A 70,834-nucleotide genomic window follows, 5' to 3' on the forward strand; every position below is an offset into this window, starting at 1 on the left:
CTTTGATAAAACGTAAAAGAGAAATACAATGGACGGTTGCCCTGGAACCCTAAAGCTGCTACCGATTGCACTAAAGTAGCCTACGATTTCCGGAAGACTGCCTACGGCTTGCCCTTCGAGCAGTAAAGCTGCGCTAGACTTATACAACCGCACATTCTTGTGAAAGGTTAAACAAGCTAGTGCGCATATACGAAGTTTTATCCACTGCCGACATGCTACGTAGTCGATAAGCTTCACATCTGCCAAGCGCGAAACAACCTACACCAAGTCCTAAAGTGTTGTGATACTTGCTACGCAACCTACGGAATTGAAGAAAGCCAAGGTTGACAGCCTAGTGGTTACGCGAACTTGTCTGCTTCTGTAAGTAAGGCATCCGGTTGCCAACCCTATAGCTAACAACTTGGCAAAGTTCTACACCAACACCTACGGCTGTATTGGCTACGTGAGCTTGTCTGCTTATAAAAAAGTAGCATGCCTGGCACTGGTCTATCAAGTCTAAAGGTTAGGGCATGAACAAAAGAAGCGAAGATGAAGAAAAGCGAAAGAATCATGTTTATAAACAATTAGCAAAGGCCGAATGAGTTCAAGAAAAAAAAGAGCTACAAGGAAAAACAAATAAAATCCTAAAGACTACCTAGAATACTACAGCAGTTTGGACATCCCATGACTACTCGATCACCACACCTTCAGCAGCCGTGACGCTCTTAGCAGCGGCATCATCCGGCGCTTCTCCACCGGTTGCCCCAGCCTGGGCACTAACTTCTCCAATTACTTCACCAATGGAAGCCTCAAAAGTAAAAGCAAGCAAGTCTTCCGGAGAAATAGAGAAGGTCTCGAAACCTCAAGCCCATCATTCTCACCCTTCAGCTGTTCATTCTTCTCAAGCAGACCAACATGGACGCGCTGCAACTCATCCACTTCTTTCTTCAAACTTTCGTTTGTCTTCAGTACACCTTGAAGTTTCAACACTTGGGGTTCAAGCCTATCAATGACCTTCTTGAAGTGGATCACTTGATTATAAGCAACAATCGACTCTTCATCCTTTGTATAAGCAGCGAAACGAAGCTTAGAAACTGCAAACTCAAGATCTTGAATCTGAGGTATGTAACGTCCAATCTCATTCTCTACACTTTCATACTTAATTTGGATCGCGTCAAGCCTCGTCTTCAAGTCAACAATTTCTTGGCGAGCGGTCTTAAGCTGCAGAGAAATGGGGGTAAAAATATTAGACCCCTTCAAAGCAACGAGCTCAAAATCCAACCTCTTGATCTCATCAGCAGAGGAATAAGCTTCAGCTGCCATAGTCTTCGCCACCTCCTTGGCAATCGTGCTACATCTGCATCATAGCAAGCAGAGCAGTCATTCTATATTAAGTCGTATGCTTCGCAAAGGAAATTGGGCAAATAACCTTTCTAACGTCATCAACAAACTTGGCACAAGCGTCCATGTCTTCAAGCAGATCTGGTCTTAACAGCACATGGATCTCAGCAGCCTTCCCAGAAACAGGCTTAGTGGATTTCTCACAGCTGCCCACGTAAGCAGTCTCCTCTTTCCCAGCAAGCGAGTCAATCTCTGCAGCAGATGGAGTGGGCCTTAGCACCACATTAGCAGCAGAGTCCACCTTATCGCTCTTCATAATAGCAAGCCTTTCCAAAGGTGAACCAGACTTAGCTCCCAACGAACATCTTGGTACAGACTTAGGCACTAGACGCACAATAGGACCTCTACGTTGAGCAATCCTATCAGCAATTGTACTAGCTATTCTCGATGGCAGGCACCACATGCTCAGATCTAGCAACTTTATTTTTTTCCCATCAGAAAAAGTCATGCCAATCATAGACCTCTCGGTAGCAGGCGGACCCTCACGAGCAGTGGAAAAAGTCTTCAGTTTTCTCTTAATCAGCATCTCTTGAGCAGGCGACGAATATCTCTTATTTCCACCTTCATTCATAGTAAGCTCTACGACAGTGATCAGATGAGCCAATGCATCCGCCTTAATCCTCTTTACCTCATCTTTCGGGGGCAACCTACCTTTCTCCCGACGAAGATGACTAAGCAACCAACGACATTCATGGTACTCAGCAGAGAAGCTCAACCCAGCATTCTAGCAGGCAGGAGGCCTGCATGCTCAACATTCCAGCAACTCATGAGCTTCAACGACCTCTTCATTTCTTTCAGTCGCTAGCCTGGCCCAAGTCAGGTTCAAGAGCCCAAAGGACATAAGTCATACGGCTCGCCTAGCATTACACCCCAGCGCCACAATCCGCGACCCCGGCCGCACAAACTTCCCTTGGCTCTAGCCAAGCCAAATAACCCAAGCAGTGGCCTCTGCCATGACGCCTCATCAGCCCATGCCGAGCCGACTCCTAGCCCCTACCATCCGATGTGCTGCACCACCCCAACGGCTGCCCCGTAATAGCATTATCCAAGAAAAAATTAAATTTTTCTTACATCGGTGCGACACGGAAAAGACGAAGAAATCAACGAAAGACAGTCCTTTTCACGGGCAAGATGTATAAGATTGCTAGAGGATGGGGAACAAATATCCTCTAAGCTCTCTCTCTTGTAGGGTAGAATAAATGGTTCTCCAAAGTTGATTTAATAACCCACTTAAAGTGGACTTAAATAGGCTTTGAGAGAAATTTATTTCCCTTTTCTAGAAGGACCTAATTTCTATTAAAGAGAGAATCTACATTAAAATAGGAAGTAGTCCTACGTTTCCTAAAGCAAGATGATCTCTACACTTGCTGCCATTTCCTACGAGCAGCCCAACATGTGTGGGGGCATTTGTGGAGCCAAAAATAATCACAAGGTGACACGTGGATTTTTGGACAAAAGAGGACAAAAATACCCTTGAGGTACAAAGGGATTCCTACCCGCGAGCAGCGAGCAATCATCCTTCAACCAAATCAAAAGTGCCCAAAATAGGTAACAAATTCAAAGTTATTTCATCCATCCTCATCCTATATTTTTCACAAGGTAATTATTTCATAACCTTCAAAACATCCCATATAAATTACATAACCCCCAAAATATTTATTCCAAATATGTGTTTATTAACCAATTAATGGATTAATTGCCTAATTAATCCATTAAATCACACATTAAACCCTAAGTTACACCCTATCCCTATAAATAGGCTCTAATTTTCACCAAAAGATCATTCCAACACACTTGCAAAATTCTCAATACTCTCCAAACACTTTTCTCTCTAAATTTTAACTTTGGCATCGGAGGTTCTTCGGCCAAAGCCTCCCCATTCCTCGTGAGCGCATGAGGCTCTTGGCCTTAACCCTAAGGTGTTAATTGTTTTGTAGGTGCAATTTTGTCCAATATCAAGGAGGAAGAAATTTGCATCCACAGTTATGAAAATGAACAGTGTGATACATTGCTCTCGTTCCATTTTGATTTCTAGCAAATGTCGTTTTTGCTTATTTATAACACGTTATCAGCACGACTATCTAATCCTAACAATTTTCATTTCCTTCGCCGAAAAATGTTTCCTCCAAAATTTTACTATTCATCTTCCTTCTCTTCCACACCTGCTTTGTGATCCCTTTCCACCACCATGAAAAGCTGCTACCATCATGCCTTCTACTAGTCCTCAATTTAATAATTACTTATATTTTTTATTTCTTATTTTGTGTAGCCTTATTACTAACATAATGTTTATTTATGTTAATTTTACTGCAATTTTAGATGATGCGGTATAATCACCCATCTTGTACTGCATATATATTTTTCTTGCAATTTTAGATGATGCAATATAATCACCCCCATCTTGCACTGCATATTCAATTTTCTTGCTACTTTAATGGTGCGGCATAATCACTCATTCTACACTACATTATTTAAACTAGAGTGGTGCGGTACAATCGCTTTCCTCGTTAATTTTCTTTATTTTTTGTAGTAATACTTGATATTGTTGGCAGTGCATGTGTATTGAGTATTACTAACTACCTAATAATTTTTAATTAATGTCTAAATTATGTTAATCTCAAGTTTAAAGTTTCGAGTACTTATCATTTTGGCTTGAAATTCAAAAATGAAATTCAAAAATAAAAATTTTATAAGAATAAAAAGTTCTAACACTATATTTCCTTGAAATTTATATTATTACAAGTTCTTACATATCTCATTTTTCTTTTAGAACAAAAAGTGGCGAAGTTGGCAAACCCTGCCTTCAACCCATCAGATTGACACCGTCATCACCCCCTATGCGCATAAAGACTAAAATACCCCAAGATTCTGTCCGTCAGGTTTGGATTGAACCAGGCAAAAGGATAATTTTCCCTAACCCCACTCTAGGCCCAAACACAGCAGCTCAAGCCCATTGTTTTCTATGAAGCAGAGCCCAAAACAAAAGATCCAGTGGCAAACGGTTATTAATTCAAATTGAAGCTCTAATCCATACCCGGGATGAATAGTGCAATTGAAAATTCAACGTCGGACTATAGCAATGAGTGAGATGCTTCTAATTGCTTGAATATGAATTTTATATTCATATACTTATGGGGCTACATAAGTATAAAGGTCGTATCCAGTCCATAAGGCTCCCGCTCCCAGATTCTGCATAAAACGGGAGCCTTGTGTATTGAGTACGACCTTTATACTTATGGGACTACATGCCTCACTTTCATACTAGACGAGAACTAAATATCAATGGACTAATGTCCCGTTCTTGTTATAAGGGTCTCGTAATCACATATAATTAAATGACATACTAAGTAATTAAATTCATAATGCTCTACTGGAGATTGAGGATATAGATGGTCGCATATTATTAAGTATATGGTTTGTAATTTAATTAACATGTCGTGTAGTGGTCCACTACATATTTAAATGAGTGAGTAATGAATATTCATGTGTTGATGTAAAGTCGTTTTCAAGATAGAATGCAGTCCGTATGTATGATGAATAAATCGGAAGAATGATGCTATTTATGATCTGTGAAGTAATAAGGATTAATGATAAGATAAGGCAATAAAAACGACATATCTCTCGTAGATTTTACAGGGATGTAAATGTGTAATTCTCAGATGTTGATAAAAATAACAATAACAAAAAAAAGATAAAAATAACAAAAAAGAGGGGAGAAATGGGACATTGGTGGTCACGAACAACTTCAAACAGCAAACATGAAAAAGAACGGAGGCAAATTGTCTGCCCTCCTGTTACCGTGCCTTTCTCATCCCTTTCTATTTGTACGGTCACGGTTAAGCCACGTCAACATTTTATATTGATTTTTTAATAGAGATAATAAGACAAAAAACAATAAGAATATAAAATGTTGACGTAGTTTAACTGTGACCGCACAAATAGGAGAGGATGAGAAGGGCACGGTATCAAGGGCAGACAAACACTTCATATTTTTGTTGAACCTTTGCAAATGGACGAAAATTATCCTCCTATAACATTCCCTAACAACCCTCTGTACAAAACCCAATCTTATATCATCAACTGGGCACTCACCGGTTGTCGGCCGGATAATATGCTTTGCCCCTGAAACCGAAACATGGTTCAAGCTCCCCTACTTGTAAACATACCCCAGCAACCTCTCTCCCCAGTTTCCAAACTTTATGGTCCGCCACCAGAAACTTGAAATTTGATGAGCTAAATCTCACGTAAAAAGTAAAAATTTAAGAGAGACAGAGTGAGACAATAAAAAAGGTGAAAAAGGTGGATGCCATCTAGATGATGTGTGAATGGTGGCTATGATCGAGGTATGGAGGGTGGGGAAGGGAAAAATGGTTTTTCTTTCATGTTCTGGATAAGTGCTTCCTTACAAAGCACAAAGCAGGTGCTTTGAGAAAGCACTTCTATGACTCAAAAACACTAGTTTTAACCCTTACCAATTTGAAACATGTCTGAATTCATTTAGTGAAAGCACTAGTTTTAGACTTTATTTTTGGTACAACCTAGCGTACAAGCATCAATACAATGAGTGATCAACCAACCTCATCCAATACTCATCTAAGAAATTAAGCGCTAGAGAAGGTTCTTTTGTGGGGGGATTACAAATTAAATTACAGATGGATTCAAAGATGCATATTCAAGCAGCTCCTCATTGCTTTCAAATATGGCCATGTCTTCTTCGTTGAAAGTTAAGGACCCTTCTATTCCATCGCCATCTCTTGCATCCAGTAAGACAATTGAATTCTTGGAACCAACACAAGAAATGAAGACCCATGATGGCTTTCCCCAACCAAAATTGGATTCGTATAGCGGAAACCTGCACCAACTGGTGGAACTATAGCTGTCTGTATCATCCTTTTTCATAATGAGGTTCACATTCTCCATGAAAAGTTGACAGAATTCCTCCCCTCTAACTCCATTTCTATATTTTTCTTTAAATTCCTCAATGCCCTTCCTCAGTATAGTAACCAAGCTTTGAAGATCATGATCATGTGCTTCACTGCTAGATTCTTCCGTCTTTGATGCAACCAACCCCACAACATTCCCTAGCAAATCTTTATCTGCCAAGGTCTGCGCAAGTACTTTCCTCATGTTCACTGTTTGACACCATGAAGAGGGCCTTACTGAACCCAAGTTCGATCTTGACGCTTCCTTTGCACATTTCCAAATGAGTGCGGACACTACTTCAACTCGTGTTGGATTTGGCACGCTGGCACTGGCAGCTTCGGACTTGAGAGCAGCAATCTTTGAGCCATCAAACACAAATCTCCTTGTCGTACACCTTTCTTTAATATCAAATTTCATGTCACTAGTTGGAGTTGGCGCTGGCGGTGAGTTTAGGAAATCTAGTGGTGGGAAAAGAGAAGATGCAGCCCCAAATGCTACAAGAGGCACCACATCAATAGTTCTTGGCGAGCCGAGTGCAATTGCAGCCCAGCGATTAATGAATTTACTGAGTGTGGAAACATCCGCCACCTTATGCGAAATATTGACTCCGATTGCCAATCCACCGCATTCGAAGAAATTGGCCTGGACTTGTAGAAGATGACTTGTATGATCATTTGGAAGCAATTTCCCTAGCATTCCAAGATCTGGTTTGTCAAAAATCTTTGACATGGGACAGTTGACTTGGGCTTCAAGAAACACAGCCCCCTGGTCATTGCAACAGATTGAATCATTAAACTGGAAACTTCCTGCAAAGGGATAGAAGAGAGTGAGGGCTTCAGATAAAGATGTCTTTAGAAGCTTGGATCTTTCCGCAACCAAAGATCGGTGATCGATATCATTGACCTCAAAATCATCACCGTTGTTGCAGATGGGGTAGAAGAGAAGTAGTGGGATATAAATTGGAGGAACAAGCTGATCAAAAAATGAGAGGTTATTGGTAGTTTTGAGGTGCGGAGGGGTTGGACAGGATGGACGAATTGTTTCCTTGTGAATGACTTCGACCTTCACGTCAGAAGCCATGATCTTGCTCCCCATTTAATTTCATCACAAATTTAAGAACCCTCCATTTAAAGACCCAGATTCACCTCACAACAACTGCTCCTAGGCAGGAAAAGTCAACTTTATTCAGTTATTAATTCATTGTATCTGAATCTTCAACTGAGCTAATCTCTAAGAAATATTAGCAAAGCTCGGAAAGTTCCTCGGGTTGAATATATATAGAGATAGTTCTCGGGTTGAATGTTGACCAAGAAATACAAATACACAAGCTAGCAGTCAATGGTTGTGCACTATATCCCTCATTTCCACGAAGCATCGTCCACTAATTATTTAATAGTCAAATAGAAGAATATAAAATCGAAATGACCCGGAAACCACACGAAGTATGTTTGTGCTGCTCAGAGGCGGCGCTGAGGGGGAGCGAAAGGTGCAATCGCACAGGGCCCCAAATTTGAAGGGTCCCAAAAAAATTTTGGTATCTTATATTTATATGTAATAATGTTATATATTAAAAAAATGCTTTTATTAGCACTTTAAAATCTTATAGTGCACTTTTATAAGTATAAATTTTTTTCCTTTCTAAATATAAAAATTTGAAATGCACAATGAGATATTAGGAGTGTTAATAACAACACCTTAAAAAATGATTTTCTTTTCAATTTTATTAATTATATAATAATGCTATATATTCAAGTGAAACTCTAAAGTTAGAGTTTTTGAAGTTTTTTCTTTCTTTATTTGGTTGCTTAAGATTGAACTGTTTTTTATTATTTAGTGAAGATTATGTTTATAACTTTTACTTATTTAATGACACTTGTAAACTTACAATCAATGAGTCCTAAAGGTTGTTTTGATTTAAGTTATTATTTTCTAGTACCAATATATTGTCATACTTAAAAAAAAATATATCTTAAAAATGGGCCCTTTTATAAATTTCGCACAGGGCCCCCGAAATCTCAGAGACGGCCCTGGTGCTGCTTCATCTTAGTTTGAGTTACACCCGATAAGTTGCTCTGGGGTTTTCACTAGTATTTAAAAGGAGACGCTATATGTGAATTAACCGAAGCTCAGGTTTCATTTATGTACCATGATCCCTGTTAAGTTCGAATCTTCCCTTTACTTATTAAAAGAAAAAATAGGATTGTTATGAATCCCAGAATTTATCTACGTGCTATTAGCTAGTTCAACCCTTCAAATTTTAGGCAATACACGCAAATAAGAGTTCCTCTATGAACCAAATCAAGCAAATTTTGCTCGGGTCCTTCGCAAAGTTGAAGAACGTGGCTTTCAGGGCATGATAGGGTCATTAGATTGCATGCATTGACAGTAAAAGAACTGTCCTACTGGAAGGCAAGGAGGATTTAGCAAAAGATCGAGAAAGCGAACTACTGTGTTAGAGGCGATTGCCTCGTTTGACACATGAATCTGACATGCTTTATTTAGAGTCTCATGATCCCAAAATGATATTACAATACTCGGGCGTTCATCCCTCTTTACTAACTTGACAGAGGTAAATCACCTCAACTGGATTACTACATCAACGGGCGTCAGTACAATATAGGATATTACCTAGTAGATGACATCTACATGAGATAGGCAAAGCTTGTCCAAATATGAGATCAATGATCTTTATAGGGATTTACAATTAAAACCGATTTTGATCATAAATACAAAGTTATGTGAATCGGCTAAAACTTTTTAATTAAGAATTCCTACTCAACTTTAGTAGCAAACTAACTAGTGTTCGTTTTCTATTAGCCATAAAAATAATAATAATAATCCGTTTTGGGCCAACCTAATTCAGCCTGAAATTTAAAAAGACTTTTAAAGCCCAATTGAGCATCGGCTCGGATCAACCGGGTCGCTCCGTCCCATTTTGCAGACCTATTTCGCACTACCAGGGTTTCGCTAAAATCTCACTTTCGGCGTTTCCCTCGCATAAAACCCTCTCCGGACTTCTCTTCTCTTCTCTTCTCTTCTTCTCCTTCGTCTTCCTTCCTCCTCACACTCCACAGTTTCACACAGATCTCGCCATCAACATGCAAGCCCCAGTGCTCGTCCTCAGTAAGCTCTCTTCCCTTCTTTCCTTTTCCCCCTTAACTTGCGGTTGCTTTGAAGTTTAGGTTTTTGAGTTGATCTTTCATTTGGGTTTCTGAAAACCTCGTTTTCTGCCTTTTTATTTTTATTTGTTATGATTTGTGTTCCTTTGAAAACCCATTTGCTTATTTTTGCTGTTTTTGCTTGTTTGAACTTATCTGAGCAGAAGATTCATTGAAGCGTGAGTCGGGGACTAAAGTACACCATGGAAATATCCAGGCATCGAAGGTGAGATTAAGGGCATTTGGGTTTACGAATCTAAAAATATTATTTTGGATTGAAATGTATCCTAAATAGTTTTGTTCGTTTAAGGGAAAATAATGGTTTTAAGTGATCAAGTCTTGGAGAGATGTTTATTTGAATCTAATTTTGTTGATGGTGTTTACTTTCGTATGTCAATCAAGTATATAAATTTGAAAAAGTCTATAAATAAGGTTTTTTTACACGTGATGTGGTATGTTGGGCTTGTTTTGGTCGATCTAGCTCAGTATTTGGTGAATGACTTACAAAATAAGATGCTGTTGTAACTTTGGGTTTTGTGAACAAGGTTAGCGAAAACTGAATTGAATTGAAATTCATCTGAAAATGTATGTTTTAGTATTTGTTTCGAATGTATTAATTTCTGGATGAGTTGCCAGGAGTGTTAACCTTCTAACTGTGAAATGTTTAGTATTTTCTTACAAAAGAATTCTAAGCATTTAGGGTCTCAGTTGTCAATGGTATTTTCTTTTCAAGAGGATATTATTATGCTTCCACTGTGGATACTTGTCAGACTATTAGCACTTAGAGTCTCATGAACGTACAAATGTTAAGCATTTTGATAATTACAGGCCGTTGCTGACATAATCCGGACAACCTTGGGTCCTCGGTCCATGCTCAAGATGCTACTTGACGCTAGTGGAGGTAATTCTTTTCTCGCAGTCTGATAAGTTTTATCGTTGTTTCTGTATTTTTGTTGAAATTGAATATAATGATTTATTTTCCCTCAGTTTTTACAACGCAGTAAGCCCTTATTTTACGTGGCGGCATGTTTGTTCCTGTGATTAAATTATTTTGAATCAAAGAAGTTCTTTAACATTTCTATTTGCAATTAAGTAAAGTTTAGATTGATGTTACGGGTGATGTAACTATTTCATGCATCTATTATCCCCATGGCTTTCGTTTGGGTCTTGATGAGTTTGCAATACACTAACATGTTACCCTTGTTTCTGACAGGAATTGTAGTGACTAATGATGGAAATGCCATTCTGCGTGAATTGGATCTTGCTCACCCAGCAGCAAAGGCATGATATTTGTCTCAAATTGTTCCTTTCTGGATTTTATTTTTGTTTAATCTTTTTGGTTCAAAAACTTCTGTTCCCCATCTAGTTTTGCATTTTCTTTCTTGTCGATCCTTTACTTTTATATGAACCCCCTTTCCTCCCTCTCATTTTCTTTGTCATTCTTACCTTTGCTCTTTTGAAAATTTTGGTGATAGTCAATGATTGAATTAAGTCGCACACAAGATGAAGAAGTAGGCGATGGAACAACATCTGTCATTGTCCTTGGTATGGTTTTAGCATTATTTACCTACATGCAACTCAAAGTTCATTTAAGGATGTAATATATACTTGTCACTTATTGGCATATATTATTGTTCAATCTTTTTATGGAGTAAAATAAATTGTCTTCAATTAATAAATAGGGGTGACTAGTAAAAGGGGAGTGCTAACAACCTGTGCACTAACCTTTGCATTTGGACCTTTTCACTTCTTCAAATGACACGTGTCATTTTTTTACACAAAAAAAGACCTTAATGCTTTTGGCTAGGAATTAATAATGAAAAATAGAAAATATAATTTCAAGGGCATCAAATGTCTTGCTTTTATGTAAAAAATGACACGTGTCAAGTGAAGAAGTGAAAAGGTTCAAGTGCAAAGATTGCTAGCATTTCTCCCTGTAAAAACCCTATAACTTCAAGTTTTAGAGAAAACCTTACAAATTCTTGTTTTCTTAGCCTTTAATGGGCTTATTGATAAATTTTAGGGCCAAAATTGAGGACAAGTCAACAAAAAAAATGTGGGCTGATTGCAAAAATGTTCCAGCATATTGAGGACTTAAAGCTATACAACAACAGAAGTTGATGACTTAAAAAATAAGTAGAATTAAAGTAGGTATTTATTGCTAACAAATGTTGTATTTGGAGGCTTAATGCTAAAATCCCTATTATGTTTGTTAAATCTATTTTGTGCTCTACATTGCATGGTATATAAGTAATTTATACAAAGATGATGGGATTAACTTGATAATAATATATATCATGGAATTTAGTAAGCTTGAGGAAGATTGTGTACTTTTCTATTTACTGAACAGGTTACAACAGTAGTATATGTGTACATGAACTTTGCTCTATGTCTTACATTTGGAATGAAATCTGGTGTAGCTGGTGAGATGCTCCATGTTGCAGAAGCATTTATTGACAAGCACTATCATCCAACTGTTATTTGCCGAGGTAAGTTGAAAGAAATAACGATAACATATTTCCTTCTGATTTTTCTTTCATGTAAAGTTTTGGATTTGATTTTGGTTTACGATTTATTCTTTTTCTAATTATTTTGTTTCGATGTTTTTTAAATTTTCTGTTTTTTCGTTGTAGCCTACAACAAAGCGCTGGAGGATGCTATTGCTGTTCTTGACAAAATAGCAATGGACATTGATGTGAAGGATCGTAAGTTCCTTTGGTTTCTTTCTACTCATCATCAAATTATATTCCTATTATTTTTGTATTGGGTCTCTTGCTCTCATTTAATCTAACTTTTGTGAGAATGTAACGGCATGCATAAGACTGAAACATAGAAATAAACTCAGGGCACTATTCCTTGTGCTCAATCAGGTTCGTGGGATTCATGTTGCAGCCGCAGATTTTGCTTAGGAAAAATTGGGGAATAGGCATAGCTTAATTTTCGTTTAGCAATTGTGGCTGTAACCTTTATTTCATCTCTGTTATGTTAGTTTCACTTAGATTGAATTAGGAATTCATATTGTGAGTGTGTTAAGGAATCAAAACAGCATAATTGGTCGGGAATGGTAGAATTTTCAGTGGCAGCTCTTGCCGATGATAACACTCATTGTTATGATTGCAAACCTGTCAGTGATTGAATATCCTGTGTGATAATAATTTACCTTGATTAACGATTATTTGAAATGCTAAGCTAGCAATTTTGGCATGTTACTTATGTATGGTTTCCATGGCAGGTGCAACAATGTTGGGGCTGGTCAAGAGTTGTATCGGTACAAAGTTCACTAGTCAGTTTGGGGATTTAATTGCTGTAAGCACTTGTTTAAATAAAGGTTTTGCATTTAGTTATTTCTTCTTGTTTATTGGTTTCCAGGTGTTATGATTCTTCATCTAGGTAAAGTGGCCTATGAAGGATATACTGACAAAAATTTAAGATTTTGTCAAGGAAAATATTTTCAAAAAAGAGTCGATACTTATTAGCTTTAGCTTTGTAGTTCAGAGAGATGAACATCATATTTAAACTAAAAGTGAGGTTTAACCATGGATTTCTAACTTTTATTCTTGACTCCAGACGTTTGTATTTTTTTCCTTTATTTATTATACAATTAAGATAAACTAACTTTGTCTATCACGTTAGAATATTTGATAGATATGCTGTGGCCTCTTTCCTGCAAGTTAACTCTATACGAACGTATTACTTTGCGTCTCTAAGTGGAAAATTACTGCATTGATTTCATAGTTTTCAACGTTATTGGTTATGTATTATGTCTTGCATTTGAATGAGCCGCCTTGCAATGAGAATCAATTACTTGGACTATTGATATTCGTTCTTCAGATCTGATTCTATCATTCTAGTGACAAATTACTATGAACTCACTCATGAGTCATGACTGACCATAAATTGGGTTGTGTTCTTGTAGGATTTAGCGCTTGATGCCACCACAATAGTCGGGGTGGACCTTGGCCAGGGTCTGCGAGAAGTGGATATCAAAAAGTACATTAAGGTTGAGAAGGTTCCTGGTGGCCAGTTGGAAGATTCAATGGTTCTGAAAGGAGTAATGTTTAACAAAGATGTTATCGCACCTGGAAAAATGAGAAGAAAGATTGTTAACCCAAGGATCATTCTTCTTGATTGTCCTCTTGAGTATAAGAAGGGCGAGAACCAAACAAATGCTGAGTTACTTAAAGAAGAAGATTGGGGAGTCCTACTAAAATTGGAAGAAGAATACATCGAGAGCCTCTGCGTGCAGATATTGAAGTTTAAGCCAGATGTGGTTATTACAGAAAAGGGGCTTAGTGACTTGGCATGCCATTACCTAAGCAAGGCTGGCGTCAGTGCAATCAGGAGGTTGCGAAAAACAGACAATAACCGAATTGCTAAGGCCTGTGGGGCAGTTATTGTTAACAGACCAGATGAATTGCAAGAGTCTGATGTTGGTACAGGGGCTGGGCTATTTGAGGTCAAGAAAATTGGTGATGAGTTTTTTGCATTCATTGTTGATTGCAAAGATCCCAAAGCATGTACTATACTCTTAAGAGGCCCTAGTAAGGATCTCTTAAATGAAGTGGAAAGAAATTTGCAGGTATGATGGTTATATTTTTTATCCCATTACGTGGAAGTAAATATCATATGTGAAATTTGTTATTTATTCATTACTTTGTTGTAGGATGCTATGTCAGTAGCAAGAAACATCCTCAAAAATCCAAAACTTGTTCCTGGTGGTGGTGCTACAGAGTTAACTGTATCTGCAACATTGAAGCAAAAGAGTTCATCTGTGGATGGTATCGAAAAGGTAAGCGCACTTTTCCTCATCTAAAAGTTTTGTATCTGTTGTGTAAACTGGTCCAAGAATCTGGAGAACTCCTCGTGAAAATAGAAAGATGAACACTAAGACGAAGAACCTCTGTTGCTTGAGTTCACATGCTTTTGACATATTGGAGATTAAGAATTAGCTGTGGCTTTACATTTGTGTTTTGATGGTAAAACAGTGGCCGTATGAAGCTGCTGCTATAGCTTTTGAGGCTATACCACGAACTTTGGCTCAGAATTGTGGTGTTAATGTGATTAGAACTATGACGGCGCTGCAGGGAAAGGTTTGAATCTTTACTGTATGGCGTTGTTCTGTTCTACTATTACTATCATTTATGTATCTCTTCTGATGCATTTTATTTTTATCTAAATTACAATTTCTTTCCATAGCATGCGAATGGTGAAAATGCATGGATTGGCATAGACGGAAACACTGGTGCAATAACTGACGTGAAAGAGAAAAAGGTGGGTGGATCTCCTTTAGTTCCATGCTTATGTTGCTCCTTTCTCTCTCTTTTTACTTCGACAATATTCGAGTTCGTTGGGCGATTGGTGCATATTTTGACAGCACCCATGTGAGGGCAGCTGCTGTAACCCTGCTTATTACTAAAATAAATGTGACTAGCTACGATTTGAGCATATCCGCGAAGTCTTGAACATCAAATTTCTAGTGTGGGTAAGGCTGTTAATTGCTTATATTTATCATGTCAGATCTGGGATGCGTACAACGTGAAGGCTCAGACCTTTAAAACAGCCATAGAATCCGCTTGCCTACTTCTCAGAATCGATGACATTGTGAGCGGGATTAAGAAGAAGCAGCCTCCTGGTTCCAAAGCTCCTTCAAAGCCTCAAGTTGAAACAGAAGGCGATGCTGATAACGAGCAAATGATACCCGAGTGAGAATCGAGAAGACGGGGGTTAGCATGCTTCTCGACGTCTTCTCGATTTGAATTTAGTTTTGCTTTCAAGAAGAAAGAGAAGGAGCATTCTGAGTTTGATGAGGATATTTTGAACCCTCGTCGCACAGTTGATCGTTGGATGTTTAAAATTGGTGACTGGTGACAGTTGGATTTTGATCTAACGGCTTAAAATATGTCGACGTTTTGTGTTTGCTTGTAGCTAACAAAAATTAATCATCTTAAGCGACCTAAAATTACACACAGCTTACAAATGAACGCACACAACACAGAATTAAGCCCACGTAGTAATGTTGTCACTAATTAGACAGTAATTAAAGATGAAGATTTGATCTTTACACATAACTAAGTCCATGTAATAATGTTATCGCTAACTAGACATAGTAATTAGTGACAGAGATTTGGTCTTTGAGGAAAGTGAGGTTGAACTCGGCCGTTCGTGAGAGATAAGGGTTTCAAAGGTGGTGGTGCATTTTTCAAGCATGATTCTTTCGAATCTGGATCCTCAACCGTGAATTGTGTTTGTACATCTTGCGATCAGTTTTTATCAGGTATTGTTTGTTTCAATTTAAAAAAAATAAAATAAAAATAATTTCTGATCGTACAATGTACAATAAATGAATATGATTCACGAATTCTTGAGATTCTCACAAAGATGATCCAGAGAGAATCCTCATTCATTCTCCCTTTTAAATTTCCTTCCTTTCCTTCCCTTCTGTCTCACTTTCTTCTGTGTCTTTCCCTTTTTCTTTTTTCTTAATAAACAAGTCAATACAAAATATTAACAATTTAATCGTGAGCTGTAACCGTTCATATAGGAGAGCCAAAAAGGAGAGAAGAATTTGGATGATAAATAGTCACTCTGTTTTGTTTCTTTTAGGCTAGTAATATTTTAGTTTAAATCCATTTATGAATACTTGCTTTCAAAGTTTAAATTCTCATCGTCTTTAGTCTTGTCTGTTTGAATTAGTCACCATAATATCAAAAAAATAAAAAGTAAGAAAAAAGGTGTTCACTTAGATTATAACACTTACCAAAAATCAAAATAACTCAAATTTTCATTTCTCATAAGTAAATACGTCGGGCGCCACATCACTATGTCAAATGGAAAGAGCAAACAAGAACTTCCATGGTACATTGACTTAGTACACAGTAGAGTTCTGAATCAATAATACAATGTTATATGAAGAAAAACTTACTTATTATATTATATCTGATTCAATAATACAATGTTATGTCAAGAAAAACTTATAATAGTATAACATTGTTTGCACAAACGCAATACTAATAGTATACTCGTGTCGTAAAAATTCTTCGCCGAAACAAAAACACCACGTGTTAAGTTGAATTGTATAGCTGTCACACTCATCTTAAGCCAATCTGCCACGTACTGATACAAAACACGCTTATATCAGAACCGACTCATGCATTTCTCATGCGGTTCAGTCTGAGCCCTAGATAGACAGAAGTGAAAGAATGTCAAAGAGCAAGGACGACATAAAGTATGCGACTTCGCAGGCGAGGCTTGATGAAGACGAAGCTGTGAGGACTGCGTACAAGCATGGGACTCCTCTTGAGGGAGGCAAGATTGCCGAGTCGGAGCCTGTCGATCTCTTCTCCGGCGCTCGTAACATTCCCAATGCTCAGCCTCGTGATGAAGATTCTAGCAATGATCGATCCCAGATGCAGCAGCATAAACCCGATCTTACGAAACGAGAAGGCGGCCCGGGATCTGCTGCTGATAGTGCTAAATTTCCCAAGAAAACTCCTCCTGCTCTTAGTACTAAGTAGATAGATGCATGTTTATTCCAATTTTTTTTTCTTTAATTTTCTCCTCATATTTTTCTGCACCCCCTTTAAGCTCTTAATTTTGATAAAGCATGAAAGCTCTTAATTTTTCCTTCCCTTTCTGAGCATGATTTTGGACTAAAAGTAAAGAAAAACAAAAGGCTAAAGAAATGAAATTCTGAAGAGGATGAAATTGTCCGAGATTGGATATGAATATTTTTGGTAAAGATCTTGGACAATTTTTTATAACCAACATTGACAAAGACCATGAAGGAAGTTGTTTTCCTACCATATATAAATAAAATTTTGTAAATAAAATACTAAACGTTCCACAATATTGATACTTTGGAGACAATCTGACGCAAGACTTTGGAGACAATTTGACGACGTAAAATATGGGTTGAATTCGTGGACGAAGCTAGAAATATTTTTTTAGAAAATTTTATTTTAATTTCTAAATAAGATTACTTTTTCAATAATACCGTATGTAAAATTAAAAATTAAAAATAGTCTTCCATGTCAGATTATAGTATTCCATGTCACATTTAATCATTTTTTAATAAATTTATTGTATTTTTAGTTTCCCTATTTACCCTTATTACTCTCTTAAAACCAATTAGAGAAATAAATATATAATTAATTTTTCAAGAATGCTTAATTAACTAGATTCATAATTAACGTGTTTGTTATAACATAAATTTCCATGTGTTATTCCAATCAAAGAACCCAGAAAATTCAGAAACCATTATCAAACAAAAAAAGCCATAAAACTTACAAACCAAAAATCTCGTTGTATTCGGAAGAAAGAAGAAAAAGGGGTTTTGATGCCAAATTGACGGTGAATCCAGAGATAAATGAAAAAATATACAAATTGAGAAAATAGAATGTGAAATCACAACTTAATTGACCGTACCAAATTAATCGGACATACACTATATAGTACCTAACCGACCATACCGAATGGATAAGACCTAATTGATAGTACCTAAATGATTAAGGTGCATTCATATAGGTACTATGATTTAGGTTCATTCATATAAGTAGCATGATTTAGGTGCATTCATATAGGTACCATGGTTTAGGTGCATTCATATAAGTACCATGGTTTAGGTGCATTTGACTTGGTACTATGATTTATGTGCATTCGACTAGGTTATATGATTTAAGCACATTAGGACATGGTTTAGGTGCATTCGATTATGTAAAATATATGATTTGGCTATTTATATTTCCTCTATGCTTTGAATGGTGATAATGAATAATTTGAATTAGGTATTTGTTAATTCTTGTAACATATCACTAATATTTTTTTGAATTATGTTTATCATTTTAGAAAGTCAGACAATAATCAATGCCAAAAAATATGGAGCAAATTAAAATCAAATATTTAATAGGGGCATTATAGGAACCAAAAAAACGCATTAAATATTTAAAAACAAGAAAATATAAATTTTAATATTTATGCTGACATGGAAATTTAGTCAAAGGACCATAATGAATATACAATCTAACATAAGGTTTTAATTGAATTTCAATCTTTACCAAGGATTAAAATGGAGAAACCCCATATTTTTTTAGTGAGGGCTACTTCGAATGAGGAAATTAAATTAAAATTTTGGTACAATGTTATTATTTTATTGTACTAACTTAAAATTTTGGTACAATGTTATTATTTTATTGGACAATATGATTTTGAGTAACTGTGTGTTTTGAACGATAAAATTATAAATCATTAGTTAATGGAAAATTTTTTTGAGCTATGAGAGGGTATTTTGAGTTGACTAACTTACAGTTTTGTAGAAATAAAAAGAGTTCAGTGGGAGCAGTTGCTCTCAGTAGTCATATGGTGTCTCCGTCCATGGTTGGACTTCCTTATTATGGATGAGGTTTATTGGTGTTTTTTTTTTTTTTTTAATCCCAATGATGAGTTTGCGGAGTTGGTGATGGATCGTAAAATTGGATTGGTGTATTTTATTTATTTACGGTGTATTTTTTGTTTCTTTATGTTCCGTGATATTATTTTCAAGCAGTGTATTTTTTTTTTTAAATTCACGTTAATGTTAATGTTGTTATCAGTAAAATTAAAAAAAAATTAATTAAAATGACTTAAAAACTTTGAGTTTTAATTATAAGGACAAAATAAAGGGTAAAAGTGAATAGTACCATAATTGACTTTTTAGTGTAAAAATGTGATTTTTTGTTAAAGTAAATAGTACCGGAAGTTTTTCGTTAAAGTTACCAGAATTTAATTACATAATAAGACAAAGAATTCGGAGAACAGTTCTATTTTACAATATGCCTTGTTGGGTATACAAGTGACTGGCTATTTTGTTTTGACCCTTGCAGATTAACCTATGTTTTGGCCTTGGTTTGGCTTCGTCTTAACCGTGCTATTACGAGTGCATGTCTAGAACGTGTTTTATTTTATGATGGTAAGTGCATTCTTCTGACGGGTGAACATACATATAATACTTACGTTATCCAACATGTAAGTTTCATAATTCAAATTGTTCAAACCGACGATGTGAATATTAAGTAACATATTCATAGAAGTGTTTAATTAACATTGTTAAAATTATGGTGTTTAAATGAATATAATATGCATCATCATTTGTCCATTTATTGGATCATGATCAGATGATTAAAAGATTCAAATTTGAATATTTTTTTCAACGTTGGCATATAAAGGATAACTAGAAAGGAGACGATGCAAATTTAATGTGCAACATTGCACACAATTTTTGGCTAACATGGTTAAACCTATGTCATATATCATTAAAACAATAACCAATTTGACAAAATTAAAACAACTGAAACAAAATGGAAATGGACCAAAATGCATTTCATTTAAAATATAATATAAAAAATGAAATAAAAAGAAAAACAAAAAGTAGCCAGAAGTTTTGGCCGACTAGAGGAGTAGTGGCCCAAGGCCCACCTCGCTTAATTTTGACAAAGGAGAAAAAAAAGAGTAAATTGTAACAATTTTAATTAAATTGGAGCAATGATCATTCAACTAAAAATTCATTATTATTGATCCCTTAACCCATCAAAATGTGTAGTTACGATCATTTTCGTCAACTTCGTTAGAATTTTGTCAAAATAAGTTACGTTGGAATGATCATTGTTATAATTAGGATCATTTACCTTATCAAAACGTGCATCTATGATTATTTTTGTCAACTTCATCGTAATATTATCAAAATGAACTATGTTGGAAGGACAATTGTTATAATTGGATTAAAGTTGAGGGACTATTGATTCAATTGGGTTAAAGTTGGAGAACAATTTCTCTGGTTGTATTAAAATTAAGAGATCAATAGTAATGAATTTTTAATTAGAGGATAATAGCTGTAAATTTGGATAGGTTGAGATCAATGATAACGGATTTTTAATTGAGGAAAAAAAAAAGAAAAAGAAAAAAAAAGAGAGAGGTTTCTGGCCATGGCGGTAGCGGCAATTCCAGAAACATTTGAGGATCCAAATTCCAATTGAGCATCATCAAACCAAAGCTAGCTTTATCTGAAATTTGAGGTAGACGAAGAGCCAGCATTCAGAGAGGAAGGAAAGATGAGACCTTCAATTTCAAAGCAGGGAACTGCAGACAATAGTAATAAGGGCCTCACCGGTCACACCTGCACCCTCCATCAGCGTCTCGATCATGCTCTGAACCTCGGCACCAGGTCGGTCTTCTATCCTTCAAAGTTTTCTCTCTCTAGGGTTTTGTATGGGGAGTTCAACCATTTCTTGATTTGGCTGGAATAAAGATTTTGGTTTCTGGATTTTGGATTTTGGATTTTGATTTCAAGTGTTAGGAATCATTGGTAGAATTTTCCCCTTAAAAAACCCACTTGCAGCTTTCAACTTACAGTTAGGGAAGGGAAGCATGCACAAGACAAGAGCTCAAAAACTAGGAGAGCCCAGAAATTTAATATTTTGTTTTAATTTGGATGTGAGGCATTTGAGTCAAAAGCGTAAAATCGTGTTGATCGGGGAATTACATAGTTAATGTGTTGATTGTTATAGCTAATTGACTCAACAGTAGAATGTTCTTCCTGACCTGGCTTGTGTCTTGCAGAATTAATCACGACAAGGTGAAAAAATGGCAGTGTGTCGATATCGAGATACAAAGACATGTGCTCCACTCAATAGCTGCATTTCTCGATTCTGTTTCTGGGGTTACGCGGCACCATCCACTTGTGAAGGTATAACAATATCCATCTTTTTAGAGGAGCAAACGATTTAGTCTTTTATTTGTTCAGTTCATGCTGGCTGTTGTATTTAGTTGGATCATCAATTTTATTCGTATCGCATTGTTAGAGATGGAATATCGAAACCCTGGTAAGAAAATTTTGGGGAAAACAAGTTGAGTGGAAGGCACTGTATTGGTGGTGACTGGTGCGCCATCTCTTGAAAATTTTGTTTCTATCGCTATCTCTTGAAAATTCTGTTTCCTTTCCAAGTTTTTGGAGGATACATTATGTTTCTAAATTTCTATAGAGCCACATCGTAATTTGTATCAGTTTTGAGCTGTATCTGATTGCACTTATACATATTCTCATCATTGTTTCCATCGATTTTCAGGCTGCAGTTGTTGACATTGTTGGTGCATTGGTTTGGATGCTTCAATCTGACAATGGATCCATGTTGAGGATGGCAGCGGATGTGACAGTAAAATTAGTCAGTATTTTCCCCAAATCAGTACTGCAGCTTTATGTGTTAGAGCTTGTTAATCCTTTGTCATCTTTGTTATCTTCGCACCAAACAGAAGTAGCTATTTTATCTGCAACAGCATTGAATCTTATTCTTTCAAACCTCAGTACCAAGAGTGAGAAAGACGTTTGGGAAATTCTTAGGAAAACAGAAAGTGTATCTCAAGTTGTCAGTAATTTACGGTTTTTTCCTGGATGTACAAAGACACTGAAATATTTCCAACAGATGGCTTTACTTTTGAGTACAATACTATGGTGGTGGCCGTCATCCAGGTTTTCTGTTTGGAGTGATACTAAACTGATGAATGGCTTAAATGAAATGTTAAAGCTAGATATTGATGAAAAAGTTGCAGTTTTGAAGTTGTATTCTTCTTTAGGTATTAAACTTTTAATCATGAAAAGTTAATTTTATGTTTAAATTTTATTTATTAGCTTATATTCTTGACTGTTTGGATTAAGCTTCTGTTACTTTTTTCAGCTTTATGTGGTATTGGGGCCAAAAAAGTATTGGAAAGTGGAGAGATCCTCGAACAGATGGTGCAATGCATGGACAACTCTCATCCACACTCAATTCGCATTGAAGGATTCAAGTTAGCCCAGTGCCTAGTGGTGTTAGTTCTATCTTGGTCTCCTTATAAGATATCCTGTTGCAATAGTTAAAGGGTCATAACTATTTTTTAACTCTGTTGTCTTTCAACGGTTTTTGTTTCAGATAAATGAAGAAATATGCTTACAAATGATGAGCTTAGGTTACAAACCTATCATCAAAGCCATAATTTCTGGAATGAGTGAGTGGAACTCACATTCTAGAAAGGTCAGCAATGACCAGATGTCTTTGCTAGAGGAGGCATGTCGCTTGGCTCTGATAACTCGTTGGGAAGGGGAGCATCACATTTATATGTGGAAACAAGGGATTGACAAAATCCTTCTTGATCTTCTCCTTGAAAATTTTCACAACCAACCATACAAATGTTCCATGTCATTGGATGAGCAAATGGTTATTGCCAAGGAGGGTCTCAATGCCAATTATCTTCTTGTTCTGAGGAGTTATATCTGGGATATTCTTGGATGGCTTGCAATACATTGTGGGGAGGATTTCAACCCTGAAAGGGAAATCTATATTAACATCCTCATCACATGTGCTTGGTAAGGCTCATCCTGAAAAAAACCCTACTCATTTTCCATACTTTTAATTAAAAAGAATTTGTGATCCTGCAGGTACCATTTTAGTTAATGTCTTATATATGGTTGTTAATTTTCTAATTTTGCATTGTCTGTATTCTCTGATAGTTTGACCTTTGTTGATGCAATTCAAAAGTGGCATAAAATATATGAAAATGATATTGCTGGTGCCTTCAGACGTGAATCGGCTACAAGGGCAGTTTCAATGATGATTTATTCACCCTGTAAATACATTGCGTCGAAGACCAGATTCATATTGTCCGAAATACTAGGACTAGATGGAGGGGAGTATTTGAAAACCTTACTGGGTTTCCTAAATAATTTGTCATCTGGGAATTATTTTGGAGTTCCAGATAAACTCCAAATTATTGTTTATTTAATGGGATTAGCATGCTATTCAGCTTTGCCACAGTACCAAGTCTCAGGTAAAAAATGTGTAAAAACATTATTGGCTTTTATAAGGTGGTGCTTAACTAATAATTTCCATTTAGAAAGATCAAGCTTTGCTCCTCATCTGCATAATCCATTCCATGAGAGGATTTGCTGTTGGGTTTCTGCAGAAGACTGGGAAGGCAAAGACATTCTTTTGTTTTACAGTTTGTGGGGGCTGGCTGAGTGGATACAGCATTGGGGATGCTTAGGAAATAACCTAGACAAAACTTCTGGTGAGATGAGACCAATAGAAGCTCAACTTGTTAGTGAACTTCAGGATATCTGTAACAACAGTCGTACTCCTGGAGTGCAATGGTATGCTGCATATGTTCTTAGTTATTTTGGATATTATGGTTTTCCAAGTAAACTTGGGAAAAAGATTGGCAAGGCACTTACTGAGAAGGATTATGCTGACATACAACTCATTCTTGCAAATGGAGAGTGTTTGAGGGTCCATGGTGTTGTGCTTGCAACTCAATGTCCATCATTGTTGCCTTCTGAAGTGCTGCTTCCCAGCGAGGTAACATGTGATGAATCTTCAGTGACATGCTCTATGGAAATCTGTAAAAAGTTCTGTAAAGACATAAGGTTATCTGTTCATGTTGATCACCAAGCGTTGGTTATGTTGTTGGAGTATATCTATTTGGGATATCTACAAGCAGGACAAGAACTTGTAAAGAAGTTGAGGACTCTTGCCAAACGTTGTAATCTACAGTCTTTGTTACAGATGCTTTATAGGAAACGTCCCAAGTGGGGCTCTGCTCACCCCAGCCTTGATCTTAGTGCAGCTCTTCGTCTGTCTGGGTGTCGTTTCTCGTATGGCTTCCTACTTTAATATCTGTGTTTTGCTGCATCACACTCACATAACAATTGTTTTTAACCCCCTTGTATATGTAGTTCTATGTTTCACGTTTGTTTCTCCATTAGAAAGAGTGCATTTACTGTGGTTCATATAGGAATCTCTAGATGTTGTTCTCTGAATATAAGGCTGTCTTGGTTTGACAATACAGGGGAAACTGTGTAGTCAAGCCAGTAAAACATTTAAGGTGCTCTATTGTGTATGCATAATTATTGATTGAAATATCACTACAGACTCTCGATACACATTCTAAGAAGCTAAAGGCCTGTATGGTAAAGTTGGTTTTTGTGTTGGGAGAGGGGAGAAGGAGATGAGAGATGTCAGTGAGAAGGGGGGAAGAATATAGATAGTGGTTTTCTAATCAACTTTGAAACTGTTTGAAATGGTATTTAGTTGCAATCATATGATTGTTATCTGCTCTCACTCTTTTCCTTCTTAACTCAGTTGTCTTTCTCCTCTCACCCTTACTCTGAAAAACAGAAAGAAAATGTACATGTGTTTTTATACATATATACAAGGAATTAGTAAGCGATCTGTAGAGTATTTTGAATGGTTTTAGATTACCCAACATCGGCATTATTTTTCCAAGTCCTGTCTAAAGGTTCTCTTATTGGGTTGAGGATTTTCATGTATATTATGATTGACTGGATTATAAACGAGTTTTTAGTAGTTCACTTATTTTGCATTCCAACTTCATGCTACTGGTTGGTTTTCCAAATGTACCGATTCATGTTAGTAATATTTGTTTGGTTTTGGTTTCAGAGATGTCATCTTAGAAGCTAAGACAACTGAGCTTTTGGGCTGGACATGTGGTATTTGCTTTCGCTCGGTGCCACATATGCACGTTCACAAAGTTATTTTGTCATCAAGTTGTGATTATTTGCGGGCCTTGTTACAGTCAGGAATGCAAGAGAGGTGCTTGCAATTCTCTTTCCATATATAAAGCACACATATACACACATCCTCTTATTGAAAGCAATAAACTATACAGTTTAATGTACTGCAAAATTTATCTCGTTAACTTGTATGAAGAGGTTTTGAAAAGTGGTTCCTCAAATTGGCTTATGGTAAAAGTGATTTCCAGCGGTTATTGTCATCTTTTTTGGGATGTGATGCTCTTGTAATAAAAATGCGGTGGTATTATAATTGTTGTTGCATGTCAAATTGTTCATATTGGTATACACATCTTTAATGAACTTCCATTGTTTCAAACAATTTTAAATGTTGTTAGATAGCATGCTATTAACCATCTTTTCATTGAAACTGTTTATAGATTGTCAGGCTTATCCTGTTACCTTTTTCTCAAGGAAGGAAAGGTAGTCAATAGGAAATAGTAAAAAATGATTTGTTATCTTTGTTAAAGCAAATAGTTTGAAGATGAGAGGTATGATGCTAACCAGATTCTGTGGCTACTGTTTACTCTTCTTATGGGAGACATTGGCCTTCTTTTGCGTTTGCATATCTGAGTATTTAAGTGCAACAACATCAGTGGCGGTGCTTGTTTTTCCTTTGTACCTTCTGTCAGGGTTTGTGTGGGATGGTGCAAAGGTGATGCCTAGGTTTTGGATTCTTTATAAATTAGTTTCACATCTGAACTGCAATTATCATTGATTTACTTTGAAAAATTTGGCATTTTGGATGCTAGTTTATTCAATCACTTCTATCAAAAGTATAACATATCCTTTCTTTTTACCGGATTTTGTTTTGCATACTTGTTGCAATAAATCAGAATGATACTCTCCCTTAAATGTTTTTTTAACACTTGCAGCCATTCACAAACCATAAAGAGCTCTATTAGTTGGGAAGCAATGGTTAAACTAGTCAACTGCTTCTATTGTGGTAAGCTGCCAAAGCCTCCCTCTGGATGTTTATGGAATAATATGGACACCGAAGAAAAGTTACATGAGCTGCAGCCATATGTAGAGCTCTGTTGGCTTTCTGAGTTCTGGCTCATGGAAGATATTCAGACAGCATGCTTCGATGTGATCATATCAACTCTCAGTTCTGCCAAAGAGTTGTCTATTAAGATACTACAAATTGCTGCCAATTTTTCTCTGTGGAAGTTGGCCGAAGTTGCAGCAACTTATGCAGCCCCTTTATATCGCCAACTGTGTGATTCTGGTGAACTCGATGCACTTGATGAAATGCTGGTTGAGATGATTCGTGCAGCCTCTGTTCATCTCTCTCAACAGGGTGGTAATCAATGTTGATTTTATTTCTACGTAGATGATTGAAAAGATATGAAAATGTGAAATAGACTACTTTTGGAGAGTTTGTTGTGCAACCAAATGCTAATTCTGCCAATTTTCTTATGCTCTCTTTTCAGAAAAGATTTTGTAGATTTTAAAGTAAGGGCATGGTCTCTTTTTGACATAAGGGATTGGCTGCTTGAGTAGTACAATTTTCTTGTTCTTTGTTTTGTATGTTCATATGTGGGGAGGGGTGGTGGGGACGGGGATGGGGATAGTGAGAGAACAGCTGTAGATAAGGCATTTGTAGATATTTCTTTCTTTTGTCAGCGCCAAATTAGGGTCAAAGTAAAACTGTATTTTTAATCCTTCAAATGTATTGCTTTGTGTTTCATAATGTCAGCATGTCACCTAGCATGTTCACTCCTCCACATTTCTCTGTTACTAATGCATATATCTCAAGCAGGTTAGCAGAGTTGACAAAATGCCTAAAATTAACAGTCTACCGTCTACAACACAGAGGTTGTTCCTTTGCACTAGGGAAGAAGCATGGCTGTAGAGGATGGATCTCCGTAGTAGGAACTTCACCATTCAGCCGTGATTATTTTCCGGTCGCTCTTCTAAGTTCAGTATTTTCTCTCTCATGCAAAACAGATAATTACTGGAGAACAGTTATGAGTAACAATAATGATCTTCCACCTTCCTTTCATGCAGGCATTATCATTGCTTTTGAAGTGAAATTAGCTTAGCTTGAGTCAATTTGTGATCCTCACTTTGGTGCTGACAGAGTCCCACTACTTTGATGACAAACTCAATTTTGTAGTTGAAATTGAAAAGGTTAAGGCATTTAGTTTTCATCAGTTAATGATATGACGAAGATCGTTGTTGAGATTTCTAATTCTCTTATAGCATTGATTTTACTTGTGATTACACTCATTGTCAACTATCTGGTGTTAGTTTTTCAATCTTTTGCCTCATTATAAAATCAGATTTGGTTTGATAAAATTCTGCTTTGTAACCGTCCAGCTTTTCAGCAATATTGTATGCACAGTGTGCATGTGATACATTGTCATTAGAGCTCTCTTTCCTGCAGGTGTCATCATTGCTCTTGAAGTGAAATTAGCATAGCTCGAGTAGGATTGCAGCTCTCCGGAATCAGATACATCATTTCTTGACAGGTTGAAGCTCACAATCTCAATAACACTGTTTTAGAACTGATTTATTAGGTGATTTTTATTGAAATGTAGATTTTGGAGGTTTTGAAAATGAAAATTGTCTTGGTCATTTTGTTTTCTATATTCTTGTACTGATAATATAGATAGACGCATTAAAATACATATTCAATTACTTAGTTTAAAATAAACTAGAACAAGCTAATTATTTTAAAGCTAATTATTTTAAACACAAATCACTGTTAAAATTGGTAAACAATGTTGACAATTTATCCATATCTCTAGTTATCCCACATAAATCCCGGGTTCACTGTCTTCATGATTGAAAAACGAGGGTCTTCATAATTCCAAGCCAAGTTACTTTGAAATCAATGGTAATCCTCACATTAATGTTGACACAGGTCACAGAGTTACTCTGCTGTTAAGATGACAAACTCTAATTTTGTTTGTGAGAAAATGAATAGGTTAATTCACTCAGTTTTTCATCAGTTGATTTAGCGAAAGAGCTTTGATAATTCTTTTGTAACATTGATTTTAATTGTTTTATGCTTTTAAAGGAGGGCAAGCCTTGGCGCAATGGAAAGTCAACTCCTTTGTCACCAAAAGGCCAGGGGTTTGCCGTGGAAACAGCCTCTTTGCAAAGCAAGGGTATAGTTGCGTACGGTAGACATTTCTCCCCTGACCGTCACAAAGCGAGGAGCCTGGTTGGCTTGGGGTCACTCCTTATGCTTTCATTTAAAGCATTAGATCCAGTTTGATAAAGTTCTTTGATTTTTGACGCTCCCATATCCCCCGTGCTCCCAAATCTCCCATATCTGTGCTTCATAGTCAGGGTGGGGAATGGAAAACAGATGGCGTACAGATTGATCCTAATGGAATGGAAAAACTCTGGGAAGGGAAGTCTTCACCATTATGACAGGAGTGAAGGAAGGAAGAAAATATAGGAAAGAGGAAGAAGTAGGACTGAACCTGGCCTGATGCCGTACTAACTTGAAAGTATGGCAAGAGTACAAATTGCAGAATGGGCAAACAATCAGTCAGCTGCCGGGAAATCAAATGGCAGGGGAGACACAAATGAGGAGTTGAGCAGGTCTGGATGCACAAAGGCAAATCTTCTAAGCACTTGATTATCTGCAAAATTTAAAGGCCCCTCTGCATCCCATTCCAACAAGCTTCCCAAGTGTAGGCGGAGCTGTGTTGCCCGTTGCATGGTTGACACCCGGTGAAGTGCGTGGTAAAAGGCCTTCTGAGATCATCTTCCCAGTATCCCTTATCCTTCACATGTTGGTCTCTCATAGTTCCATAGAACTGGCTCACTTTCTCCGCGTGTCTCCTCCTTAACATGTCCACCTCTCTTTCAATCTCCATGTATCGTTTGGTAATGGTGTCAAGACCATCCACTATTAACCAGTATCCGTGTTGGTAGTAATCACCTTCCACGTAAGTCTTGTTTGCCCATCCTTCTTGCTGTGTTATTAGAAGATAAATCAGACCCTATTGATCGTCTGAATTTGAAATTTGCTTGCCTTTGATCAATGAATTTTGCATCTGCGCCCATCTTTCGTAGTCTGGGGTCTGTGGCCCCATGCTGATCCATGCCTCTATGAGGTTCATGGACCACTGGCAGTTGCGTATCAGGAACACTCCGGTGTTGATACTCGTCCAGCTGCTTGTCGTATATCTCATGCCACCACCCATGCACAACTAGGTTGTGGTCATTGAATCTCTCTAGTGGGAGCTTGAAGTCCATGTCTATGACAATCGCATCTGAGACCACCCACCACATCCACTCCGCCTCAGGATGAGCCGGCATGGCAGCACGGAGAGTTGGTAATTAGGCCCAGGCGCCAGTCACTTTTGAATGGAACGCCAGATTGTTGTAAAAGATTTCATAGCCGTGGGGTCAGCAATGGTCTACTTTGTTCTTGAAAAACCGAAGCAGCAAATGATCACCAACTGGGTTACTGCTTGCTGTGCTCTGAGACCCCTTCACAAGAAGAACCCGATCACGTACACTAGCGGAGAAAGAAGGGTGATGCAGCAGCCACTTCTTGCGCTTCTCATCCCAGTCTTCCACAGGTTGCCCAATCAAGTAGCTGAAGTTTGGATCATCATAGAATGCAGGCTCAGCTGGGTCATATCCTGAGTCAAGGCCGTGGGCAAATTTGCTCCAGGTGTTGGTTTTGTCGAAGTATGTGTCGTTGGAAACTTGAAAGAAAAAATATTTCAACCAATTGTATTAGACACTTGGTGTAGCGGGTTGTATTCTCGGCACATTGAAAAATTTATGGGTCGTATTCTCGGCACATTGAAAAATTTATCCTGTACATCAAGTAACTAACTGAAGGTACATCCGCCACCCAACTTTTAAGTTATCTGGTACACACCTATTTCATAGGTTGGGCTATGTCATTGAGGTAAGAAGGTTAAAGTACGTGTTGATCCTCTCCGACTCCAACAAGTATGGTTGGCTTTGAGTTATGTGTATTCAATCTGCACATTGTCTCGTACAATTTGTGTTCATTGCGTTGGGAAGACCCTACTATGGTAGGGTTTGTGCTTTTATTACCACATTTTGTGCAATGAAAGTGATAGGTCATTAACAAGAAAGGCTGGATTTGGTTAGTATTTAACAATGAATTGAAGTTTCAATGCAACATTGTTGAACTGCATAACTGGTGTGCCAGGGTTGGGTTAATACATGAATGGGGTGGAAAATGTAGTTAAGGAGTAGTTGTCAATGTAGATCCCCATAGTGTAGGACTTTCGTATTTAGGTTTGAGAGTGGATGCAAACTAGGACAGAAATAAAGCTCCGAGTTGAACTCTTCTTTAATGTCAAGTTAACAGCTATGAATAATTATCAGCCTTCGGGAAAAGGCAGAAAAAATAAAAACTATCATGGAACAAACAATGCCCGGATTATTCTATTCAACCCCTAAACCCTAAATCGTCTTTACTCTAAGATACTGTATTATCGTCTAACTCAAGTGTGAACTGCCTTAGGCCCTAATGGAAAACACTGGGGTTTCGATGCCTTTGGGGGCCTTTGTGAAGGTGGCAATATGATGAGTTGCTTTCCATTGTTGAACCCTAGCGGCTATGCGTGGCATGCAGTTCAATGGGTAACGTGTCACGGGTTTGACATGAGGTTGGAGCTTAGTATCATTTTCCTCACCAATTAGGGCGGCTTTAGCGACGGAATTGGTGGTGGGCGACTCTTCCAGTTTGGAGACCTGGCATGACAACGAAATTTATAGGGTCCGTCAACTTTGTAGTCTTTTGACTCTTAGCATGCATGCGAGCCACGCGGGCGGGTCAAGCTCCACTAATTAAGGCCCTTCAAAATATCATGTTTCATGGGTAGTATGATCAAGCACGCTAAATGAAGAAAAAAGATGTAGTCAAAATTTGGAAGATGGGTTTAAGTGCACTTCTCTATTTCCAACTTTATATTTCTAATTTTTATCTTTTAATTAGGGAATTGTCATTGACACTCCAAAAATTTCATTCTACACTTCAAACTTTCTATATTTGGAAAGAAAAATACACTTGTGATGAGTGTAGAATGAGATTTTTGGAGTGCCAATAACACTTCCCTTTAATTATAAATATCCGAAATATTCTTCAATCTGGACATTCATAACGAATTATCATGAGGTGGACCAAAACAAGAGATATGGGGTGTTTTGTATGCACGGACAGACGACCGCACCCAAGAATTTCTTCAATGAGAATGTTGTTTGTGTGGGATTTATTTGATATGAGAGAAATATAAGAAAAGAGTTTGCGTTTTATATCATTTTTCTTGCAAGCTATACTTTAAGCATTTTGGAGCAAATTATACTATTAATACTAGAGAGATCAAATTTTTAAATCAAATTTGCAAATTTAAAAACCAAATGACATGGTATTTAATGATTGAATTATTACTTAAATATTGATTAACGTGCTTATTTCATCTTGGTGACGCATAATTTGTTTTACAAATTTGGTTTCCTAATATTATCCTTAGTTTGGTGTAATCATGGAAATCGTTTTGCAGCACCAATTCAAGAAGGCACAATTCTCACCATAATTTACACTATAAAATTCTTTACTCACAAATTCAGTCTTTTAAGAGAAAAGAAAGAAGAGAAATATTAGGTTAACACAAAGAGCATCAAAGACTTACTGTAAATTATATGGGTGGGAATGAAGACTAAACACATGCTTAAATTTCAAGAAATATGTCTGTTTAATCTTAAACGTTGCTTAAAATCCAACTTTCCAACACAATCCAGAAGTGCATCGAAGTGCAATCAGACTCAAGAGGAGAGAGACTTTCCTACACCGCCGGCCATGCCCTAGACCAAAAGCGCGGTGCCTGGCACGCTCGGGCCGGCGACTTAAGTCCTCCACAGAGAGGCTCTCTTGTTACATATTTACACATTCTATTAAAAGCAAAAGGCACAAACTGCAGAATTACACACTAATTAAACAAAGGAAAACCAATAAACTCAAGCATCTGGGAAATCAAATGGCAAGGGAGAAACCCAAGAAGAATTGAGTAGGTCTGGATGAACAAACCCAAATCTTCTAAGCACTTGATTATCTGCAAAATTCAAAGCTTTTTGCATCCCGTTCCAACAAGCCTCCCAAGTGTACATTCCATTGTGCTCTCCACTGCAAGGCTCACACCCTGTGAAATGCGTCACAAATGGCCTCCTCTTATTCTCTCTCCAAATCCCTCTCTCTCTCATGTACTTCTCTCTCATTTGACCATAAAACAAGCTGACCTTCTCTGCATGCCTCCTCCTTAGCAAATCCACCTCCCTGTCAATCTCCAGGTACCCTTTGCTTATCCCATCAAGCCCGTCCACTATCCCCAGCCAGTACCCATGCAAGTTGTACTCGCTCTCTAAGTAAATCTTATCCGCCCATTTCGACTTCTCCTTTATCAAGAGATAAATCAGAGCCGACTGATCGTCAGAGCCTGGATATGCTTTGTCTTTGATCAAGGACTTTTGGATCTTCCCCCAGTTTTTGGGATCGGGACCCTGTGGGCCCATGCTGGCCCACTTATCGAGCAAGTTCAGTGACCACTGACAGTTTCTTATTAACAAAACCCCAGCGTTGAGGCTCGTCCAGCTCTTCTGCTCATACAACATGTTCGACCACCCATGCACGACCAAGTTGTGGTCTTTGTACTTCTCCAACGGAAGCTTGAACTCCATGTCGGTGAGAACCGCGTCTGAGTCGACCCACCAGATCCACTCAGACTCGGGATGGGCCAACATAGCCGCTCTCAAAAGCGGATATTTGGCCCAGAACCCAGTACCCTTGGGATCCAGCAAAACATTGTTGTAAAATATGTCGAGCCCATGAATCCTACAGTAATCAACTTTGTTCTTAAAGAGCCTCAGCTGCAAGTGGTCCCCAACTGGGTTTTTGCACACTGTGGGCTGTGACCCAGTCACGAGAAGAACTCTGTTGTCCACGGCGGCTCCGGCAGCGAATGAAGGGTGGAGCTTCAGCCACTCTTTGCGCTTGGAGTCCCAATCCTTCACTGGTTCCCCAAACGCGTAGCTGAGATTTTCGTCGTCGTAGAACGTGGTTTCCGGCGGGTCAGAGCGCAAGTCGGGTCCGCATGGCCCGGCGTTCCATGCGATGAAGTTGTCGAAGCTTATGGTGGTGGGGTTTATGAAGGTGAGGAGAGCCCAGACAACAGAGAGAGCCAACGATGCACCTCCGACGAAGAGAAAGCCATCTGCTATTAGGGAAGGGGCTTTGTGGAGAACGGAGCGTTTTGGTGATGGTTGGAAGAGAGAGAATTCTGAGGAACCCATTTTTTAAGAGAAAGAGTAGTGAAAGCAGTGGGAACTGGGAAGTGGCAGCTTGCCTAAATCTGTTTTGTTCTTAGAGCAGAGTTTAAGTAGGAAGAAGCATGAATACCAAAGTCTTTATTGGGTGATAAAGTACTTCTCATTGAGAAATTATTCTCTTCTACTAGAAGTCTAGAAGATAGAGACTCACATGGCATAGCATGCATAGAAATTCTAAGGAGACTTTTCAAGTCTTTATGGATTTTCTGACCTACGAGTTTATCGTTAATTCTCGTGCTAACATTATAAAATATTATGCTAAAAACATGAAATATCATAGAGTTTAAGTAGAGTTTCACTTTTAAGAGAGTATCCTTAGCATTTTTCTAGCATGCATGTATTATAACACATGGATTGGTTATTATTATTGCATCAAGTATTAATTTATCGTTCATCATAATGTAATATGTGTTTTAGTTAAAATTTAAATTACTTTGTTGTGTTCTAGTGTCGTACAATAATTGTTCGTTCAAGAATATGAACAAATTGAGCCGGTGAAATATCTTTTGAATGAATTACTTTTTCATGTGTCAAATTACGTAAGGAGTCAATTAGGTCGATTCTTAATGCTATACCCTAACAGCAAAATAAATTATATCACGTTCCGATGTTATAGTACCATACGATAAAGTTTCATTTTCGATCGATCTCAACACGTGGAAAGAATTCAATTACTGGTTCGTGAATTAATAATCTTTAGTCTAAAGTTGAATAAAGTTGGGTGGAGTATTCTAATCCATTAATTAATTAATGGAATTACATACTTTGTTGGCTTAATTGCTCAATCTCTTTTTGCGCTTGAGTGTCGGCTTTGCTTTAATTGACCACCGAGACAACTTGATGCCCCTTCTGCTGTTCTAAAGGTGGCCGCGTTAACTTGTTTGTGGACAAAAATTACAAAGCCCAAGAACTGCAGAATTTGATTGATTTTTTGGAATTGGATCCTCTTCTGAGCAAAGGTTTGGGATCCTCGTAATTTATTAACTTGGGTCGTTAAATTTTGATCCAATGATTATAATTATTATAATTTTTAGAAGGACCTTTTATTTATAGCCGTTAGATTAAAATTCAACGGCCCGTGTTATTGAATCGGGAGGATCCCAAGCCTTTGCTCAGGAGAGGATCCAATTCCTAATTTTTTAGGTAAAAAATATGGAATTGAGATTCCCAATTTATATTGAAGATCTCAGCATGGACTATTCTTGCTTGAATTAATTTCTTGTTTCTTGGAAGCATGGCCCATTCTATTATTTAACATATTTCACGTAGGATAATGTTTGGGAGATCAAATTTTTACACTAAATTTACAAACCAAATAATGTGTTACCAATAAGAAATAAGTACGTTAATCGACATTTAATTCAAACATATATTTAGCATGTCACGTTTGCAAATTTATTGTTTTCTTTGCATTTCTTATGAACTTGCACATGGTGCTTATAAATGCAATTGTGTCTCTTTCCTTTTTCTGTTGAGAAAATTGAAATTAGAGTTTTTGATTTCGGAAATAAAACATCGTAGTATTAGTACATAAACTTGTCATAATGTAGAGTAATAGTTCTTTTAGTAACTCGTTAGAACTAATTATATATTTTATTTGTTTGTTAAAACCTTTTATTTTGGGCAGAAGTTCTAGCGGTGTTACTCAAAAGCATTGTTGCTTAACAGTGTGATGAGTTCATAAATCATTATTCACGGATTTTTTTTTATTCAAGAACCAAAGCTGAAATTAAACCAAAGTTGAAGATCCATAACTCCAATTTTCTGTTTTCTTTTTCCCTTCTTCTAATTTACTTTTCAAGCTTCGTGGCAGATTCTTAGGGTTGTGGTTAGTACGAATTTGAGTGCTTCAAAATTCCAAAAGAAAGAAAAAGGGAAAAAGAAAGGTGGATTGGGATTGTATACTTTGCAGAATGTACAAGTTATTCAACAATTGGTTTGCTTTTAGCATAATATCTAGTCATCGGGCCTTGTAGTTTTAGGAAAGCAAATATGGAGAACTCGTTAATCTTAAGTTCACCTTGAAAGTTCCCTACAAGAAATAGGACGTTGTCAGTTGTGGACTGCTTTCATATTTAGGCACATTTATTGGGAAATGGTGGTTGAATTATCTATTTCTTTTTAGGAAACGCAAGATAAGCCTAAAGACTATCTTATGATTTGAAGCCTGTGACGGTTCGACATGTATCTTTTTAAAATTTCACAAAATGCTTATGAAGTTAAGAATTATTGCACTATTGACCCCTCTTTCACCCCCAACCATCTAGTGAATCGTTGTTTTTTGACCTAGAACTCGATGAACCCATTTTTACTAACGTAGGATGCTAACTTGAGTCTACAAAAAACAACTGATAATAATTTCTTCAACGAAATTCCTAACCCTTTTGATACAGGAAGAGATAAAAATGATCCTTTCAACATCAATTTGGCGTCCTATGGGCAATGGTGATTAACTATCACGCGTTACGTTAAAAAGTAGCAGTTCACTTGGTAGTCAAGTGAGGCTAATGGAGTAGCAATTTCAAACATTATAAAGCTCGTTTGAATGTGCTTTTAAAATGATTGAAAGTGTTTTTGGTGAAAATGTTTTTTAAACCAATTCTTAGTAAAAATGCAAGTAAATTATGGGAAAACACTTAAAGTACTTGTTGGAAGAAGCACAAATCATGTGCTTCTTTCAGGAAGCACTTTAAGTGCTTTTGGAACAAAAAAATATTTTCTTTAAAAGCTCTTTCGGTCATTTTAAAAGCACATCCAAACGAGTCATAGTTGTTTTTTTCATGTTTTAAAAGATAAGGGACCTCCAAAATTCAAAATTCGAAGAGTGCAAGATATGACTAACACTTAAATCCAAGTAAATTGTTGCTACAAAGTCTTCTTCTTGCCTTAAAGTCTTGTTACAAATATAAAAAGGTCTTTTTGGCGTCGAGCATTTGGTCGACACGAGCACACCAAGTGTGGAAAACTTGAAAAATGGTTCACAATTTTGGTGCATCGATTTGGAACTACCTCTTGAGTGAATTAAATAAGTTGTGCCATATTCTGAAAACGGCATCTAAACCCTCCTGTATTTAGCCGTGGTAATATATGTGCAGTGTGAATACGACATCACACTTACCACTCTCCCAAGTTCCTCCAAAACCCCAGAGACTGAAAGTGAAAGCATCTTCCATATGGAACCCTAGCAGCATCTCAACAGCTAACGTTCGTCTTCGTGGCCTCCATATTTTTGTCCATGCTACATTGATACCAAGCCAATACGCATGTCGTTCTCCAAATACATCATCGACGTTGAACTCTCGAGAGGATCAATCATGATGAAACAAGACGAGCCAGGATTCTCCGTAAAAAAACACTAGGACATGTTTGATAACTATTTCACTTTTAGTTTTTAGTTTTGAATTTACATTGTTTGTGTTATGCGGAAAAGTATATGGAAGAAAATAAAAATGAAGAACGAAGGACGAAAATAGTAGTTGGGAGGCGGCCGAAATGAAGTTGATTATACAAAAACAAAACATAAAAGCGAAAACAAATTATTATTGTTTCTAGTTTCCAATTTTCAGTCGTCAAAACACTTCTTTTTCCAACATATTTTCTCTCTATCTGCAACACAAAAAAAACGAAACTAACTCGAAGAGTTTCAAGTTTCAACACTCACTCACTATTGACCCAAAAAAATGAACCTAAATTTAGTTTACACTGTCGAAGGCGGTGATTAGATTCACAAGGATCATGACATTTGATGCATTTTCAAAATCACCAAGGATCATGGCATTTTCTGGTAAGAAAAGACTTTTTTCCTCTTTTTTCAGATAAATGGTGTTTGACGGAAACGTAACATCCAACAAACAGTAAACTAGCAACTCCAAATTAGGGGAGATTCTAGGTGTAACAGGAGATATATCGCACGAAAAGAGTACAAGACGGCGACATATTACCCGGCCGCCCACAGTCTAATAAGATGCAAGAACTTAATAGTCAACTGAAACAATGAGTTTACAGGGCATCTACAGAGAGCACCAACCAAATGGAACATACTGTTTTTCAAGTTGAAAACTCAACCCACAGAAAAAACATACTACGTGTAGAAGACGAGAACCCTTATCTGCATCGGCCCCTGATGCCATTACTGTAGAAGAATCGAACACAACCATAACAAATACTTCATCCAACATTCTTCAATACTAATATTAGTAAACGAATGCGAGCCTTCATAATGGAAGACTGGCCCGAAAATAAACTAAGAATTGTCGATTCAAGTCGCGAAAGCAATCTGTCTGGAGTGGCTGTCACTGCATCATCTGCCTTCCCTAACCCCGCATCAGCAAAAGTTGGGTGCACCGGGTCACACCCTTTTCCTTGCAAGAATGTGGGAGATCAACAGAACCGAAAACTGTACATAAACCCCTCTCCTCCTCCTCCTCCTCCTCCTACATGTCTTTTTAAAGATACCACAACAGAGCATCATAATAAAAGCCCTCCTACATCTCTATTTTTAAAATTCCACAACAGAGCATCAAAATAAGCTCCTAAGTTGAGGAAATATATCTACTCCACCAATTCCCCCTCCTAAACATTAAAAAAAATAGGAAAACCATCCCTCGGGATTTGAAGGGATTACAAAAGAGAGGCTTGCTTACAAGTTTTTCAAGATAAGCATGAAAATAAGTAAAATATAACATACGACGCTAAACTACTAAACTTACCCGAACCATATATATGCTCTTAAACACCCACTTTATTCGCTTAAGATGTTGCATTTGCTCACAAGTAAAAGCACAAGTAGAAAAGAACCCAATAATTTCGCAATCCAATAGAATGTCTTCTCATTCCTTTTCTTTCTCGAAATTCTGCTTCTCGGTTCTCCACATGGTTTAGCATCAACTCAGCACAGACTCTGAATTCATGTGAGAACCATTTCCCCCATCACCACTGCTAGATGATCCTATGGGCATAGACCGCTGCGTGAAGTCCAACAACAGCTGCCTCTGATGCTCATCAGTGTGAGGAAGGCTCGCACGCAACAGTTCAACTGGCATTTCACGACCAATTGCTCTGGCTGCATCTGAGCCAATAATAGCCACATTCGGAGGGGCCTGCATTAGCAGTGACTGCATTACAGTTTCATATTTATTTACACAGTACTTGGTCAGAAGGCCAAAGAATTCATCAAAGGAGGCCTGCCAAAGTTGCCGATTGGTCATATTGTAGTTGCTTGCAGCATGAGGATCAGTTAAGAGTTCAGTTGCCCTCTCAAGAACTGAATTGAGGATAAGAGAGGCCCCATCTCCTGCAGGGCTTCCAAGGGGGCGAAGCGGGGGTTGCTTTGAGGAACAAACCACTGCTGCAAGACAGGCACTAAGTGCACCAAGGTCCATACCTCGAGCACATGATGAAACAACCCTTGCAAGAATATTTGTAGTTTCTGCAGCCAATGGATCAGAAGGGTAGCTACCAAACAAGAACCTTAAATGACGAAAGATGGCCATACAGACTATTCGCATGAGCTCACCACCGGGAAATAAAAGCTGCAGGTACTTTGCCAGGAGCTTCCGGCCCTTGGGAAGTGAGACTAACCTTAGAAATACAAGATCATCCTTATGAAGCCCAACCGTGGGGCCATTGTTGCCAAGTGGGTCAACTAATTGAAGAGATCCTGCAAGTCCTTCAAGCAAGGCCTGCCGCCGACGCCTCACTTGGGTTCCACCATCTTGGAGTTGATTGAATTGTAGAAAACGATCAATGTCATCCACATCCAGGAGAAGACAAAGCCCATCCTCAATTGCAACCCTAGCAGCAAGCATTGGCTCCTGCTCTAGCGGCTTCTCAAAAACCTTTTGTTCAGTGTTGCCAGGGCTATATGAATTTGGAGGCTCAACTTCAAGAAGAGGGCGAGGCCTCCGTATTGAGGAGAAGGGGACTCTCCCAAGAGCATCAACCTGGAGAAAAGCATGTGGTTCAGTATTAGCTCGTGCTCGAGGAGGAAGATCCCTTAATTGAGTTGGGCAGAAATGGTGTTTCAACTTGGCCCCAGCAGATTTTCTTGAAAGGCAAAACTGGTGGTAGTAATCATCGACATATGGGTCATTGCTGTGTGTTGCAGCTAGCTGCATTCGGAGTATATTTTCAATTTCATCAGCTGTCATATACTTGGACCTAAATTGTGGCCACCCACCTTCCCTCCTGTGGCTACCTGTATCAAATCCATATTGAGAAAAACGCATATTCGGTCTAACTTTCTGAGCTGATTTTGGCCTTTGATCTCCAAGATCACCCATACCAAGCATTGCTTCAAACTTGCTCACCAAGGGCGGGGATGCAGAAAGATGGGGGTTAAACAGTTGAGACTGCATTACCGACAAATTAGCAAATGATGGCTGAACTGGATGATGCAGTCTAGGATCCTGTGGTTGTGACTGTTGCTGATGCATCAATTGTGGAGGCACTAAACCATTCTGATGAGCTAGCTGTTGTTGCAACAAATTGTTCATAAGACCCGGATGATCTCCATAAACACCACTTTGATTGGCCCATTGCTTTTGGGGTCGGCTATTAGAGAGACCAGGGTTAAGCTGAGGCAAATTTCCACCAAAATGCGATACATGAGGTAATCCATTCAGTTGAAGTTGAGAGCTAGTGTAAGGAGATAGGTTTGGTGAAGACAACCCCCCCTGGGGCCCACCAGAAAGATATGGGTTCAGGTGGCTTGCTTGGCGGTTTGGCGAAGCCTGCTGAGGTCTGCCACCTGGAGGTGGATAAGAAGTGAAAGCTGATTTCGGCACCAGAATTGGTTCACTGGAAAAATGTTGATGCTGCTGCTGCAGCTGCTGTTGTTGGGGCTCAGGATATGAAGAAGTTCTATACAAAGGCATCGACTCTGCTGGACGAGCTGAAGAATATGGGTGTGAAGACCATCGTTTCCCATCCTGAGTGCTTTCAGCATCAAGTATCTCTTCATCAATCCAGTTAGGAAAATGCTCCTGCGCCCACTCAGCAGCAGATGAACCTGGAAGAAACATGTTATAATTAGAAGCTTCTATGGACATCAACATATCAAATATATTCAATAAGTCCTCAAGGACACAACAGTGAACTCAAATCGACTAGTCATAATTATTGGACTGCAACTGATTCCAAACACAGCACGCCACTAGCACTTTTCATCAAAGCTTAAACACAAATGAAGAAAAAACTCTCCAACGGATAGAATGATGTGCACGTCAAAACCAAACGGTCAAAGTAAATATTTCACTTCTAGGTTTCGCATCATAATATAACACAGATCCAACCTAAAAGGAACTTCTTCAATATCCTACCTATGGCTATACTTTACAAGGTTTCAGCAGAAACCATGAAATAAGAATAATTGTGGCCGGGTTAACAGAAACCATTAAATAATAATAATAATGTTGCTGTGTTATCATAGAAACAAATGAAGGCTTTGCAATCAACTGAAAAGATATTCAGTCTACACAGAACCAGGCTTGAAGCAGGGTTATAGCAACTTAGCAAAAAAAAAGATAACCGACATTTGCACTCACTTTCTCTGGATCCTCTATCACCAATTACTCCAGCACTCCTAGTTCCACTAACATCCTTGTTTAACTGCAGCCAAAACAGTGACTTAGAACACAAAACCCAGAAATACCTCAAGATATAATAACAACAATGGAAACTTTACGGCTCAAACTTCAAACGGTATGTTGTAAGTTAGCACAGAATTAGAAAGCTTAGATTAATATTAGCAGCCAGATTTCAAATTCTCTACAGAACTTATAACTTCACACAAAAATTTGACCTAAAAAATGTTAGTTCCTATAACCAGGTATATAAGTAGCCTGTGTTAATTTCATTTGCTGGTTCAAAAGTAAAATACCATGCATTCATGCTTCCTACCAAGCAAAATTTAAAGTCTAACCATAAGCACAACAGAAACAACACATTCAGGAAACATAATTATCCACAACCAGCACGCCCTAACTCACAGTGCAATGAATTTTGCCCTAAACATGCAACTCAAAAAGAACAAACCTATTGATAGAGAAACTGGTTTGGACGAAGAGAAATGCTACACTACAAAAGAAATATCCAAGGTCCACTACAAGAGGTGCATTCCATTCATATTGCTACACTGTTGTTGATCATAAATTCATGGTAAACTCCAGATAAACAGACTCCACTACTTCTTGTCATGAAACAATTAACCCAAATTACTAGCACACAGTTCACTAAAGTAAATATAAAGGCCATATGATACAAAATTGTAACAGCTTCAACATACAAGCTTCAACAAAAGAAAATTCAAAGAACTTAGCGAAGAAGGCTTTGGTGTATTTAACACAATACGTTGAAATGAAGGAAAGCTTATTTATTGATATCCCCGATAAGCTACAAATATGTACATATACATGAGTCAAAATAAACACACAAGAGGGAGCCTTCACAAAGGTTGCTTAGGAGAAGTCTCAGCAGTCGGTAGAGCCCCAGAAAGAGAAGGCACCGGAGGGGGATCATTTGGAGCCTCAGTACTGGACAGAACCCTAGAAGGAGGAGGCATCAGAGGTTGATCATTCGGAGCTTCATTACGCGGTACAGCCCCAGAAGACGAAGGCAATAAATGTCTTTGGAACAAACCCACAAATCTCTGATGATCAAGTAAAACCTGACCATCAGTTTCCTTCATCTGGTCAAGCTTCCTCTTCATGTTTGTAGCATAGTCATGTGCGAGCCGGTGCAACTGTTTATTCTCATGCTTGAGCCCTCTAATCTCCTGTTTGAGACTCATCACTTCAGCCGCCAATGATTCAACTTGGCGGGTTCGAGCAAATAGGCGTTGGGCCATATTAGACACAGAACCTGCACACTGAACACTGAGAGCCAGCGAATCCTTAACAGCTAACTCATCAGACCGTTTGGAAAGTAGTCTGTTATCTTTAGGAGTGAGAAGGTTCCTGGCCACCACCGCAGCGGTCATATCATTCTTCATCACGGAATCCCCAACGGTAAGAGGACCAGTAGGGGAGACGAAGGATGGGCGCCATATGTTGTCTGGAGAAGGCGGGGCTGCCTCTTCAACAAGGTTCAAGTCAAAACGACGGTCGGAGGGGCCAGACATTTTCAAAGGTGTTGAAGAGAGAAGAGGTCGGACAAATCAAGATCTTAGAAGTGCAAGAATGAAGCTTCTACTGGTGGAGATTCAAGTGTGCTTTGGAACTTAATGCCAGCCCCTATAAAAATCTGCACTCGACGGAGCTTCAGAAATCGAAGAGGCGCCTGCTCAGAAATCGAAGAGGCGTTTGCTTTCTCAAAAGCTGGGCTGCTTAGAGATCACGAGGGTTGATCTCAGAAATCGAAGAGGCGTTTGCTTTCTCAAAAGTTGGGCTGCTCAAAGACCACGAAGGCCGACCTCAGAAATCGAAGAAGCGCTCGCTTTCTCAAAAGCTGGGCTCCCCAGAGACCACGAGGGCTGATCTCAGAAATCGAAGAAGCACCTACTTTTCCAGCCTTGTCAGCACCTGTCACATGCACACTCAGCTTTGCGGAAATTATGGGCATTCTGTCGAAGACTTCTGGGGAAGTAGAAAACACATGAATCTAACTGTTCAATCACCCACTTCCCACACGCAACAATAGCTCATGGGTACCACAGATAACTTTGCCAAAGTTCTCTGCCAAAGTTGAGCACGTGAAGCTTGCAGCTCCCACTACATCGTTCTGACCAAGAAGGGTAAAAGAATAGCAAAGAAACAGCACTAACAAAGTTTAGACCCATAAATTTTGAAGGTCTAGCTACCATATTATTACCCACAAGGGTAAAGGAACAGTACCACTGCTGGATAATTGGAAAGTCCCTGTGTGTCAACCTCTGTGCTTCGTGGCAAGGTAGACTAGCAAACATGCCCAACTTTTACTCACATTCGAGAAAACACTCCCAACAAGATTGCTTGCTCCAAAATTGAAGAGGCACCGCCCTCCGAATCTCGAGAGCCAGACTCCCAACATGATTACTTTCTCAAAAATCGAAGAGACACTGCTCCCAGAATCTTCGAGAGCCAGACCCCCTGCATGATTGCTTTCTCAAAAATCGATGAGGCATCGTTCTCCGAATCAATCGAAGAGGCGCTTGCTTTCTCCAAAGCTGGGCTGCTCAGAGACCACGAGGGCCGATCTCAGAAATCGAAGAGGCACCTACTTTTCTAGCCTTGTCAGCACCTGTCACACGCACACTCAGCTTTGCAGAAATTATGGGCATTCTGTCGAAGACTTCTGGTGAAGTAGAAAGCACATGAATCTTACTGTTCAATCACCCACTTCCCACACGCAACAATAGCTCATGGGTACCACAGATAACTTTGCCAAAGTTCTCTGCCAAAGTTGAGCACGTGAAGCTTGCAGCTCCCACTACATCGCTCTGACCAAGAAAGGTAAAAGAATAGCAAAGAAACAGCACTAACAAAGTTTAGACACATAAATTTTGAAGGTCTAGCTACCATATTATTACCCACAAGGGTAAAGGAACAGTACCACTGCTGGATAATTGGAAAGTCCCTGTGTGTCAACCTCTGTGCTTCGTGGCAAGGTAGACTAGCAAACATGCCCAACCTTTACTCACATTCGAGAAAACACTCCCAACAAGATTGCTTGCTCCAAAATCGAAGAGGCACCGTCCTCCGAATCTCGAGAGCCAGACTCCCAACATGACTACTTTCTCAAAAGCGAAGAGAGGGTAAAGGAACAGTATCATTGCTGGATAATTGGAAAGTCCCTGTGTGTCAACCTTTGTGCTTCGTGGCAAGGTAGACTAGCAAACATGCCCAACCTTTACTCACATTCGAGACAACACTCCCAACAGGATTGCTTGCTCCAAAATCGAAGAGGCACCGCCCCCCGAATCTCGAGAGCCAGACTTCCAACATGATTACTTCCTCAAAAATCGAAGAGACACTGCTCTCCGAATCTCGAGAGCCAGACCCCCAGCATGATTGCTTTCTCAAAAATCGAAGAGGCATCGTTCTCCGAATCTCGAGAGCCAGATACCACATACCACTTTTTCAAAGTGCTCTGACAGAGTTAAAACATGTGAAATTGGCAGCTCCCACTACCGTGCTATGACCAAGCAGGGTAAAGGAATAGCATTACTACTTGTTGTTAGGGAGACTCCTATATATTTCGACCTCCATCCCCAACGGACAGGCAGACCTGCAAAAATGCTCAACCCTTCATCATATCTGAGAGGGCACTCCCAACGAAGCCTTTCGAAATATTCAGCTTTCTTTCCCCCCGATAATACCTCTGCAAACAAGCTATACTAGAGCAAGAATATCTCATATCATCAGGGTTAAAAGCAAGAGTATCCCATATCATGCTTTTTCCCTGTCTTTTCCTTTGGCCTTGTTTTTACCTGCAAGACAAGGAGAAAGAGAGCAATCAGTCAGCACTTGGAATCAAGCTTCCAGCCAGGAACTGACTGCCTGGAACCCCTTACCTGATTACTTACCTGGCATTGCTCTCGAGTACTCATCTTCAACATCTTATGTTTCCAGGGAAGATTCCGCATCTGCTTGAGGAACAGATAGGGCAAGTGTGAAGGATACAAGGAAGCATGTGGAGACAAGCGTATCAGCACACGTGCCGATACATCCATTACTCTGTCAAAAGCAAAAGTATCCCATATCAGCAGGGTGGAACGTACTCTAGATTTGATGGACTTGTTTTGACCCTCAAATTCTTCAGTCGGCCTTATACTCTGGAGGAAACCAGAAAACCCTCCAGCTCAGTTCAAGAATAAGCCTGTGGAAAGTTACTTCTTCAAAAGCAAAAGTATCCCATATCATCTCTTCTCATTTTTCTTCTCTTTATCCTTCATGCTGCTGCAAGATGGGGAGAAGGTGAACAATCAGTCGGAGCTTTGATTGCTTACCTTGTCTGTCACCTCTTTCAGCAGACCCCCTAGCTCGGCGACTTGGGGGACTCCTACTACATGGTTTGTATCGCGCTTGACCAAGCCTGAAACTACAAGTAAGCTTCAAGTGAAATTGATACATTACCTTGTGCATCTCCACCAGTTAAAGATACCACCCTGGATGGAGGAAGAGTACTTCCAGAGAAGATGCCACATCTACCTATGAGACAGAAAAGGCAAGTCAAGACGACACCACACTCCGATACTTAGAAGTTTCGTGATTACGAGATCATTCTCCCACAATATTTCCTAATGTCATTTGTACTAAATCATTCACTTGTACTCACTAAAGGAGAGCTTGAACCTATGTACTTGTGTAAACCCTTCACAATTAATGAAAACTCTTCTATTCCGTGGACGTAGCCAATCTGGGTGAACCACGTACATCTTGTGTTTGCTTTCCTATCTCTATCCATTTATATACTTATCCACACTAATGACCGGAGCAATCTAGCGAAGATCACAAAAAGCGACCGTTTTCGCTACCTAGGATCTATCTTGCAAGAGAACGGAGAATTAGATGGAGATCTCAACCATAGAATACAAGCTGGATGGATGAAGTGTAAGAGTGCATCCGGCGTGTTGTGTGACCGTCGTAGGCCACTGAAGCTCAAGGGAAAATTTTATAGGACGGCAATAAGGCCAGCGATGTTGTATGACACAGAATGTTGGGCGGTGAAGCATCAACACGTACACAAAATGGGTGTAGCGGAGATGAGGATGCTTCGTGGGATGTGTGGGCACACGAGAAAGGATAAGATTGGGAATGAGGATATCCGAGGTAAAGTAGGAGTAGCCGAAATTGTAGGAAAGATGAGAGAAAATCGGCTCCGGTGATTTGGACATGTGCAAAGAAGGCCGACTGACGCTCCGGTTCGAAGATGTGACTACGGGACAGAGGTTCAGGGCCGAAGGGGTAGAGGAAGACCTAGGAAAACTTTGGAAGAGACTCTAAGAAAAGACTTAGAGTACTTGGATCTAACGGAGGACATGACACAAAACCGAGCGCAATGGCGTTCTAGGATTCATATAGCCGACCCCACTTAGTGGGAAAAGGCTTTGTTGTTGTTGTTGTTGTTGTAATGATTTCTTCGTGTCTCAACATGATTAAATAAAACATCTTAAAAGGGCAGGGCATTCAATCGCAAGAATTGAATGTTTGAGAACAAATGTAAGATGGAGGCATGCCATATTTTCTGAGAAGCAACACACTTTTATTATGTAGAAGAAAAAATGAGCATGCACAGATTAAAAAAGAAAATATCCCATCATAAGGGTCCCTACATTCAGCTGTGATGGTGTGCATAGAGAACCCAAAATCTAACACCGTCTCCCCAAATTCTCCGAGCAGCCACCTTATAAAACCAAATGAACTGCTAGCCCTATAAGACTTTTGCTTTCTTCCCCCACGCTAAGTTGGTATGCCACTTGCAGTTCCATCACCTAAGATTCATGTTTTTATCAGAAGTGCTATACTCCAACCACCCTCAATGAGAGCGGTTCCCATCACCTAAGATTCATCTTTTTATCACTATTGCTATACTCTATCCACCCTCGATAAGAGCGGTGTTATTGGAACCGTCCAAACTACTCACCCAACTCACCTTTAACCCCTCCCTCCCACAAAAAAAAGTAACTAATAAATAAATAACAACCACTCTTCATGTTCCATCTTAAGATGCACATAAATTAACAACCAATAATTCTACCCTGTTTTACCAAACAAACAACTGACTTGTCATAATTTTTTTTAAAATAAAGAAGAACACTCACTGAAATAAAAACAGGACTTAAAAGATGTTGAACACAGTTTTCCCACATTTTGGTTCCCAACTGAATTGTCAGAATTTTCTGATTCAAAATGCCCTCGCCCATTGTGAAACAGAAAATTAAACAGAATGAAAACACTAATAACTAAACATCAGAACTAGTTTAACCCGCTTCATTTTGGTTGAGAGTTTTATACAAAATAATGCATCTTTACTACCTGCATCATTAAGTTTGCAGTAAACTAACCTTTTCAAAGGTTAATGATAGGTCATCAATATCAGATAGAGATATGTCAACCTGCCAATAAGAAAAAAACAGTTAGTTCGACCCATTGCAATTTTTCCTTCTGCCATTTAACACCTACAACAGTCAAAACTTAGAAAGAAAAGAGGGACTTATATATATATATATATGAGAGGAGGAACGAGGGACATAGAGTTCGGTCATGCACCAAACAGGTTGCACATGTTTACTTAGGGATTATTATAAAAATCAGTGAACAAAAGGTTTAACCTCTTGTCTATTATACAGAAACTCCTCCTCATCAAACCCAACTGGAGCCTCCTCTTCATCTAAACCTCCCAATTCAACTTCCTCAACAGAATCTTTACCAAAAAATGCATACTGTGATGCGTCGAATACCTCTCCTGCATAAAATGAAGAAGTCAAAGTCAAACGAAGAATGAAATGATGCTCCAAATAATTACGTAATGAAGCAGAAAAAAGAACACTTTCCAATAAAGCACCATGCAACTACTTATTCAAGAAGCCAAATAGCTATTGAAAATATTGTATTACTGAGTCTCATACATTGACATAGAGAATTGAAACTTGTATAAAACTAATTACATAATTAACCAAGTTAGGGTTTCTTTTTTAAAAGAGTAAATATTATGAAGTATGGAGACCTCCGATTGACTGCAGAACATTTTATTTATCTGAAAGACACACCAAAACCATATTTATATTGGCTGCAAAAAAGCATAGGCGAGCACGAGATTATATTAAACCTTTGTCCAACAATTATTCAAATCCTAAGCTGAACCACAAAGTAGTTAATAACTACATTCAAACAACACGAACGGAACATAGTCCAAACACCAAAGTGAACAACACAGCAATCCAAAAACTGTTCCATTTGGTTTCCAGTAAACAGTATCAAATTCTCCATTAACAATTCACAGTTAAATTTCCCACTTTTACGGTCTGTTTTCTCAGCAGCCAAACAGAACCCAGATCCAAAAACAATACTAAATAATCAAAACAGCAAAGCAAATCATGAAAAACCAATAACAGAAGAATCCCAGAAAGCTCAGAGAAACAAACCTGAGGAATTAAGCTGCAATTGGTTGAGATCTTGCGGGATAGAAGAGGCAGCCTCTTGAATACTACCCCTACTTTCAAACCCCTCCATTTCCTACACTATTTCTCCTATATATCCAGTATATATACGTGTATATATATATAGATATAGATATTCAATGTAATCAAAGAACGCGAAAACTGAACAGAACCCAGTAAACCCTAAAAATTAATCAGGAACCGAATCTCCGAAGCAAAATTTGAATCTAAAAACAGAGGAGCAAAAACCCTTGTAAGCTGAAATCTGTGTGAGGTTTTTCCGCTAAGCTGACGATTGAAAAACTGGTGAGAAGAACTGTACAGTGGTTGGGGTACAAGAATCCACCATGGTTTCGGCCAAGCTGCTGTCTTTGGGTTGGATTTGTGAGACGAAAAAGAACCCTAAGACAGGCAGGCAGGGGATAAAGTTTGAGACTTTTTTTTCTAATATTTTGATAGGGATTTTTTGGTTTATTAAAACTGGGATTGGATCGACGGATTTGATAAAATAAAGAGAGGACGGTGAGGTGAAAATATTTATATATATATATATATATATATATTTTTTTTTTTTCTGAAAAAGTTTTAGAAAATACAATAAAATTGAAAAATAAAAGGAGGTTGTAGAAGTCGGTAGTGGAAATGCTTTTCTTGATTTATATGGGCTAAAGTAGCAAGTAAGATTCTTTCCCATTCTATTCTCATTTTCTTTCCTCCTTTTTTTTTACATATTATTTTTTTGTCTTATTGTTTTTATAAAAAAATCAATATAAGATCTTAACGTGGTTAAATCGTACAATAACCATTTAAATAAGAGGGAAGAGAAGAGGAAAGAGATTAGAAAAAGAGAGAATCCTCCTCCCCTTAAGTAGGGGTGATGTGAGAGGAAACACTCACCATTGAAAGGAGACCCACACTCGAATTAAAGTCATGTTTAGGTATGGGAGTGAATATTAAAATGAATACAATAAAGATGGAATAGAGACAGTTATAGCGTGTTAATGAAGTTATTCTATGTCTTTTACATGCACTTTTGCAGCGTAATAATAATTATTTATTTTAACTGTTATGATAGATACGTAAAGGGTAATATTGTGATTCTGGATTGAAAAAAGTGTAATGCTCCATTGTAATCTTGCATACAAATTTATTTCTAGAAACTTTTGTACCATTAATGTTTTCTCATTGACGTTTTTTGTTAGAAGTGGGTAAAGAAAAATTTCATCTAAAACCAATGTTGAAAAGAAAATTGAATTTGAGACTTCAAGTGCAAGATTGATTTTTATTAATTAACTTAGGCACAAATCCCCTTCTCAATCAAATCCATAGCTTCATAAGAAAAGAAAAAGAAAAAAAAAAGCAAGACTTCTTTTATACATGTTGACTTAAAAGCTATCTCTAAAATGTTTCTTTAGAAAACTCTTCAAATATTTTTATACCAAGTTGATGTAGACATTTTATATGAAGTTAACACTTTATTTCTTTACAGAACAAACAATATTATTTATACTAAGGGAGAGGGGATATGCTAAGCTTCACAATGGATTATCAATAATTTGGTTCAAATTCGCCTTTGACGATAATCGAACATAAGACCTCTTATTAACAAACGAATAGAAATATCATTAAACCATAGTATGACATATAAAGTTGACACTTTAGTTTAATATAATTCCATTTCTTCTCTGTAAAAATGAAAAGAAAACGCAAAATCAAAATGAATATGTTCTATATGTTAAATTCCATACATGTTGATCTATTTCAGATAATCAAATGTGGGTTACAAGTTAGCCCATACAAGGACAGACTTTTTAGTGTGCTTGGAACACGGAGCCATACGCCACATATAATTATACAACTAGAGTAACACTTGAAAAAAACTTTACACAATTGAAAATCTCTCTCATATACACAAAAAATCTCTCACATAAGGGTCGCAAGTCCACCATGTCATCAATTTAATGAATTTCCATACAATAAATTAGATCGAAGACACAAATTGATATAATTTACACACTTTAGGATGCAATATGAAGGGTAGTGATATCTACGCACTTATTTTTACTTCTCACACCCCTCTCAATTTTTGTCCATCAGATTGATTAAAAAGGATCAATGACAAAAAAAAATAACAAGGATGTGTAGGAGGTAAAAATGAGTATGTGAATAGTACTATCTATTTAAAAATCACTCCAAATTCAAAGGGTGTAAAATACAATAAATTTATAGTGCTTATGAGCAGTGATTTATGAAGTGATTTTTTCATAAAGAATTTGGATATTTAACAAAAGTTTTGATGTTTTATGATAAAAGTGCTTATAACAGAAGCACTTATGGGTAAACTACCTGTTAGATGGTCAGGAAAAAAAAAAGAACCTATTACATGGAATGGAATTTAAGATTAGAGACAAACCAATCAATCATGTAATAACGTGTTCACTCACCTAAAAATGTTTACAGAAAACCAATCTTACTTTGGACTATATTTGGACTATATTTAATAAAAAATTTGACAGAATAAAAACATTTCTAAAAAACGCTTTTTACATAGTAGTTTTAAATGAGCCCTAAATACTTGGACAAATTGTTATATAAGGAACAAGTTCTTCACCTTGTTCAAATGAACTACATCCCCAATTGTGTGTATAGAATTTGAGTAATGCTAAGGAGACTAAAATTACAAACTAAATGATGTGTCACCATTAAGAAATGAGCACGTTTATCAACGTTTAAGTAATAATTCAATCATCAACTTCCATATCATTTAGTTTACAAAACTTAGAGGGTGTATTCAATTGGGATTTTGAGGGATTTTAATTCTTTTAATGAATCTAGGGGTATTTAATCAGGATTTTAAGTGATTATCTGAATTTTAATGTGTATTTAATTCGGTTTTAAGATAGTTTATTAAAATTCTTAGAAATCCTGGTGTATTCAATTAGAATTTTAAAGAAGTTTATAACATTCAAAGTGTATTCAATTAGAATTAGAATTTAAAGAAAGGTAAACATCCAAAATAGTCCTTAAGATTTGTATGATCAATAGAAATGATCCCCGAGATTGAAAATCAATAGAAATGGTCCTTGAGATTGTCTACCATCCATGATTTTGGTCATTCCGTTAAAAACTCTTTGGGCAATTTTCAAAACTTTGTAACTCAGTCGTTTCTTAATTAAATTTGACCCATAATATATCAAAATGAAGATAGGAAAGTGTAGAATAAGATTATTGGAAGCCCAATGGTTGCCGGAGATGGCCGAAAAATAGCCTGAAAGGTGACTGGTTCACGGGAAAACTGGAAAACTTGCAGGAAACTAGGTAAATTTTAAACGTTCATAACTTCTTCAATATTTAACAAAATCGAGTGTTTCAAAAACGAAAATCATAAATCATACTTATTGACAAGACGAAGAGAAGGGTACCTTTTTTGAAGGCTAACTCGCCGTGGTTTGGTTGGACAATGGCTCGAAAGTGGCTAACCATTTTCCAGTTAGCCACTTTCAAGCAGTTTTCCGGCCAAACCACGGCAAGTTAGCAGTTAAGAAAGATGTCATTCTCTTCGTCTCGTCGAGAAGTATGATTTTCATTTGTGAATCACTAGATTTTGTTGAGTATTGAAGAAGTTACGAACGTTTAAAGTTTACCCAGTTTCCGGTGAGTTTTCCAGTTTTCCCTCGGACCAGTCACCTTTCAGGCTATTTTTAGGCAATCTTCGGCAATTATTGAGCTTCCAAATAGGTATAATATTGTTCTACACTATCTTATCTTCATTTTGATATATTATGGGTCGAATTTGTTTAATAATCGATTGAGTTATGAAGCTTTGAAAATTGCCCAAATAGTTTTTAACGGAATGACCAAAATCATGGATGGTGGACAATCTAAGAGACCATTTCTATTGATCTTCAATCTCATGGATCATTTCTATTGATCATGCAAATCTCATGGACTATTTTGGATGTTTACCCTTTAAAGAATTTGGAAAAGTTGAGGAATTTGAGAGAATTTGAGAGATTTTGTAGTGTATTTTAAGCATCTACAAATCTCACATCTCCCCATGAGATTTTGAGGGAATTGAATTAAAATTTTACATAGAATATCTATAAATCAGTTAAACTCCATAAAAATTTACATATAATTAGCTGGGTCCTCATCAATTAAAATCTCTCAAATTCTCAACTGAATACATCCTTAATCTACAAATTTAACATTCATAGCATTACTCATAGAATTTAGGCAATTGAAGAGGTTTTCTTCTCAAGGAACCCAACTAATTATTGAAGGTTTGATTTTCTGATTTATGGGCTCTAAAATTTAAATATGAATATTTTCTCAAAATTTTTTAAATAAAGAAATTAAAAAAAAAAAAAAAACAATTTCCCTGAATACACATTACACACAACACAGCGACACACAAAATTTCCCCGCAAACAGATAAATTGAACATTCTCTCTCTCTCTCTCTCTCTCTCTCTCTCTCTTTGTGGTTGCTTCGAAGCTCCAATGGCTCGAACAGCACTATGCAGTCAGCTACTTCCATCTCTGCTTGTTCCGCTGAAGCAGAGGAATCATCAACAGCTGATGGGGGTCATAGCCACCGGTTTCGGCAGAAGGCGGCGCTTCTCTGCGGGGCCCTCATAAAAAATTAGCATGAGCCTCAAAGTTGGCATCGTTGGCCTCCCCAACGTCGGCAAGTCCACTCTCTTCAACGCCGTCGTATGCACCTCCCAACCCTCTCTCTCTAATACACACACACACACACACACACACACACACACACACACACACACACACACATATTATGTTTGGTTGCTGAGAAAATGCAAGCGAGGTTAACTCATATTTTCATTTGAATTTCTTATTTTTATAAATTTATCTGTTTGTTTTGTGCACATGAAGATTGTATTTTTATTTTCACTCAGGAGAAAAGATTGTACTTTTAATATTAGGCTTTTAAAGACCATATTTTTAATTTCACTCAGAAAGTTTACTGTATATTTAATTTACTCAGAAGAAAATATCGTATTTTTTATTTGTGATTGCATAATTTGCATCAGTAGTTACTTCCCCATTTCATTTTTTCAGTCACATAAGAGGAAGGAGTGTTTATTTTTCGTATACATGTGTTGCCCCAATTGTCGGATGGCTGTTATATTGTGTATCTGGATTTCTGTCTGCTATGTATTGTTAGAAGCCATACACAGTGTTGAAATGAAAAGGGTTTTTTGTGTGTAGGTTGAGAATGGAAAGGCTCAAGCTGGCAACTTTCCTTTTGTACTATAGAGCCGAATGTAGGAATTGTCGCAGTTCCAGATCCCCGTCTCACTGTACCTTCTGATCTCAGCAAATCTCAGCGGGCGGTTCCAGCATCTATAGAACTTGTAGATATTGCTGGCCTTGTCAAGGGTGCCAGTCAGGGGGAGGTGACATTTGCATAGTTAATTGTTTATTCGCTTTCCCTTTTCATGTTCTGATTTTGAGTTCTGTTGCAAATATGTTAGAATGAATCAGCTCAACTTATATGTTTATTCTCATTACTTGCGGGGGTTAGGGAATAAATTTTTATCAAACATTCGCGAAGTGGACTCCATACTTCAGGTTTCAATCCCTTACTATTTGTTCAGATGTTTTGAAGGCTTCCCTGTTTTGAATTGAGAAAATACCCTCATGAATTTGTTTTATAAAATTGTTTTTTGATGTCGATACTTTGGGGCCCAGCTTCTTCTCTGTGTTTTGTTTTGTATAATCATTATATGCATTGTCATTTTGTTGATACTTTTCATCAATAATTCTTAGCTCCACATTGTTATTGACATGTTCAATGTTGTTTCAGGTTGTTCACTGTTTTGAAGATAACGATGTTGTTCATGTGAGTGGCAAAGTTGATCCCAAGGCTGATATTGATGTTATCGATTTGGAGCTTATTTTCTCAGATCTGGACCAGGTTTGCTAATTAATATTCCTCTATATGCTTACCATCTTCCTAGCAAGTTCTGGAGTTCATATACCTATTTCTTGTGATGCTGTGGATCCTGATTCCTTGTCTGTCATTTACCTAGCTCACAAACCAGTTGGTCTTTCAGATTTACTATGCTTTGAAATAGTATTACAATTTTAAATCCATTTGATTTGAAATTGGGCATAAATGATGGGAACCAGGACTTATCGATTCATGAGCTTGTCAATTGATGATTTATGGGAAGTATTTTGGCAGTGAACTATCATGCTGTATGAATTAGACAATCCTCTACACAGCCACCTATATATACATGTGTATACATATATTTAATGCAAACATATTGTTAAATGCTAGTGCCATTTTCTTGTCCTAAGTTGAAGCTGTATATAATTATTTTTTATGATAACTTCGTAGCTTACACTGTTTGGGAGTTCCTTGTTCCTTGTCTTAACATCTTAAACTTTTGTCTTAGGGTGCCTCTATATAAAAATCTTTAATATTTAATACTAACTTGGTAAGATTGGATGAGCTGATTGAAGTAAATTGTCTTATTCACAAGAAATGCAGATTGGGAAGAGAATGGAGAAGCTGAAAAAAGGAAAGGCAAAAGACTCACAAACCAAAGGCAAGGTATAGTTTTATCCGATGCTAACTTACTGTACAGTGCACAAGTACATCACTCTCTATCCCCTTTATTTTTTCTCCTCTATTACCCAAAGTATTAAGGTTGTACAAAATCATAGACACCAAGAGTTCTAATTTCAGGAGGAAATGGAAAGGTCCACCTTAGACAAAATTCAGAATGCACTGATGGATGGAAAACCAGCACGATCAGTTGCTTTAACAGATTTGGAGAAAAATGCTGTAAAGCATCTTTGCTTGCTTACAATGAAACCTATTATATATGTTGCTAACGTTGCAGAATCTGAGCTAGCTGAACCTGGGCTTAATCCTCATGTCAAAGAAGTGATGAATCTTGCTCCCGAGTTGCAATCTGGAGTTGTGACTATTTCTGCACAGGTTTGGTGATACTGATACATGAGAACATAAGTATTATTGTTTGAAATTAAGCAAATATACACAAAAGGTGCCCTTTCTCTTTGCTTGTAATGGTTGATAGGAATTTAGTGATTTTTTTATGTTCCTACGTTTTTGTTTGCCTTCAATTATCACACTAGACATGTGAACTAGGAAGTTTGCATTTTCAGGTTGAGTGTGAGCTTACTGAACTACCATATGAAGAAAGAACGGAATTTTTGGAATCTCTTGGTGTTGGTGAAAGCGGTCTTGGAAACCTTATCAGAGCAACATATAGCGTCTTGGGGCTATGCACTTACTTTACTTCCGGAGAGAAGGTTAAAAGAATGAGTTTCTGAATTTTTCTGACTGTGAAAAGTTAAAACATATTCCATTTTTGTTAAGAAGGTTGTTGTCATGTTGTTTACAGGAAACAAAAGCATGGACCATACTTGCAGGTGAGCTTTTGTTTTGCTAAATGTAAACTTGTATGCACAGAATTTGTTTTACTGATCGTTGTGGGTTGAAAATTCCTGTTTTTGATTGTCTTTGCCATCTTTTTTTGTTTTGAATGGAAAACAAAGCCCCTTGCTGCCATGAAGTGACTTAGATAGGTTAGGAAGTATGATGAACAAGTTCTTCATGTAATGTTGTTCTCTGATTCTAGTTTTTGGTTAATTTAGGAATGACTGCACCTCAAGCTGCTGGGGTCATCCACTCTGACTTTGAGAAAGGTTTCATTCGAGCTGAGACGGTAAGAATCATAGATAGAAGTTGACAAGTTGTATAACTTTCATCCACTGTAACAATTAATATTGGTAAACTCGTTCATCTAAGATCAAATGCTGGAGAGCTAATTTTATAATTTCATTATAAAACATCTTACCTACTTGTTAAAGTTTTTAATAATGTTACTAGAACTCAGAGATCCTGTCCTTGCACATTACTTGCATGATACATGGGAAATATGAAAATAATAACAATTCTTGTCCTTTGTTGTTAGGTGGCTTATGATGATTTTGTCGCTGCTGGTTCGCTTGCTGCAGCAAGGGAAAGAGGACTTGTAAGTTTTCCGCTTGTTTTTAGATTTAATTCTCGTGTTAGCTAGTAGTAACATGTATAAATTCTTTCCAGCTTTGGTCAACATTCGGGTGCGAAGCAATTACCACACGATTATTTAACATTCTATTTTAGAATGTAACTCAGAGCTGTATCTAAGGAAGAGAGAGGTCTTAGATTGGTTTCATCTAATCAATGTTTACTTCAGTAAACTTACAAAGTTACAACGTTAGTTAGTCAAATCCTCTGACCATCCCTTGGAAGTTGACAGAGAGATCAGAAGCTCTATGTTTCCAACCAGTGCCTATGTGGGAGATGTGAACTGTTTTTTGTTTAGGGTATAGTCCCACACAGTAACTGTTATCTAGACTAGCAACTAGTACTGATATATAAAGGACACAAACAGATAGGGTAACATGTACGTGCATTCTAGATCAAACATCGATGAAAAGTCTATTGTCCGTTGATATCATCGCAGATCAAACTGACTCACCCAATCTACTCTGATGTTTGCAGTTGAAATCTGAGGATAAAGAATACATTGTACAAGAAGGAGATGTGATGCTGTTTCGTTTTAAAGTATAACAACCTCATATTGATACATTGAGGTGACACGTGGATTCTAAGGTTAAAAGGACAAAATTACCCTCGAGGAACACATGAACTCTTACGCGCGAGCAGTGGACAACCATCTATCAATCAAATCAAAAGTGCCCAAAATAGGTATTTATTTAAAACCTATTTCATCCATCCTCATCAAATATTCTCCACAAGGTAACCCCCAAATCTTTCCTTTCAAATTATATTAATTAGCTAATTAATTGATTTATTATTCAATTAATTTACTAATTAGCTACAAATTAAGAACCTAAATCAAAAAGCCATCCAAGTGGCCGGTCCCTCTCCTCCCAAGGGGGCCGGCCACACCCCTATATAAACACTCACATTCTCTCCAAAACCCAAGTTCTACACTCTTGCAAAATTTTCTAAATTCTCCAAACACTTTTCCCTCAAAATTCTAACTTTGGCATCGGAAGTTCTTCGGCGAAAGCCCCCCTTTCATCGTGGACGCGTGAGGCTCTTGGCCTTAACCTAAGATGTTATTTGTTTTGTCGGTTCAATTTTGTCCAAGAACAAGAAGGAAGAAATTTGCATCCACAATGATGTCGCAAGTGAACTTATGCTCGGCTTTTTTCCGCAGAGTTTAAATCAATTTCGGGGTAGGAGATATTTTTACAAATGTGACGTTACATTGTAGTGCAAAAAAATTCTTAAGCAACAAGCAACGAAGATCGGACGTCGCCATCGACAACTAAGAATAATTTGTCTTTGTATTTGGTTTGAAATGGACAAGTTTTGATGATGTTGGCCAACAAATGACACATTGATTAATTTGATTAATTCCACTTACAAATGACACATTGATTAATCACTTGGCCCAGCTACTATATATACACACACTCGGAAGTTTGGAGAAAGAAACCATTCGTTGCTTTCCAAAACACACAGCACTTTTATGTGACCTGGTCCCACTTGCATTAATTATTTTATTATGATCAAGTGGTTATTTTTACGTGGGACGAATGACATGATGACACGATTTGAAACTGACTCAAAATCCACGAATTAGTGTTGAATATACATGAATGTTTTTGCGCAACGATGATGTTGGTCGAAAACTATCGAATAAACATTGTTGCTAATTAATAAGTGAAATGTGTCCAGGACAAAAAAACTAGACGAGGGCGCGCAACGATGATGTTGGTCGAAAACTATCGAATAAACATTGTTGCTAATTAATAAGTGAAATGTGTCCAGGACAAAAAACTAGACGAGGGCACATACCTTGGTTCACATCTACATTTAATGTGCCGCATAAGAAGAGAGATATAAACATAGAGTTTGTGCATTCAGAATATGAAAGTTTTTCTCCATATCTAGGGTTTAATATGTCTAATCCGAAAACAACGCGAATTAAATTATTACAGATTTAGTAACTCAAAATACATGCATCTTAAATCAAAACGAGTATGACAAACAATTTATTAGTGTGAGATTCACTACTAATCTCACTGATGCTTGTGATCAAATCTCACATGTAGCAATATGTGTGAAGAAAGTTGAGGTTCCACCATAAAACCAATTGGTAATACAAGGAGTAGCCCAACTTACTTATAGGCTTATGCAAAGTCTCTCTTTCCATCAATGTGGACTTATTCTCAACACATTGATGAGACTCATTCTCATCACGTCACCGAGTCAGTATGAGAATTTTCAAGCCAAACACGTAGACAACACAAACAGCGTGATATGGAACGCCCATGTGGCCGTTGTGTCTCACACATGGGACAACATGCTTTGATATCATAAAGAAAGTTGAGGTATTACCATAAAACTAATTAGAAATACATTGAGTAGCCCAATTTGCTTATAAACCGTGCAAGGTCTCTAACAAGGTGATTGAGTTAAAAACCTATGTCAGTGATGTTGGTGTTGATAACATTAGTGGAAAAACATGCATCCCAAATCAAAAGGAGGATGCCATGTCAATCTGAACAGGAGAAAGAAATGCATGGAGATGGAGTCATTTCAACCGGATCATGATAAGATGCTTTCAACATATTTGGTGAGTGGCTAGCATGTGTTCCGGTGTTTGTCAAGACTCAGCAACAACAAGCAGTTTACTACCGCTTTACACGACACAATACATCAATGGTGGAATCCAGCTGGCTTAGGAGAAGAAAATGATAACATATGTATCTGCCTTTTTCATTCCTAATCAACACTTGGTCCATCCTAATTGCGTTATTAACTCCCAGGGTCCCATGTAATAACTCATTTTTCTTTGACAAATGATAAGATAATTACGTTATTTTTATTTAAATTACGAAAGAGGGATTTGAACTTGAACGAATAAAGGGTTCAATAAACCTTCTTTCATATAATTAATTGATTGCAGTCACGAAGGGGGTTTTCTCGATTGTTGCAAATGCGTTTCATTTAGTTGTTAATTATATTATTTTTAATATTAACTCGAGGGAAATTCTTCAATGTTACGTAGTATTGAATGATACCAAAATTGAACGGCTAAGATTGAAAATAACAAATTTAATAGTTGTGAATATCAAATATAACGGTTAAAATACTCGTAAATTGAATGCTACGCACCATTAAAGCTGGACCCCTATGTGATTTATTGTTATCTTTGAAGTGACTAACTAGTATTTGGCCAAGTGAATAATCCATCTGTATATAGAACATGAGGTGCTGGCTGGTGATTTCTTTTCTGATCATGACGTTTGTTATTATTCAAGAAAGAACAGACGTGTGAAGAGATATCGCATTTTTGTTTAATTTTCTTCGACTTTAATCCTATTTATTGACACATGATTGATTGTTTAAAGTGTAGATTGGTTAAACATAAATCATGCTTTAAATGGTCATTCTATATCGTAAGCAGTCAATCATGCCTACAAAAGGATCACAGCCGAAGAAAAGTAGCCAAAGTGAAATTTTCTCAAAGCATTCGTTCTTTCTTGTTCTTTAAGAATTAATGATATCACGTCTTTGTCTAGCTAGCGTACGCTATTTTATTCATCATTGGACATCCTAAATAACCAATCATGTTAATAAAATGAATCAAAGCTAAATAGAATCGAGTAAACGTGAGATTTTCTTAATGTTTGAATTCTTTAAGAAGGAACATGTCTTTGGCTAGCTACCTAGTACCATATGTGCTTGTGCTTGCTTGACTGTCTACTGTGCCCAGGTGTGTAAAAGATGCCCCTACCACACCAGGCACAACAGTTGTATTCAACAAAAAAGATGACTTGTTTTTGTCACTAAAAAAGATGCTTGGTTGCAAATGCATAGACCCCACATTTTTTCGAGTACCGGAAAACAACGACTTTGCACCAACTCAACCCAATCCTCACTTCTTAAATCCTACTTCAGTGATTTCATGAGTGTCTCCCAAGCCTCCTTTATATTTCCAATCACCCTAATTACTTCTCCATCAAAATTTAACGCCCCATCTCTCTCTCTCTCTCTCTCTCTCTCTCTCTCTCTGATTGATCTTCGATCTAAAACAATTAGGCTTTTAAGGATGAAGAAGATGAATTTTCTGCTACGGAAGTGCAAGAGCTTGTCAAGACAGCTAGGGCGATCTTCATCATGCGGTAGCCTAAGGTCGAAATCTACGAGGGAGAATATATGTGTGCATGAAAGTCATGAACTTCATCATCGCCAAACTGTAATATTCGTGGGAAGCACGAGGAAGCGTTATGTGATTAGCTCAAAGTACCTCAACCATCCGTTGTTAGATGCCTTGATCGACAAGTCACCGAACCAAAAGCGAGGACAGGAGGATGGCATCTTGGTAAACTGTGAGGTGGTTTTGTTTGATCACTTGTTGTGGATGCTGGAGAATAATGCAGAAGATCCCAGCTTTGGTAGCACTTCAGAATCATTGGAGGAATTGGCTGCCCTCTATGTGTTCTGATTAATTAGGGTTTGATCTGCTAATTCAAAAATCATCCCTTTGTTATTGATTATTGTGTTTAATTAAATTTTTTTTGTTCTAACCACATTGCATTCAATTTGGTGGATCATGCTAATATGATTGTATTTGTGATTAATCATGGGGTTATGATGTTGTACTCTATCAATATTCTTGAAATTCTCTCATAAATAAAGATAAATGTCCCTAAGAGCAGTTCCACCGGAGGTGGAATAGTCCAGCACCCAGTCAAAAAACCAGGCTGGGACCCTGTCAACCCACACCAGCCCACGGGATTGCCTGGCACCCAGCCGAAGCCGATCTCCAGGCCAGCCCAAAATTGACAAACCTTGGGACCGGCCTATATGACGTCAGGCTGACATCATGATCTGAAATTGATGATGACGAACTCCATCTCCGACGAGGAAGACGGTTCGACAACGCTACCTTCGAGGATGAGGCCGCCGACCTGGAACTTGTTGTTGAGGACGAGCTGGTCTTGGAAGCTGTTGAGGACAATGACATCAAATTCGGCGATGCAGCTGAAGATCAGGGCGTAGGTCCAGAGGCGGCGAGTTTGGAGCTGGCAAGCCCAGGCGCTGATGTCGACCAGTTTGGGGCGGGTCGGACCGTGGAGGGCAGTGGGCAGTGGAGAGGAAGCAGATAGTGAAGGGGAGGTGGGGATTTGATGGAGGGTGGAGATGGGGGGGGGGTGTGGGGTTGGCGTGCTCTGGTCTGAGGAGCATTTTTGGAGAGAGAGGGAAAGAGAGGGAGAGAGAGAGCTCACGGTGATGATGAAGGTGGTGGTGGGTTGGCGTGCTTTGATGTACAATCTGTCAAATTATTATTTTATAATAAAAATAATAATATTTTAATAAAATTGACTAGGCTATTTTTGTTGGGGGTGAAGCCTATTACTGTTTACTGGGGTCTATTACTGTTCACTTGAGTGGATAAATGTACTGGGTGCTGGCGCAAAGTCTTTTAGGGGTGGAATTGCTCTAAGGGTCTCTTGGAATTTTACAATAAAGCATGTTAAAGTGATTCAACTATGTTTTGAAACTTGGGAGGAGAGATTTTTCATTGTAACTAGAATACAGGACGATATTGTCACATATCATTATATAATTGGAGGAACACTTGAAATTTTTTTTCCTCCAATTGTATAATGACATGTGACATACCGCACCATGTTTCGGTCATAATGAAAAATCTTTAATTGGGGAGTGTCTAATATAATTGGGCGTATTCTCACTAAAGACAAATTTTAACTACATTATTGATACTCTATTATGAGACTTAGCCCACTCTCCTGCGTTTTTAGTATAAATATATAATTTGTTAAAAAAATAAAAAATAAAATAACAACTCTCGAATAATTAATTAAGAAGTCTACAAATTTCATTATCGTGTAACTCTTGTAACTCATCATGAAGTGAGAGACCTTTGGTGGTTATTGACCAAGTGGTGATCCTAGAGCCTACAAATGATACCCTTTCTCCCTCATATCTTCATACTATGTCTCACAACTCAACTTCTCCTGGCCTCATTATTCAGTGTTTTCTTATTAGCTAAATAAAAGTGTTTTTGTGGTAGAATTTTGGACTCTTTCTGTTGTGCATATAGATTTGTTATACACTAATTTTGTTAAGGCTTGTTGTGCAGATAGACTTGAATCATACAATGGTTCAGTTGGGTTACTATATGCTAGACGGGACAAATAAAAAGATATATTGATGCACTGGTTTGAGAGCTTTGCCAAATTGATGAGGGCTTGATTCTCCTTAACCTAATTTTCTAAATGATATCTCGAGAGTTTTGCCAAAGAGAACACAATATCCGCACCTTAATGTAATCGCCTACATGCTTCTCCTCAATAGATAAATCAAACCAAACCAAACTAAACTAAACCAAAACAAATTTTTCTCCTTTTGGTACAAAATCGAAACCAAATCCAAACCCAACCAAGCCAGTTTCCAATTACTCTGGTTGTTCATGCTGGCCCGGTCCTCAATAACATAGTTTTGGCCCTTTTGGGCCATACCATACGAAGCTTGAAATAGAAAGGTCCTTTTTTTTTTCTTTTCCGAACCAACGTGTCAGCGAACCACAAAATTAGTGGAAGAAGATGAGTCCGCAAAATATTCTTTGTTATAAAATTTCTTTTTTACTTAAGAATTCTCACATCGTACAATTAATTTTCGTTACATATTATTTTTATTAATTTTAAATAAAAAAATTTAAATAATTTCTTACCGTATGATTTACATCAAATGATTTACTCGCAATAGCCGAAGAGAGTTAGGATTTTTGAAATTCTTAATGCCCATTTCTAGGGTTTGCCTAATTTCCCCTTTCAGATTTTCAAGACTCCATTTTTTGTTCTTTCTATTTTTGTTGACTCATATTTATGTTCGCGTTTATCTCCTCCCGTAAAACGCCGCTCAATGTATTTTTCTTTTATTTTTTTGTTTTACGAGTCTCCTCCCTTGCACCGGTGCTTCTTCTTCACATCAATTTTGCGATTCTCCATACAAACATGCATCTACTTTTTTCTTCTTTAGTACCAATGACCGAGGCCCAATGGTCAGACTGACCAGCCGCCTCCGCCTATTCCTCCTCCGCCGGGATATCTGAGTCTGTAGTTTGAGAGAAACGGCTTTTCATCTATCGTGGTGGAGTTTATCTCCTCCACGTTTGAATTTTTGAATTACCATTTTGTTCCTATTTTACTTGGCTAGTTGTTCATTGTTCTTCACTATCAAAGTGAGGGCATGATTGAGATAATGAAGCTTCACCATTTTGTTGCTCTCAAATTATATATATATATATATATATATATATTTTTTTTTTTTTGTTAACGGATAGATTTGTTAAAATTAAATATTAGATTAAACATTAGATTGAGGTATTAAATTAGATGTTAGATTAAGTCGACATGGTTGGAATCCAATGTAAAGGCAACACTCATATTCACCAATGTAGTAAATGATCACTTGCTATATATATATTTAAACTACATATTAATTAGACCGCATGTTTGTCATCAAAATTCTAACAAATGATCACTTTAACCCTCTTACCAGAACTGAACAAAAATAAATTTTATTGTTTTTATACTAACATCACAGCCATATAAATATAACATATCATATTTAAAAAATAAATAAATAAACCCCACTTTCTCGTACCTTCTCTCTTCCTTTTTTGTATTTGTCTTTTATTTTTATTGAGCTGTCACCCGTACTCATTAATGATAGATCATACTAAAATAAAAAATAAATTTAGTTAAACATGCGAAATGTGTGTACCAATTGCTAGTATAGATTATTAGATCATGACATTCTAGTGAGGAAAACCTCTTCATGTAAAGAAATTTCATAGTGTATGAGGAACAAGAACTGATACAACAAATATCATAATATAAGTGATGAAATTTTTTTTTTAAGTGTTGAACCATGCGTTTCCGTGTCACTGTAAAATCGCGATCTCCCTTGCAAACAGGGCCTAAAGCCGCTTTCATTTCTTTCGTCGTGTGATTCGACTTGACTTCAGGTTCCTTTCCTCTGTTGACCTCGTTTTTATTTCTTTTTGTCTTTCCATTTTCCAGAACGAACGAGAGAGACTCGTCCCCAAAACCCCAAATAGAAGTATGGAATGAGAGTATTTGGCGGTGCCGATTAAGATAGAAGAAGAAGAAGCAGCCCAAGGCACGAGCTAGCAGAGAGAAGGAGAAGCAGAGAAAGATTGACACTGTCACTGTATTTGCAGAAAAAAAAACCCCACCCTGGTTTTCTGGGTATCATCACATTTTCTTCCTGCTAACCCTCTCTCTCTTTTGTTGCTAAATTTTGCGTTTATATCCTTTTTTTTTTTTGGGTGAATAATTTTGCTTCGTCTCTATTGAAATGGGTTTACCCCAAATTATGTTTAATTTCTCTGATTATAAAGCTATTTAATTTATATGATTATACAGACCCATGTTTAGTTCCTGAATTAAGAAACCAAATTATAATCTGGATAAAGTACTCAACTTCAGGCATCTATGCCGAAATTTTGCTATAATCTGTTTAAATCCTCTCTGTGAAAATGTGTTCATCTCAAATTATGTGTAATTTTTTCTTGTTTTTAAGGACCCATGGTTAGTTATTGATCTAGAAATTAAGTTGCAAATATCTTGGTGTAAGGACATGGATTTTGGAACTCCCATCTTTGCCACCTGCACTCGAAACTGAAATTTGTGTAAGTTGGGTTTGTTCTTTTTCTGCAGAGTGAGAAGGGAACAAAGAGTTTGAAAATCACTAAGCCATTGTCAAGTACTGAACTTTTAGGCATCAATCAATGCAAAACCTGTTTTTGGCCCCGAATAAAATGTCAAACGGCCCAAAGCTTTCAGAAGATATCATTGAAGACATTCTTTCTAGACTTCCTGTGAAGTCTGTGTGTAGATTCCGGTGTGTATCGAAGTTATGGCTCCATCTCACCACTCAACCCCACTTCATCCAAGCTCACCTCAAGAGAACCCAGAGTTGCAAACTCCTTATTAGTTCTGCAAATTCTCTCTTCTCCTTGGACCATCTCGCACCTATAGATGATGATTTGTTACCCCTGGAGCTTGATTTTCCACTCAAGGGCGGCCAACCCTTCCTTCCTTGGATCCAAACCTTTGGTTCGTGTAATGGATTGGTCTGCATTATGCCCGTGCCAGAAAAATTCTTTATATTCAATCCTACCACCAGAGATTGCTTGAGGGTACCGGATTGCCCCATGCCGATTCATGTATGTCCTGGACAAGACAGCCGTAATGGTTATCATAGGCACAGTTTTGGTTATGCTCCTTCTATCAATGACTACAAGTTCGTGAAGGTTGCTTATGGTTGCATGGTGCATGTGTTTTCACTGAAAAACAATTCATGGAAAAGGGTTCAAGATTTTCCTTACAAACATCTTCTGGACGATTCTACAACATTTCTCAATGGAGCTGTGCACTGGTTATGTGGCCCTGTCGGAGTTGGAGATACCTGTGTCATTGCTGCATTTGATTTAGCAGAGGAGAAGTTCTTAGACTTGGCACCACCTGATTCAGTCACAAATCATACTAGATTTACGATTGGCGTTCTGGGAGGGTGCCTTTGTTTGCTACACCAGAACAATATCAAGCAACACTCATTTTGGGTTATGAAAGAGTATAATGTGAAGGAGTCTTGGACGAGGATCTTGATCACTGACTCATACTTTTCTCTACAGCCATTGTGTTACTGGAAGGATGGCAAGATATTACTGGTGAGAAATAGAAAGAAATTACTTCTGTGCAACACGAAGAACGGAACATGTAAAAAGTTCTTGGTAAATGGCCTTCCGTCTCGCATATTTGCTGACGTGTATGTGGAGAGCCTGGTGTCTCCAAACTTTCAGCAGAACTAGTGATTGTGTGCTTAATCCGGTGCGTACGTTTCTACCTCTATCGGTCTATGCGTCTTTGGTGTTTGCTACCCAATTCTTGTATGGAACTCAGCAAGTTTATATTTTGTTGTTAAGGAAGTTGTTCTCTTGTGTTTGCTTTGGTGAAATCATACGTTTATTTGACGGCGGACGATGATTTACTCTTGTTTGTTATCTGATTAGTTAATCTCTCAACAAATTTGTTAATGGCTTTGTAGTTTTTGGAGTTAAAGAGTTTACCATGACTCTATGAAGCATTATTTGTGAAGATTGAGCATTTAAGTCACTTTGGTTGTTAAGGTAGATATGGAAAAGGCAGACTATTTGTCTTGCATCAACTGGTAAATTACTCTCAAATTGACATTTACTGCTTCAGATTACTCTGTGTGGTGAAACTGAACAAACTTTTCAAAATTTACTGAATTTTAGATGGCCTTTTTGTCTTGTTGGCAATTTGCAGCTAAATTTTCTGAATATTGGCAGCAGGTTGTATTATTATTATTTTTTAAATATGAGCAGCAATTGTGGCATGCTACACACCTATCAAACGTGGGTATGTCAATTTAACCTGAGGGGCTTGCCAGCTTGGGACGTGCTTAATGTGACTTAAACTTGATGTGGTAATGAATATCTCATCCTATCGACTTAAATCCTCACACAACTAATCATTTTAATACCCTACTTATTAATTGTGGGCTATTAGTCTCCAAGTATGTCTGATTTTTTGCGGATTCAAGTCAAGTGACTTGCATGGAACACATTTTAAAGGGTAATAATTATTTTTCCGCCAATAAACTCATATTGTTGCATATTGATTGCGAATTTATCCTTCAACGTTAACTTTATAAATTTTCCATTTTAAGAATATAAGTCTTCAACTCGTTATAAATTGTCAATCTATCTTTGAAAGTGTATCAAATACGAGTGATAAATTGACGAATAATTAAATAAAGGAAAAATTAGTATCCGGTCCCTAGTTTTTATTGTTCATTGACTAAGACCTTATTAGTTCTCAAATTTTGATTCAAGTCCCTAGCATTAATGTGATAATGAATTTACTTGTTTATTATATAATTTTTTAATATAAAAATTAGTAATTAATTTAGGGTTTAATACTCACACCTCTATTAAACTTCTAATTAATTTTCAATTCAAACATTTCCAAAATAATAAAAAATTAAATTAAATTAAGTTTGTACCTATTAGTTTTTTTTTATATATAAAAAGATTCTCAATTTTTTAATCTTAAATGTACCCATTCATATAATTTTTCAATTTTTTTAATCTTAAATGTACCCATTCTCAAATATATCAATTTGTTATATGTAAAATGTACCCTTTTTTTAATATAAAATCCATTCAAATTTTTTAATCCATGTTTAAACTTATATGGGTACATTCTTTTTCGTTGATTTGAGAATGTATCCATGTTTTGGTACAATAACTTTTTTTGTTAATTTTGGTTAATGTACCCATACATATATGTATATATATATAAACACACACAATATAATAGAGAGTATAATTTATATTTTATTATTTTTAATCCCATAAATTATGGGTTTTATTTAAAATCTCATTAATATAAACAATTACAAATTTCAATTTTTAATTTTTAATTAAAAAAATATAGTAACTTACATTATTACATTAATGTCAGGGACCTCAATCAAAAACTAAAAACTAACAAGGTTTCAATCAAAGAATATTAATAGTTATGGACCGCATCCAAAGTGTCCCTTAAATAAAACAACCGCAGTTTTAATTCTTGATATTCATGTTCGAATTTTGGATACATTTTTATTCAATAAAATAAAAAAACACATAATTTTCCAAATATTTTGCGCGCATTGAACGGAGCCCAGAGCTCCTTTCCGTCGTATATGCCTCGGAGACGGCGCCAAAGCCGCTTCATTTTTTATACTGATCCGATAGAAGAGGAACCCCAGAGAGAGAGAGAGAGAGAGTGTCGCTGTCACTGGATTTGCAGAAAAACCCTTCTCTTATTTTCTGGGTATTTATCACATTCTTCCAGCTACTCCTTTTTTTGCCAAATTTTCTCCTTTTTGGTGAATAATCTTTCTTATCCCCTCTGCGAAATTGGGTTCATCTCGAACCATGTTTAATTTCGCTGATTATAAAGTTTTTTAATTTCTCTGATTATGCATGTTTTAGTTCCTGATAAAGAAATGAAGTAATAAAGTTCTAAACTTTAGGGAATCAATGCCAAAATTAAGTTAAGTAATACGTTTAATTCCTCTGTGTGAAAAATGGGTTCATCTCAAATTATGTTCAATTTCTCTTATTGTAAAGTGATTTAATTTCTTGAATATATGTATATGTGAAAGTTTTTAAGCACCCATGAGGCCATGATTAGTTCCTGATTGATCTCATATCTTGGTGTATGCACATGGCTTTTGGCCATCTGCGCTCAAAACTGAATATTTGATGAATTTTGTCTCTGCAGAGTGAGTAGGCAAAAAGGAGTTTGGAAATCACTAACCCAATTGTCTAGTAGTGAACTTTTAGGCATCAATGTCAAACCTTTCAGAAGATATCATCGAAGACATTCTCTCTAGACTTCCTGTGAAGTCTGTGTGTAGATTCCGGTGTGTATCGAAGTTATGGCTCCATCTCACCATGCAACCCCGCTTCATCCAAGCCCACCTCAAAAGAAGCCAGTGTAAAATCCTTCTCAGTTCTAAAAATTCTCTCAGCTCCTTGGACCATCTAGCGCCTATCGATGATGATTTGTTACCCTTGGAGCTTGATTTTCCACTCACAGGCGTCCAATACCTTCCTTGGGTCCGGATTGTTGGTTCGTGTAATGGTTTGGTCTGCATTCTGCCTAAGCCAACAACTTATTTTATATTCAATCCTACCACCAGAGAGTGTTTGAGGTTACCAGGATGCCACACCACAGCATCGGCAATATCAAGCAATACTGGTTTTGGATTATGAAAGATTATAATGTGAAGGAGTCTTGGACTAGGATTTTGATCGCTGACTCGTACATTTCTCTACAGCCGTTGGATTACTGGAAGAATGGCAAGATATTACTGGTGAGAGATCACAAGGAATTACTTCTGTGCAACACGAAGGATGGCCTTCAGTTACCCTTCTTTGCTGACGTGTACGTGGAGAGCCTCGTGTCTCCAAACTTTCAGCACAACTAACTAGCGACTGTGTTTGAATGAGTGCGTTCGTTTCTACTTGGATCATTCTGCATATTTACTACCCAGTTCTTACATGAAAATCAGCAAGTTTATGTTTTGTGGTTAATGAAGTTGCTCTCTTGTGGTTTAAGCCTTGACTTTGATTTTGTGACGATGATTCATTATTTGCAGACAACTATTTCCTGATTATTTGCAGTTTGCACTCAAATTGACATGTACTGCTTCAGATTGCTGTCATTGAAACTATGAATTTTTGCAATGTGTGTAAAACTGAACTTTCATGCAAGTTCTTTGAACTTATTTTCTACTGGGTCTATCTCTTTTTTAAGGGAGTTGTTGTTGGCACTCCTAAAGCGTCGTTTTTGCAGGCAAGGGATAAACTGCTCTTAGAGAGTAATGCACAATGACTATTCGGGAGTGCCAACAACAGTTTGCCGTTTAAAAAATTGATTTGGAAATGTAGGCAAAGAGCCTCCAAGACATGATGTTGATAAAGTATCCACTCTTTACTCAATCTAAATTGTTGCGCGACGACAAAATATTGTGAACAATTTGATTAGTTTTCAACGAATTGGACTAAATTTTTAAAATGAAAGCCAACAATTTTGGGAGAAATTTTTGTTTAATCGTAACTCCGCTACGTAGTATTATAAATTCATGTATGTCGTATCAAATTAGCGGTGTGAATTTATGGTACGCCTATACTAGAATTTTACTCTTGGAAGTAACAAATAGAAGAAAACCAGAACCCCTCGGAACCAACTTTGGTCAATTAAAGAGATGGTAAAAGAATCCACAAATTGTTGAAGACCAAAATTCTCATTAAACATCAGGATCCGGTTTATAATATTTTGCAAAAACAGTGTGGATTTGCACTTATGAAATACTTTCTTACTTCAACAGACGTGAAACAAAATTGTACTTTATACGAGGAGTTCGTAACACAAGTGGTTAAAAGTATCATCATTGGATATGACATTTTGTATTCGTTTCTCCCCCTCCTTCAATACAAATGTAATGTCCTACATACATATCCGAGCTTGTATCTCGAGAGCAGTTAAAAGTGTTATCTCTCATCCGATGTTCTGTATTTGATTCTCCTCCTCCAATACAAATGTGATGATCTACGTACGGATACATCACATATACGAGCTTGTATCTCGAGAGCGGTTAAAAGTGCTATCTCTCATCTAATGTTTTGTATTTGATTCTCCTCCAATACAAATG

At 37.5% G+C, this 70,834-nt stretch overlaps 7 protein-coding genes, 1 long non-coding RNA gene and 2 pseudogenes across 11 annotated transcripts; 6 read left to right on the plus strand and 4 right to left on the minus strand.

The window, feature by feature from the left end:
• Positions 1–5,855: 5,855 nt before the first annotated feature.
• On the minus strand, positions 5,856–7,476 carry LOC126620721 (BAHD acyltransferase At5g47980-like). Its single transcript, XM_050288986.1, has one exon. The coding sequence runs from the start codon at positions 7,396–7,398 to the stop codon at positions 6,022–6,024; it is 1,377 nt and encodes a 458-aa protein (XP_050144943.1). The 5' UTR covers positions 7,399–7,476; the 3' UTR covers positions 5,856–6,021.
• A 1,789-nt stretch (positions 7,477–9,265) lies between these two features.
• LOC126623567 (T-complex protein 1 subunit gamma-like) lies at positions 9,266–15,360 on the plus strand. Its single transcript, XM_050292481.1, has 13 exons — positions 9,266–9,426; positions 9,626–9,687; positions 10,290–10,362; positions 10,675–10,742; positions 10,937–11,006; positions 11,882–11,950; positions 12,095–12,166; positions 12,694–12,767; positions 13,378–14,040; positions 14,125–14,250; positions 14,447–14,551; positions 14,658–14,732; positions 14,979–15,360. The coding sequence occupies exons 1-13, from the start codon at positions 9,402–9,404 to the stop codon at positions 15,165–15,167; spliced, it is 1,671 nt and encodes a 556-aa protein (XP_050148438.1). The 5' UTR covers positions 9,266–9,401; the 3' UTR covers positions 15,168–15,360.
• A 1,239-nt stretch (positions 15,361–16,599) lies between these two features.
• On the plus strand, positions 16,600–17,138 carry LOC126623568 (SEED MATURATION PROTEIN 1-like). The gene has a single exon (XM_050292482.1). It carries the CDS (start codon positions 16,661–16,663, stop codon positions 16,973–16,975), a length of 315 nt encoding a protein of 104 aa, XP_050148439.1. The 5' UTR covers positions 16,600–16,660; the 3' UTR covers positions 16,976–17,138.
• Positions 17,139–20,362: 3,224 nt separating this feature from the next.
• On the plus strand, positions 20,363–29,845 carry LOC126621128 (BTB/POZ domain-containing protein At1g04390). Of its 4 annotated transcripts, none has more exons than XM_050289513.1 (12): positions 20,363–20,655; positions 21,051–21,177; positions 21,557–22,061; positions 22,163–22,293; positions 22,397–22,830; positions 22,975–24,114; positions 24,920–25,072; positions 25,926–26,353; positions 26,813–26,970; positions 27,061–27,183; positions 27,440–27,524; positions 28,076–29,845. In XM_050289513.1, exons 1-9 carry the CDS (start codon positions 20,543–20,545, stop codon positions 26,815–26,817), a joined length of 3,036 nt encoding a protein of 1,011 aa, XP_050145470.1. In that variant the 5' UTR covers positions 20,363–20,542; the 3' UTR covers positions 26,818–26,970; positions 27,061–27,183; positions 27,440–27,524; positions 28,076–29,845. The 4 variants fall into 4 exon arrangements, with proteins under 4 accessions (XP_050145470.1, XP_050145471.1, XP_050145472.1 ...); XM_050289514.1 differs by having other exon boundaries at positions 25,926–26,350; XM_050289515.1 differs by having other exon boundaries at positions 22,975–23,291; positions 23,427–24,114; positions 25,926–26,970.
• Positions 28,552–30,042, minus strand: LOC126622814 (galactomannan galactosyltransferase 1-like; annotated as a pseudogene).
• A 1,670-nt stretch (positions 30,043–31,712) lies between these two features.
• On the minus strand, positions 31,713–33,481 carry LOC126621130 (glycosyltransferase 6-like). Its single transcript, XM_050289516.1, has one exon. The coding sequence runs from the start codon at positions 33,343–33,345 to the stop codon at positions 32,017–32,019; it is 1,329 nt and encodes a 442-aa protein (XP_050145473.1). The 5' UTR covers positions 33,346–33,481; the 3' UTR covers positions 31,713–32,016.
• A 3,783-nt stretch (positions 33,482–37,264) lies between these two features.
• On the minus strand, positions 37,265–48,964 carry LOC126621131 (protein PAT1 homolog). The gene is made up of 5 exons (XM_050289517.1): positions 48,443–48,964; positions 47,630–47,763; positions 47,363–47,413; positions 40,926–40,989; positions 37,265–40,390 (listed from the first exon to the last, which is right to left on the minus strand). Exons 1-5 carry the CDS (start codon positions 48,528–48,530, stop codon positions 38,265–38,267), a joined length of 2,463 nt encoding a protein of 820 aa, XP_050145474.1. The 5' UTR covers positions 48,531–48,964; the 3' UTR covers positions 37,265–38,264.
• On the plus strand, positions 41,651–45,698 carry LOC126621132 (uncharacterized). Its single transcript, XR_007622802.1, has 2 exons — positions 41,651–43,111; positions 43,809–45,698. It is a non-coding gene; the product is annotated as an uncharacterized LOC126621132 (long non-coding RNA).
• A 3,914-nt stretch (positions 48,965–52,878) lies between the features above and the next one.
• Positions 52,879–57,920, plus strand: LOC126621133 (uncharacterized; annotated as a pseudogene).
• Positions 57,921–64,478: 6,558 nt separating this feature from the next.
• LOC126621134 (F-box/kelch-repeat protein At3g06240-like) lies at positions 64,479–66,717 on the plus strand. The gene is made up of 2 exons (XM_050289519.1): positions 64,479–64,788; positions 65,260–66,717. The coding sequence occupies exon 2, from the start codon at positions 65,331–65,333 to the stop codon at positions 66,411–66,413; it is 1,083 nt and encodes a 360-aa protein (XP_050145476.1). The 5' UTR covers positions 64,479–64,788; positions 65,260–65,330; the 3' UTR covers positions 66,414–66,717.
• Positions 66,718–70,834: the final 4,117 nt, after the last annotated feature.

The sequence above is a fragment of the Malus sylvestris genome, chromosome 5 (assembly GCF_916048215.2).
Source record: "Malus sylvestris chromosome 5, drMalSylv7.2, whole genome shotgun sequence".
Classification (NCBI taxonomy): domain Eukaryota; kingdom Viridiplantae; phylum Streptophyta; class Magnoliopsida; order Rosales; family Rosaceae; genus Malus; species Malus sylvestris.

Excerpts from the sequence above, each read along its gene's own strand:
- LOC126620721 (XM_050288986.1), bottom strand. The coding sequence starts at position 7,398 with ATGGGGAGCAAGATCATGGCTTCTGACGTGAAGGTCGAAGTCATTCAC.
- LOC126623567 (XM_050292481.1), top strand. The coding sequence starts at position 9,402 with ATGCAAGCCCCAGTGCTCGTCCTCA. Across the intron at positions 12,167-12,693 it reads GGACATTGATGTGAAGGATC|GTGCAACAATGTTGGGGCTG; the intron begins GTAAGTTCCTTT and ends TTTCCATGGCAG. Across the intron at positions 14,251-14,446 it reads CTGTGGATGGTATCGAAAAG|TGGCCGTATGAAGCTGCTGC; the intron begins GTAAGCGCACTT and ends ATGGTAAAACAG.
- LOC126623568 (XM_050292482.1), top strand. The coding sequence starts at position 16,661 with ATGTCAAAGAGCAAGGACGACATAAAGTATGCGACTTCGCAGGCGAGG.
- LOC126621128 (XM_050289512.1), top strand. The coding sequence starts at position 20,543 with ATGAGACCTTCAATTTCAAAGCAGGGAACTGCAGACAATAGTAATAAG. Across the intron at positions 22,294-22,396 it reads AGTTAGCCCAGTGCCTAGTG|ATAAATGAAGAAATATGCTT; the intron begins GTGTTAGTTCTA and ends TTTTTGTTTCAG. Across the intron at positions 25,073-25,925 it reads CAGTCAGGAATGCAAGAGAG|CCATTCACAAACCATAAAGA; the intron begins GTGCTTGCAATT and ends TAACACTTGCAG.
- LOC126621130 (XM_050289516.1), bottom strand. The coding sequence starts at position 33,345 with ATGGGTTCCTCAGAATTCTCTCTCTTCCAACCATCACCAAAACGCTCC.
- LOC126621131 (XM_050289517.1), bottom strand. The coding sequence starts at position 48,530 with ATGGAGGGGTTTGAAAGTAGGGGTAGTATTCAAGAGGCTGCCTCTTCT. Across the intron at positions 47,764-48,442 it reads ATTGCAGCTTAATTCCTCAG|GAGAGGTATTCGACGCATCA; the intron begins GTTTGTTTCTCT and ends CATTTTATGCAG. Across the intron at positions 47,414-47,629 it reads TTCTGTATAATAGACAAGAG|GTTGACATATCTCTATCTGA; the intron begins GTTAAACCTTTT and ends TCTTATTGGCAG.
- LOC126621134 (XM_050289519.1), top strand. The coding sequence starts at position 65,331 with ATGCAAAACCTGTTTTTGGCCCCGAATAAAATGTCAAACGGCCCAAAG.